General features: G+C 43.8%; 1 protein-coding gene across 2 annotated transcripts; it reads left to right on the top strand.

The window, feature by feature from the left end:
* The first annotated feature begins 16,130 nt into the window (after positions 1 to 16,130).
* shisa6 (shisa family member 6) lies at positions 16,131 to 71,251 on the top strand. 2 transcript variants are annotated; one of them, XM_028987535.1, is made up of 9 exons: positions 16,131 to 16,195; positions 16,860 to 17,609; positions 22,591 to 22,745; positions 27,411 to 27,506; positions 30,852 to 30,920; positions 62,751 to 62,810; positions 64,414 to 64,434; positions 65,433 to 65,555; positions 69,709 to 71,251. In XM_028987535.1, exons 2-9 carry the CDS (start codon positions 17,062 to 17,064, stop codon positions 70,314 to 70,316), a joined length of 1,680 nt encoding a protein of 559 aa, XP_028843368.1. In that variant the 5' UTR covers positions 16,131 to 16,195; positions 16,860 to 17,061; the 3' UTR covers positions 70,317 to 71,251. The 2 variants fall into 2 exon arrangements, with proteins under 2 accessions (XP_028843368.1, XP_028843369.1); XM_028987536.1 differs by lacking the exon at positions 64,414 to 64,434.
* Positions 71,252 to 72,089: the final 838 nt, after the last annotated feature.

The raw sequence follows: 72,089 nt of genomic DNA, 5'->3' as shown, positions 1-72,089 counted from the left end.
GAACCCGTGCGATTGCTCATAAACGGCTTCTCTGAAGATGCCAGATAAGGAGGGGGAGGATGCATAAAGCCTGGAGCTGAAACACGGGCCACGAGGAGAACAAACAGCCCCGCTGGCGGCGGCACACACGAGGGAAAGGGCCAGTGGCCTCGCTTTGACTTCTCCAGGAGATAAGCTGCTGCAGTTTCCCTCTCGGATGTCCACAGACGCCGTTCTCACACAAAGACATGATGAAGCTACCAGCATTGATTTCATATCGATCCTAGGCAGGGGGAAAGGCAGGCAAGGGGGGCTGGGGCTGGGTTCCAGGCTTGTGGCGAGGCTTGCGGGGTTGGGGTATGTGTCTGTTTATCGGCTCGGGTGATTCCTTAAATGAGGACATATTGGCAGATGCTTGACGGGACAGTGAAAGAGAAAGAGAGACGCTTCACCCACCAACATAATGGAAGCTGTTCCACAGTCAAACACAGGGGGCAGCACAGAGCAACACAAAAACCCACACACACTATCCACCTCCCATTCTAGTCCATTTCTTTTCTTTTTTTATATGTAGCCAATGTGACAAAGTGACAAGTTGGCAGATTAGTTAATAAGACTTATGTCAACCTAGGAAAAGTGGCAAACATTATCTTCTATAGGCAGAAGAGATTTGGTGGTGGGGGGAGGGAGGGATAAATTATATTTGCTTGGATACCAAGGTAGATGGATTACCTCTGCTCCTCACCAGTAAATTAAAATGCAGTGCATTCATCCCCGCAAGTGCCACGCTGGCAAAAAAAACAAAACAAAAGCAAACAAAAAGCTTGTGATTAGAGCAGTCAGCAGGACTGAATTATAAATTGTCTGTTCCAGTGCTTGGCCGAGCCTCATTAGGAATTCCTATAAAGCACAGAGGCTCACTGGAGGCCTCCATGCCTGGGACGTGGAAGGGGGAAAAAATATTGCTTCTTATCCAGATTCGTCTCTGCTGTCTTTTACAGGGACTTTACATTAATGAGAGCAGGGGAGGTGAACAGCAATCAGCTAATGGCTACACTGGCCATGGGCTGAAGGCTGTTAGGGTATGTGTTGCACAGAAATTAGGTCGAGATTGCAAGCAACAGCACAAAGGGACATTTGGTTTGTGGTCAGAAATGAATAAATGTATAAAATCTATATACAGTACAGGCCAAAAGTTTGGACACACCTTCTCATTCAATGTGTTTTCTTTATTTTCATGACCATTGGTAGATTGGTTGGTAGATTCTCACTGAAGGCATCAAAACTATGAATGAACACATGTGGAGTTATGTACTTAACAAAAAATGGTGAAATAACTGAAAACATGTTTTATATTCTAGTTTCTTCAAAATAGCCGCCCTTTGCTCTGATTACTGCTTTGAACACTCTTGGCATTCTCTCGATGAGTTTCAAGAGGTCGTCACCTGAAATGGTTTTCCAACAGTCTTGAAGGAGTTCCCAGAGGTGTTTAGCACTTGTTGGCCCCTTTGCCTTCATTCTGTGTTCTAGCTCACCCCAAACCATCTCAATTGGGTTCAGGTCTGGTGACAGTGGAGGCCTGTACTGTGTGTGTGTATATGTATATGTGTGTGTGTGTGTGTGTGTGTGTGTGTGTGTGTGTGTGTGTGTGTGTATAGCGCACGCGAGAGAGAGAGAGAGAGAGAGAGAGAGAGAGACATATGCTGTAGTAAATGTTGAACAAGATGAAGAGGTTATGATTTAAATGTCCTGTGAGGCTGGGCAGATGGATGCCGGGCTACCTGACCATGGATAGAGGAAGCCCCTCACCTTCCTGCTGAACTAACCACAGAAGCTTTTATAATGTTCTATTGGGATGTTGAGCAGGTGCCTCCAGGTGACCTCTGAAATACATCAATGTCACAAACTACTCCAAAAAAATTCCAACACATTTAGGGCCCTTGTTTGGTGATGTAAGATGCATTTCTTAGGGGCTCATGGCCTCAAGTAATTTTGCTTCAGGTTCCAAGAAGGGCTCTTTTTGGTGGAAGGGATTCTGGTACCTAATACACTCAAAATATGAATATATTAAATACATGCACACTGTACATGGCTCTGTGTTATAATTAACAGTGGCACAATGGTGCACTCGTGCATTTGCACAAGTTCCATTCCAGATACACTATTATGAGAGCCAAAAGCCATAGATCTTGCACACCAGCCTTCTAAAGGTCAGGTGATGGGCCATTCAGGTTTATCATGTTCTGGCAAAAACCACAGATCTGAATACTAAGGAAAGCTAAGATGACCTTTTAAAAGTTTTATCTGCCATCAAAATGGCAAAATCCTCAAAATTCCACACCCATAAATGTTTTTGTGCCTTTGGCTATGCATCAGATAATCCAAACAGGGCTCTTATAGAGTTGTCGTTTACCTGGATACAGTGCATGCCTGAAAATGGGGCGTTATTATTCTTTTCCCATTTTTGAGTGGTGTGCATCCCAGGCGCCATGGGAGGCAGCCAGTCAGAAAGTGTTTGACCTCACTTCATAATGGCCATGTCATTCATTCACAAAACCTCTGGCAGATTCCGTATTCCCGTGACCTCCACACTACTTGCTTCTGGCTATAACATTTTACTGCCATCTTTCCAGTGAGACATTGCAATTTGTGCCGAGTGAAACGCGTGCAAGCTCCAGATCCGCGCCACTCCCTCTCTTTCCCTTGCAGTTTTTCCCCTTCCCTGCTCAGTCTGTGTGCATACGGGTTTTCGTGTGTGCATGTGCGTGGTGTTTTTTTCTGTCGCTTTGAGTGAATGAAACAGAAGCACTCAGGGGGCCTGAGACAGACAGACGGAAAGCAAGAAAGGAAGACAGAGAGAGGGAGGGAGCAGGAGAGAGTACGAGGTCACGGCCAGCCTGATAGCATCTGCACACACACTGTCAAAGCAGGACAAACAGCGGATCTAGTGCATCTGTCTCAAGGGCTAAGAATCCGGTGTACCAGTTCCTTATCTGAGGCACTGAATGTAATGAAGCTTAGAAAGGACTGTTTATGCATAGGCAACTAAATAAAGGCTTCTGGAGCTGCATTGCAAAGACAGTTACGAATAAAGCACACAGAATAGGCTAAATACTGATCTGCCTGGCCTCATTATTAAAATATATTTTATTAAGTTAGCAAAACTGAGTCAGTACAATACTTGAATGATTTAATTGTATTTGTCAGAATTTTTTTTTTGTCAAACAAATTTTATATGCAAGCTCCTCATATGTTATTACTCCTATTAATGCGTGGGAGAAACTTCATGTTGCACATCATACTGAAATTTGCCACATTATTAGAGTTAATATTTATTTATATCTGCTTATCTTACTTATCTTAAACTTTACCTAACTCAGCATTTGTATGTGGACAGAAAAGAAAGAATTTAATTGTGCGGAGAAAGGTCATTTTTATTCCATACACATGACAATAAACGCTTTGAATCCTTTGAATGCTTGAATCCATTGGGGGTTAAGACAAGTGACAAACACAATTTCTACACGTTACTGCAACCCACCAATCCTGGTCCTAATAATTAATGAGGAACCAGTCAGGGTTCATGGCCCACACGCCTGCCCTAGCATTAGTATCCTCATCAACACTCTCAGATGGAAGGAGCGCTATAAGATGGACCACAAGTGTTACTCTCTTTTATGACTATTATTATGCTTATATCTTTCTTGCTCTTCTCTTGTGGGCCATAAGGACGTGCATTATGGTGAGTAGCAGGGGAATGAATGGGCTACAGACTGTGTTTTGTGTCTACATGAAAGGCAGAGGTGGAGGAAGATGATGACTGCCTTATTTCCCATGTGGTGGATTAATGATTTACCTTCCCACCTCCGCTCCTCTCCTCTCATTTAGCCTCACAAGAAGGAGGAAGAGGAAGAAAGAGAGAGGGTTCTCCTTTCGCCCTCACATAACCCATCTGCACCTACTTCCCATACATGGATCTGCTCCTTCTTCTTTGTTTGGCTTTTCACTGGGCAAACGTTGCGTATTATACCCCCTGACGATGATGCCAAAACTATGACTTCTTGATGGTCATAGAGAATTTTCACAGTAGTCGCGTTTCTGTTGCAGAGTTTTGCAGAACAAATAGGATTTTTTTGCTATTCTGTCCTCCTCATGTCATGTGACCTCTTATTGAAAAAACACTTCCATTATCAAATCACATAAAATACCACTTCAGGAGTAAAAACTTTTTTGCAGTATGTATTCATTGAAACTGAGGTGTTTCCTTTTTTCTATACATTTCTATACATTTCTATACATTCTATATTTTCTATACATCACTTCAGTTTGGATAATGGACATGAAGTGCAGCTACATCATCTATTAGCTAAGCACTGTTGAAATTCAGCAAATAATGGACATGGAATAGCTGCCATAGATATAAAAATAAGGCAAGGTGGGTACTTTTTGTTTTCTTCTCTAAATTGCATATTCAGTACTGTATATGGCAATCTGCAATACGATGCAATTTTCAATGAGGAAGATTTTTACATGTACACTAATCCCTAACACTAGTATATTACAACCTGGATGCATTATTTCTTCATTGTGACTACAGCAAAGACTACACCCACCATCAAAACAACCATTTTTATACACCAGTTTGGAGTACATGGGCAGAACCCCTAATGACCTCATCAATTAAAAAGTGATCACAGCAATTTCACCACTGATTGCGGCATTTTTATTAGCCAGAGGGGTTTGTATTTTTCTATGGGAACTATATAATGGTGTAATTATTAGGCTGTTACCGATCACTGTGTCTAATTAAGAGACAAATTGAGATGAGGAGAAAAAGAAATGGGGGACAGCAGGCCTCCAGGCAGAAGGCTGAACCCCTGCGCTGCCTGGCTCTGGAATCTGAGTCCTTTTCTCCGAAGAGGAGAGTTGACTCCGTTGCTGTGGTCCTGCGTCGCATGCAAATTAAGGCTATTGCAGATGTGACCCAGCTCACAGACACATCTAGACAGTTGCGCCTTTAATGGAAAGGACAACACTGGCATCTACTGCAACTCTCCCAGAGCGTCCAATGCGCGCAGTGCAAGGGGTGCGGTGGGGCGCAATTCAGCTTCAGTAAACAGCACAGGATTCTCTGCTCCTGACACTGACCGAGATCCCCCCCCCCTACAGCAACATTGGCACAAGCAGAGGAGTCCCCCAAAATACCCAGTTTCGGCCAATGGAGAGATGGCATCAGGATGGATGTCAGCAGGCTCGGGACCGAGCACATTTTCGTGTGAAGTACATTAAGTATTTGTGCTCCGGGTGAGGCCATATTGGGAAAATAATTTCCAACACAAGCAGATAACCATCATTATTCTTTGGCATCATTAGGCCCAAATCAATTAGTTTCAAAGCACCCCCACACCCCCCTCCACCCACCCTCCTTCAACGCTCCACCCCCGCTCCCCATGTTCTCTTGAGCTGCAAGGCAATTTACTTTCCCTGCTAATTTTCTTCCTCTTTGTCCCTTTCTTTTTTACACTTGGTGTCCTTTTATCACTGGCTCATAAAGGAGCACGCATTAGAGCCTTTAAAGACTCACGTCCTGAGCTCCTGGCTTCTGGGCCTGAGCGAGATGAGGAAACTTGGCTTGGCTGATCCCTCTGCGGCTGTCATATAAACTCTAATGGCTTTTCTTTATCGGTTGATCTGGTTGGTCCTTCTCCAACTTAAAAGTTCTAAGTATTTCACATATATATATAACCTACATTTTGGTTCTTTAAAATCTCACTTATTGTCCTGTTTTTCTAATTTCACTGTAGTAAAATATGGCCATGGAAGGAATAGATCAGTAGGACTGATGGAGGTATAATGATGAATAAGGGTGAAGAGGTGCGAATGGGATCCATGTTGTGAGGAGTCTTGATTCCAGATTCTCCTCACATTCCTGATGATACTAATGGAGGTAAATTCCTCTGAGCGCTGGCTTAGCATGGGCAAGAACTGGTGTGAGTAAAGCCAATGCTCCTCTCTTGCACGTCACGTGGTGACAGAATGTGAACCCCAATGCGAGTGTTGCTCTCTCTCTCTCGTAATTATTCTGTAGCGGCTGAACATATTTCAGCAACGGTATCTGAAATGCCAGATCTGAGATCTGAAGGGGATAAAAGATTTGTTGTTTTGACTCAGTAGGGTGTTTCAAATTAATTGGGTCTGTGGAACATTTATCATTGTGCTGTGAGCTCTGAATGAATCACAAGTGAAGAACATTTATCACTGTGTTTGCACAACTTGCTTGTTTTTCATTTTGTCCCCTCTGTTGCGTTCATATTCTTTGTGCGTTCACTGAAAGAAGCAGATTGCATGGAATTTTGTGTGGACAGAAGGGATGTCATTAATTATAAATTATCGCTCGGCGCATTTCATCAGTGTACCTTTGAGACGCTGCCGCACTTAAATTAGCTGACATTTAATTTAGATGTACAATATGTATTCAGATTATCCATTCAATCCAGCCTTGAATAACGCCTTTTGGAGACCACACGGGGGCGATATAAAATCAATGTGCCTAATATAGTATGTCACATCAAAACCGACACACAAATGTTTAAGGGTAGAGAATATTGTGTTTGCCACTTTCTCTTGAGCTCTTGACTTTGTCATTTAATGTTTAAAAATGAGACAAGACATGTTTTTAACACTTTGTTGCAATCTTTTAAACTAAATCCAAATGCTGTGCCTTTTCTGAGATCACCTCTCTGCCCCAAGAGGCCATTCTGCCGAATGTTGATCATAAAACGGATTCGCATGTGCCTTAGCAGAGCTCCACATTAGGCCAGTTTCTGTAGTGCACATATATCAGCATGCATGCGTATTTATATCAAATAGGTTCCAGCCAACCTGCCGAAAAGGATCCGTGATGACTGCCAGGCTCGTCTGTTACACCAGAACATTTTCTGGCAGCCGGGGTCTTTTTTTGACTTCAGACCAGGCTCATCACTGTAGTCTGACACCCTCACCATGATAAGCTTGATTCATTTGCCCCAGTTGGTTTTTACTGCTGGGCTAATTAGGCTAATTAATTCAGTCACTCTGTCTCCTGAAACAGCTTCTTTAACATACATTTTGGGCTTGTATGAAAGAGAGCAAGGGAAGCTGCATGGATTCACTGTTTTATGAAGCACAGGCATGGCGTGGTGATGTGATAAAGATAAAGTAAATATTTCGGTTGAAACCACTGCACAAACTCCCCCAGCGGTCTTATGTAAACTGGTTGGTTTCATGGATTGTTGTACATCTAGCTCTAAATTTGCATATTTTAGTGGAAGATCTGGTAAAATCACACTTGTTCATGATTGCAATGTTAATCATGTATTCATATTAGTCAGTGAAAGTCACAATTTAGTATAATGAGCATATGAATCCGTTGCTCTAATTCTTTTCTTCCAGTTAAGCTATTGTTTAGATTGCAGCTGTGCTTGCTTTGCCATGCGAACACACAGCAGCATTTCGAACCCATGAAATTGCCCATTTTACACAATGCGCTTTACACTGCAGCTAATCCGTGGTTAAGACAACGAGAGGGCAATAAAACATAAAAAGAGTAGCTGAATGGAGGCTACCTGGGTGAAAAGCAGGCTGCCACCCTGACTGCGAATTTAATCAACTTCTGTTGTGTTAAAGGCAGTTCTGAAATAAGTTGCTGTGGGCACACTGCCTGTCCCCTGGAATGACAAGGTCTTAATGCCTAATGGGCCTGATTAAAGGAAGCCTTAAGCCAGCACTGATTAATTGAACGATGTGGGAGATAAACGTTTGACTGGCGGGAGGAACGGCCCGTCAGATTGAAGCGAAGCAGTGAGATCTAGGGGTGTCCGGAAACATTAAAAAGATTTTTTTTTCACATTTTCAACACACCACGTACTGTGTTAGGAAAAAATATTTAATCTTCACAATATGATGAGACGCATACTATGCATATTCAGAGGCAGAAGGGCCCCTTGGGGCAGAAAGGTGATCTCAGAAAAGACACAGCATTTGGATTTGTGCGTATACTACCCAATATTGACATATAAAGCACATTTTTGCACAAAATTAAGTGACATGAGAGAGGATTGTCCATCTTGCATGTAATTTGTACCAAACACTTTCCAACACGTGTCAAAACATTTACAGTCGGGCACCCAACAAATTAATGAAAGAGGAGGAAGAGTGTCAGTACCATGCTGTCATGTTCGGATGTACAAGTCATTAGGTTCACACTATGTTACATATTGTGATAATTATGAACTGTCAAGATAATTGCACCATGTGGGATTAAGAGAAGACAATATGTTTAAAGATACACCGATCAACCTACGACACTATTATGGATGAATAACAACAATGCTAAGCATCTCGGGTACATTTTGTTCTTTGATACAACGGAAGCAGAAAAAATGGGCAAGTGTACAGTAAGTATTTGAGTGAGTTTGAAAAGGGACACCAGATGGCTGGGTCAAAACATCTCCAAAACCAAAAATCTTGTGGGATGTTCCTGAAACACAATGGCTGGGATCTACAAAAAGTGAGAAAGTGAGAAAGTGAAGTGATTGTCACTTGTGATACACAGCAACACAGCACACGGTGCACACGGTGAAATTTGTCCTCTGCATTTAACCCATCACCCTGAGTGAGCAGTGGGCAGCCATGACAGGTGCCCTGGGGGGACGGTCCTTTGCTGAGTGCCACCTCAGTGGCACCTTGGCGGATGGGGATTCGAACCGGCAACCTTTATAAACATCTGGCAGCCATCTTACCAGTCGCGCGCTCATCACTGTGGTTCTGTTCCTCTGCTGCGGCTCTCCCTTTTTGCGCCTGATGCTGAACTCTTGAAGCAAGGCTCAATGATGCACATTGCAGGTGAAGGTCCTGTGTTTCAACAGAGGAGCTAATGTGACTCAAATTGCTATAACGTTCATGCTGGACAAGTCTGATCCAGAGGTCTAATGTCTGTGATTTGACAGGTCAGCAGTGAATGGTGGACCGGCTCAAAGTTTAGTAGGTCTCTTCATCTGATAGTAGAGATCTGAATTGTGCATTGTTTTCAAGGAGAATGCATAATGGCACAGCTAACCAGAACTTATGATGAAAGATGTGGAAATGGTCCAACAAAAAAAAAAAAGAGAATGTCCCGCATAGCCATCATTTCATTGAAATAATTCCCAACGAGCCATGCCTCTCTCCTCACCATCCTCTATCTCTGTACGTCTCTCATGACTTCTGTGAACTCTGTGACTTCTTTCATTCCTCTCTTTCTCCCAGGCTCATTCCCCTGACTCCCCGTGGGGCGGTCGCCACGGTTTCCTCCACGCAAAGGACCAAAGGGGACAAGTGACCACACACAAATATACCATTACAACACAAGAGGACGCAGATCCATTTGCAGAAACAATCACTCTCAAGCGCACGTGTGGACGTGGAGCCTGTGAAACACTCACAACCAGGCGCTCGGGGGGGGGACGCGATTCATTCTGACAAGCATTTGCATGCACACTCAGGACTGTGCAAAAGAATTGAGGCTGGACACAGCCTTTCTCTGTAATGTAGACTTGTGAGTGTCACGTTGGAATTGGGTCATTCACAGAGGCAGGGGGTTCATGACAGCTGTGCAGAGACAGAAAAAGACAGACAGAGAGAGAGAGAGAGAGAGAGGCAGAGGGACTGGAACCGACAGTTTCATCTGACACTTCTCTTTATACCCACGGCGGCTACACAGAATCGGAGCTTTTGAAGGCGAGGGTGTAGCCGCGTGTTGGGGAGGGGGGGGGGTCACAGCGGAGTGGGGATTCCAACCCCAAAATGATGGACGGATGACAAGAGTCCTGCCATCCTCGCTATCTACTCCTCTCAACTCGCATCCTCACCATGGCTTCACTACCTATCGCCTCGCCCGCATCCTTTCCTGTCACAAAGCCGCCCGCTGCACTTTAACCGCAGCCACCATCGTTTAGCCGACTGCATTAAGGTCTGTGTTCATTACGCGACACAATACCCTCCAGCTTTCATCTGGGAGTCCCAAGCCTCTAATCTAACGGAGGAGCCCTCCGCAATATTGGCTGAGGCCGCCGTTCTCTTCTGACGTTCTTTTACTGCATTCCCCGGCCCCTAAAGGTTCCCCTCTTTATGGCATTACTTTTTTATTATTATTATTGTGAAATAATGAAACAGAGCCTCTCCTCTCCAGGACGAGCTTTAAAAAAATTCTTTATACCCCGACCTGCCATAAAGATCCATAGGTTGCACCAGTTAATGACAGGATCTAAAACCCCAGCCATCAGGCCTGAGAACACACTGATGATGAAGCCGGCTGTCCCTTCAGGGGTTTCTGGGGATTTTGGGGGCGATTGTTCCAGCTTAAAATATTTATTAGGCTACTTCAATAAACGTTATAAGACTATGCCGCATCCAATGTGGCTGAAATTACATTTTTGGCAGTGGTCTTGTCTGATTGTAGAAATTCATGAGGGACGATGCATATAAGTTCACGCAGAATTCTAAGTGTTGGTTGGTATAGATAAGAATTACTTGGAGTACGTAATTTTTTGTACAAAAGGAAACCTGGGTATTGCACGCATACTCTAAAAAGGCACATTCTGTAAAAGGCCTAAAAAGGCTTGATAACGTAAACTTCTGAAAAGCTTTTACGATGTCATCCAGCTTCTAATAGACACTACTGTATGTGAGTTTGTATCAACATGCAAGGAAACAACAAGACTTGGAAGCTTATAGTGAGGATTTGCTCTGGATTGGTCAACACCTAATTACCAAAATCCTTGACTCCTTCCCAATTCCAGCTACAGCAAGTAAGGCAATCCTCAAAAGTGACAGACCGGGAGACGGGAGAGAGAAAAATGGATGCAAACCTCTGGTATGTACAAAGAAATCTGACAGGCCATCTCAGGAGACATCATTTGCTCTGAAGGTAGCCAACAATGTAGTTTGTGTGTTTACCCAGTGTCCTTCCTGACTTTCCTAAGCCTCACGGGTCCCTGGAGTGGAGCGAGAGCCCCAAGGTTATTCAGGAGAAGCATCTAGAACAAAATGTCAGCCTGTCGTGTGCACCGGGCTGGTCAAAGGTGTAAACGCTCTGCTGTGGGATGATCAGGGTGGCCAAGTATGTTTATCGATTGTCTGGCAGAGGGGAAACAGAGCGCTTCATGGGTTTGTGTTCGAGGCTAGAAAATCCATCCCAGGGACGCATTTAGTGAGATGCGGAACACTGTAACAAGGCGGGCCATGTGGTTGGGGTAAAGTGTCCATCTAAAATGGCCTCTGCCAGTTGGTGAAGAGTTTAGTCTGTCAGAGTTTAATTGGCTGAGCCAATATTGGATTGTTAATAGCTGTCCAGCACTCAATTTGAAACTGAGTTTTCTTTAGTTCACCTCTCAAAGGGTGCTTTTTATCTGTTGGTTTTCTTTGTATAATAAAAAACTTTTGCTCAATTGTGTCTCCTGACCTGCTGATATTAAATGAGATTTAATCCGTTCTAATTTAGGTAAATATGCCTATTTTGATATTGGAATTAACTCTAGTTTTCATCTAAATATCTAGATGAAACAATGCTTCAATCTATGTTCTACAATTTTCTTTCATTGATTGAGGAAGCACTAATAATAACTTAAATAAATGAATTCAATTTTTAGATGCCAGAATTTGGCCCAGTGACACCCAGTCAATTCAGTTCAATTCTCGGTTGTTGTCTTAGTTAACACATTAGTTATGACACACCACAGTATAGCACCCAGTGCACACAGTGAAATGTGTCCTCTACATTGAACCCATCCCCTGAGGGAGCAGTGGGCAGCCATGAAAGTTGCCCTGGGAGCGGTGTGTGGGTACCTCAGTGTCACCATGGCGGTTCGGGATTTGAACCCACAGCCTTTGGATTATGGGGCCATTTCCTTACCCAGTGCCTTAAATGGTCACCCACTGCTCACAAAATGGTGATGGGTTAAATGCATTTCCTTGTGTGCTTGTGTATTACAGTCACTGGTTGCTTCTGTAATGTAAGATTTTTCAGATCTGGCTCATTCCCCTGCTCAAATTCTGGCAGAACTGTCCACACACACAACACACACACACACACACAAACAGTGCAATGCTGCTGTTAATCATGTCTTTTACACACTGGGGAAAATGACAGCGTTTTAAACATAACAAATGTGGCATTGACTGGTGTAGAATTCTGACTCGAGGCATCCGTCAGTCATGGCAGAAGCTGCTGTTCCTTTCTCCACACACCGGCTCCATTTGAGCTGTCAATGAGAACCAGACTGATTCCTTTATAATGGACCGCATTAAAACCGATATTCTGTCAGAATGGGAAATAAAGAAATGAATGCGCTCAATATGCTCCAATGTGGACAGCAGCCCAGAAAGAAGACGACAATAAAGTCTCAGCAGTATTTCAGCGGTGCTGCTGCTCCGAAAAGGACTACAATAGTCCTGAACTAATAACGCTATATAAACTACACTCTGCAATCCAATCTCTGCCCTTTCTGGGAATTTTTTTTTTTTTTTTTTGCTTGTCGCTGCAGTGATTCAGATTAGAGCAGGTCCGGGTACACCAGTCTCAGAGCAAGCGCTGTGAAATGAACGAATGCTCATTAACGAAGGGCTTTGAACATGCAGGTTGTGGGTCCCCTGTCTTTGATTTTTCTTGCTTTGGGTTTGCTTCAGAGCCTTTCCCTCGTCGTGCTGACCGCTGTTTGACGAGTGTTCGCGCTGTTGTACCGGTCTGAAAACAGACGGTGACGGTAAGCATGGGTCCAACAGCTCTTTGAGGGAAGACATCATATTACTTCTGACAGGTATGGTACTGAAGTGAGTGGATCTTTTAACTTATTCACTCTTTGCTGCGGCAACAGTTGTTTGCATTGTTTACATTGGCCTGTCTGGAGCTTCTGTGGTCAGCCAACCTCCTCCAAATCTTCTGCTTCCCTGATGACCAGAGGACTTCTGCCTCCAACACCCACTGGCACCTGTAAGCTGAACCAACCCACAAACGTCAACCAGTCAGGGAAACAAATCATGTCCCCATAACGTGTCAAACAATTGGAGACATTTAGGCCGGCGCTCACTGGACACGCGTCCTTAACTCCGGCAACACAGAACCCGATAAGATCCTAATTTCCTCCGCTCTTCTTATCGCCTCTGGCTTGAGTGCAGATAGCAGCTCTCGCACCAGATCCACCGCTTTGCAGACGTGCTTTCTGGTGGTCTGCAGTTTTACACATAGCTGCCTTTTATCCCTTTAGCCCATTCAGCCCGTGGACCACCGCTGTTCATGAATTACAATGCCTGTTAATGGTCTACGTCCACCTCCACTCCGCTCAGCGCAGGTAGAGTTTTATGTAAATGAGTCTTTTCTTCTCCGAAGAATAGAGTTTTGCTCACTTTGGGAAATATAAGTTTGACAATGTATAGCTCAACTTTGCATGCAAAGTAAATACTTCTACCACTTAATGTGCATCATATGGGGATAGACTAGATTAGTAAGTCATTAAATCAAAGAATTAAGCATTTTTGTGAGGCAATTTTTTAAGCATGAAACCCCGGTGACCTCATGCAAAATGTTCATTAAGAATTAAAAAGAGAAAAAATGCAAATGAAGGGTGAAATGCAAAAAAAAAAAGGACTTTGGGTCTACAAGTCTCTCCTGGATAGTGCTTCAGAAGACACAAGTGGCCGAAACTGGATTTCATTTGCAAATCCGGCACTGAGATTTCCATTGTTGCCGAATTGTTGTGTTGTGACAGGTCAATTACCAAAGGATGGTTAAAAAAAGATCTGTTTATGCAGATGAAGAAGGAAAACGGTGGCTTCACATCTTTGGGAACTAGGGCAGATACGCTGGCAGGCTAAATAAATAAATAAATAAATAAAAAACATTGCGTATCTTCCATGCGTTCACACACTTCCCCAAAGCCACTGAGGATCTGTGACATAACTGCAAGCCACCAAACGAATAAAAGCCCCCTTCACCGTTTAGTGAAAATAACACTGAAATAATCCAACCTAAATCCCCCCCTCAAATGGTAAATGTGTCAATCTACCCCCCCAAGTGATAGAGCTCTGTGGAGCAAATTTTCCTTGTCGAAAAGTAGAAAAAGTATTAATTATTTTTCCTTTTCTACTGACAGGGGGACTTTGGTCTCATTATTCCTCAGCTGCAGTCAGTTCTGTCATTACCTGTCAATGCCTTTTTTTGCTGATGGAAGCATTTTTCCTTTCTTCACCGTGGTGTTGGATGTGCTGTTTTGACTGACAGCGGGAGGAGGTGCGCTTCATTTTTTTTTTACTTTTTTTTTTTTTTGCGCAAAGCCGCACCCTGAACGTCAAAAGAAGGCTCCAGAGGGCCATGACTTATCACACTTCCTTTCTGGGACATTATACCCTTTTGAAATGTTGCCCTACAAAGACAGCTGTTATTGTCTTAAGAGTTGTAACCCCCCAACAATGATCCTCATCTCCGCTCGAGCAGCACTGGGGTTAAAGACTCATTTCTTCTCAAATTTCTGTAAACTGACCCAGGTTGACAGTAGTGGTACTGAGGAAGTCGTCTAAATGAAAGCTGCCCCATTTTTATATACAGCAAAGCCCCATCTGATCCCATGCAGGCTGACGGGTGACAATAACTCTGCTGCCTGAACCAATGGAAGATTAAGCATCAATTCTGCTATCGTATTCGAAGTGGCAATGTGAGCTGTAAGCAACTTTTACACATCACGGACGGAGGGAAAAAGACCTCATATCAAGGCTCTCTGTAAACCCCGGCTGACAGTCTGCACATTTGCACATTGAAATAATGTCGACGCTTGGCCTTTATTTCAAGAGCATGCGATGCTCGCCCTCAGAACTGCCACATAGACTTCCACTGTAGACTTTTGCTTTCTGCGTATTACGATAAGACAGTGACATACACATATAGAACTGTTGATCAAGCCCTGTGATTGCATGGTATAGAAATATAAAAAAAAATGAAGTATAAAGTCTTGCTAAGGTTGACTAAATCTCATTCTTTTCCTTTTTTACTGAAAAGGGGCATGTGGTCCCATTATTCCTCAGCAGGAGTCATTCCTGTCATTACTGGTCAATGCTCTCAGTTTTTGCGATGTATTTATTATCAAATGCACATTGATGAGGAGGATATACGGCATAAGTGCCTGATGATTTCCGGCCTTACTTTTACTCATTTTCACTGAAATACCCTTGGATCACAGTGATATTGGCAGGAACGACAGCTGTGGAGCACAGGTGGCAACTGTCCTGCCTCTGCCTCACATTTTAACCTCAGCTATGTAATGAACAAAAGTCTACGTAAAGCCCAGAAAACGAGAAACCATTGGCTTTTGGTAAGGACCGATTATTTCTGTAAAAAAAAAAAAAGGCAGAGACTGGATTTCCACAGAGCCACAGGCTCTCCACAGGCTACAGAATATAGGCCAGATCTTTTTCATCCTCTTTGCCTTGCTTCTTCTATCCCAGTAATGTACAGCGCCCATTGTCCAGAAATAGATATGCACATAGGCATGTTCTAATTAGGTTCTTCACCAACATCTTGCAATTGCTTTCTTACTGATCACGCTGACGAGGACCCACCGACAAGTAAAGCAAAGCCCTGGCATGGCATGGCCCGCCAGCAAGATGGTTTAAACCGCTATAAATGCCAAATGGTTATTGGGTTGATCTGCTTGACACCAGACATGAATTATCAGTCCCAGCATGATTTCACGATGCATGCATGCACACAGCCTGGAAGGCAGGGAGTTGTAGAGTATATATCTTTTTTAATGCCTTAAAAAGTAATTGTAGAAAAAAAGTTGACATTTTTTTCCACTGGAGTCGGACACTGTATACAAATCACGCAGCAAGCTACGCATGCGCACAAGGATCGGGCAGCCACACCACAGCATTACAAAGGTCTGGCACTTATGGCCAATAGTTGCTTTTTCACGCTGGTGGGAGCAAGTTGCATTTGCAAATTCATTTTAGACAGGAACGACGCCTCCAGGAAGCCGCTGAAAGGGCCACGGCCGCGGAGCGTCGTATCTGACCGACGCACCTGGCGAACTTGGTGACGTAGGCGAGCGCGAGCGCGCGCGGCGGTGCGCGCTCCCAGCTTGGCGGGGACGAGCGCTCGCTTCGCTCAGTGGCTGCGCCGGAGCGCCCCGGAGTCGGACATCGTCAGCGGGTAGGCGCTGCATCGCTTTACATATACATATAAATATATCAATCTACCGCGTCTTTATCGGGGTATCGGGAAAAGACCGTGCTTTTTTTTTTCTCTCACATTTTCTTAATTAAAATGTGTCTTTCATTAAATCTAATTAAAACTTCATGATGTCTTTAATTATGCTATTTTAGAACCAGTTTTTAATGTTTTTTAAGCGCATGGAAATCCGTGGTTTAGGCGCACGGCATTAATGGTGAGGTTACCGTGTTGCCAAGTTTGAATATTGTAAGCGGCATTTTACTATTGTAATGACTTTCCCTCAGTAAAGTCGCGTCGAAATACAGGTGGTACCCGGGGACGGCAGATTTTGCGCACCATTTGCAAATTGCAAGCTGTGGTGTTTTTTCTTTTCAGTCGTAGAAATGTCACCGACGTTGTCCACAGAAGATCGTTCTGGACAAGTTGTGTGTATTTGCTGGTTTTCCTCTCCGGGGCGTTACGATCTGGCAACGAGGTTGAGGCGAAGTGAGCGTCCCGCGCCGTGACCTGCACAACGCGCGGCCACGACACGAAAAACCAAAAAAAAAAGGAAGAGAACTAAAGAGAGAAGCAGGAGAAATAAAGTTAGCCCGCCTCCGAAACCCCTAACCAGCTCTCCGCTTCTGTCCCCTCGTTTCCTCAGGGAAAAGTTGCGCCGCTGGGAGCGCGCCGCACATGTCCGCCTCAGGAGACCCCGGGCTCGGGGAGACGACGCCCCTCTCGACCGGAGCATGACGCGCTGGCGATGGGCATCGAGCGTGCGGTGAAAAAGTGAGGGAAGAAGCGGAGAGAAAGAGCGCGCGACCGGCCGTAAAAAAAAAAAAAAGGCGCCACCGCCCGACGCGATGGGGATACGGCACCTGCTCCTGCTCCTGGTTTACCTGGACCCCTCGAACGCGCTCGGCGCCGCGCCGGGCAAGGCTAAGGGCAAGGGCCCGCCGAAGCGGCCCCCCAAGCCGAAGGAGGCGAACAGCACGGCGGCGCCCACCGCCGCGTCGCGGCGCATCACGCAGGTCCAGGCGCCCGCGGTCGGCGACCACGACACCTGCCTGGGCTACTACGACGTGAGCGGCCAGTTCGACAAGGAGTTCGCCTGCAACAACACCGACCACCGCTACTGCTGCGGCAGCTGCTTCCTGCGCTTCTGCTGCCCGGTCAAGGCCAAGCGCCTGGACCAGAAGGCGTGCACGAACTACAACACGCCGGTGTGGATCAAGACGCAGCCGCCGTCCCCGTCGCCGATCCTCGGCACGTACGACCCCGAGCTGGACCCCACCAACACCACCGTGTACATCACCTGCGGGGTGATCGCCTTCATCATCGCGCTGGGGGTTTCCGCCAAGGTCGCGTACGACAAGGCCATGCGGCCGCCGCAGGAGATGAACGTCCACAGGTGAGTGAAGAAGCACCGTCCTCCGTATATAATATTTTAAAATATATAAATGTAGAAATATATAACCATAACAGGCAGGAATTGTGTGTTGGAACTGGGCCCAAGCACAGAGACGTTGCCGGAAGCCACTTTCAGGTGGTTTAAGTGTTTTTTTTTTTTTCTTTGCTCAGTTCTATTCATTTGGGACCCTCCAGACCACTTTGCAAAAGCGACACACGCTGCACAAAAAAAAAAAAAAATTATAATAATAATTTGTCTTGCACTTAACAATTCCCGAGCATGTTCTTTTCCTGACAAGTTAGGCCTTGTCAGGGCTCTTAGTTTTATAACTCAAAATGTATAGAAACCGAATGAGAATTGCTGGTGTCTTCCTCTTGTAAGTCGCTTTGGATAAAAGTAAAGTAAAGTAAAGTAAAGTAAAAGCACTGCGGTGTTAAGGAGCGGGTGGTAAGTTGCAACGAGTCCGGAGCCTCTAGGATCCGTGTCGTGCCTGGCGATGGCAGAGTCGTGCTTATCACTCCCCGAAGGCGACGCCTTGACGGCCACATTGATCGCCTGTCAAACGATCGGCGTCCCTCATGCGAGGGGGTCGTGCGTAGAGGTCACGTCCGCAGACCCCCGGCTTGATAAGGGCTTAATTAAAATCCGGAGAGTTCTGTACGAGGGACGAGCCCCTCCCCGGGCCCCAGGGCATTCGATGAAACGTGCACGTTTTGTTGGGACGGAACTTATTTTTTGCTCAACACGAGTGTGCAGGGAAAGAGGAACACGTCCTTGCTGAGAAGGAGGGGGGGGGGGCTCTGAGGATTTGAGGGATCAGGGCTTCCACTTTGGGGGGTAAGTTCCTCGCCGGCAGCTTTCTTGGGCTTTATCCGGAGGCAGATGAACCCTCTGATTGCTCAGTCGGATCTCTCAGTCAGTGAGTTTTATCAGCGATTAGCAGGATACCGGCGCCTCCGTCACAAGTGCAATTAGTAGACAATGGACATTTCATGGAATGTGATGTGCAACTTTGTCCAATCGCTGGCACCTTTCTACGACTTTTCTTGGGAGTTTCTGCCACGCTTCTGATGAAAATGTGATGACCGTCGCTTTATATTTGAAGCCAAGTGCTTTTACCGTACGACTGTTCAATTAAACACCATTGGATCGTATACTTATGCTTTTATATGCCTCGTAATCTGCTATTGGCCCACAGGGCCGCAGACCCAACACTGTTTGTGTAGCTTTCACAGATCGGGCAGTCACGATGACACAAACCAAAAAAAAAAAAAAAAAAACGAACAGAATGTGCTTGCAAATGAGAATTAAAAACTGAAAGCGGTGAGTTGTCACACGCGGCACACTTCAGCGCAGCACCCAACGAAATGCATTTAACCCGTCACCCTTGGTGTGCAGCGGGCGGCCGTGAAAGGCGCCCGGGGGAGCAGCGCGTGGGGACGGTGCTTTGCTCGGTGGCGCCTCAGCGGGATTTCTCCCGCATTGCAAAATTGCATGTCCCCGGAAATCGAGCTTTTAAGGTAGCATCAGTGAAATCCTGGAGGGACTGCCTAATGCACGGTTCATTTTGCTTTGTTATGGTGCTTGCAGCAACAACGATTTCTTGACTGCAACAGCGTAATTGCCCGACCAGTGAACGGTACGCCCCTCTGAAGTTCTGCAGAGTTCATGGAATCCGGCTGTGTGGACATGAAGCATTGTATTTCAAATGGGGAGATGAGAGAACGTACAAAAGTACAAATTTACACTGTAAAGTATTATTTAGCACAGTATGGGCCTAGTCACCAATGAGTGCATGTGGTTCAAAGGGGAGCTAAAAGCGATGCACAGTAATGAGTACAACAGAAGCATGCAAAGTTGGTTTTTTTGCCTGTTAAAGCTGCAACAAAAAAAAAGAAAACTTTCTGTGCCCCACTCAGCACTCCGAAGCTTTAAAGCTTCGTAATGTTTTCCGCAGTCAGGCCGGGGGGAAGACTTTTAACTTTTGAGCTGCTTAATGCCAACGTAAGTGTGACACATTGCAAATGCGTGGACCACAGAAGAGTGAGCGACAGAGAAAAGAGAGGGGGAAACGAGAGAGAGAGAGATGTCTTTCGGGACATTTTTATTTTGTCCAATCCTCTGGCACGCTTCCGTTACAGTAGGCCACTCTGGGGCGCTTCTTTTTCAGCCACTGAGACTGACAGGCATGAGAAGTGAGTTTCAGTGGAACGCGGGATTATCATTACACTTCACCAGAATGCTGCTAAATCGGGTGCGTTTTGGTATCATTTTGTTTCGCCTGTGACGCAGCTCGGCGCAGAAAACCTTCGGGGGGGGGGGGGGGCATAGCAGGGAATTCTGGGATGCCACTAGATCTGGGCTGCTGGGTGTGTGACCTTCAGCGCAGGAAACCTCAGTTAGAAAAAAAAAAAAAAAGCCACAGGTCTGTGATTTGAGAAGTCCGTATTGATCTGTCCACTCTAAATTACCCCAGATGCAGTTTAAACTGGATTCTTGGCTGGTGAAGAGCTTCACAAAGGGCACTTTCTGAGACCCGGAAAAGGGTATTTATTGGGCAGCATTTTTATGGAGTGCGGAGAAATCATTATGGCGTAAGGAGAAGAGAAAAAAAAAAAACAGAGAACGGCAGGAAATTATGCCTACATAAATGTAGAAGTTCTTTAATATGCACGTGTGACGTACATTTTGACGTGGTAAGCAGTGCAGAGTTAGATGACTGGTCACGAATGACACTTATGTGTTGCTATGCACACATTGGGTTAACGGGGTCATTGGTTAGCTAATGTAAACCCATGATTTTGAACAATTCAGTCATGATTCGGTGGTTCTCCCTTTTAAAAGGGTAGTCTAGCAATAAGTCTAATTAAAGTCAGAATATTAACAAACGAGGCTCATTTAGATGCCGAAAATCGAATGCAATTAAAGAGTGAAAATAGCTGTTCAGCTAATATATTCCAAAGCAGGTTGGTCTTAATGATCGATAAATCAGGGCCGCAGCACTGGCATCACTGCACGATGAGGCGGAGCAAGACTCCGATTCGGGGATGTTATTGACTGTTGAGGCAAGTCGTGTGTGTCAAGCCAGTGTTTGATGAAGTGGTGATAGAAGCTCCGTCATTGTGTCATTATGGATTCTTTGCTTTCGATGTCCTCCCTGCAGTATCTCCATCTATTGTTTGGGTTGTGCTCATCTTGTTGCTCCAGGCCAAATGCTAAATGCTGTTTGCGGATTGTTTCGAACAGGAATAACAAATTTCATGAATTTAATCATATTGGCAAAAATGAAATGTGGTTGAAAATCCTTTTTTTTTTTTTGCATTTTGACACGCTGGGTCACTAAAACCAGTATGTTGGGGGTTTACTTCCTTTGAATCTGGTGTTTATTCAACAACTTTTCACTCATTCCAATACACAGATTTTGTGAAAACATGCCCAATAAAGGCTTTATTTCATACAAAATCTCAATTTATGCTGTTTAAAAATGCTTGTATCACACTGTATCACAAATGTCTTGCAAATTTCACAGAATAATAATCAATATCGAATTTTGACAATGTCTTTGACAAAGGAAACCTAATAAGCACTTGGTGTAAAAAGAAATATAATAATAATTATAGTAATAATAATATAACAACAATAAGAACATTATTGTGATATTTACAGCATTTATCAGACGCCCTTATCCAGAGCGACTTACAATCAGTATTTACAGGGACAGTCCCCCCCTGGAGCTTCTTAGGGTTAAGTGTCTTGCTCAGGGACACAATGGTAGTATGTGGGATTTGATCCTGGGTCTTCTGGTTCATAGGCGAGTGTGTTACCCACTAGGCTACTACCACCTGAAGCATATGATATAATTGTTATATTGGGGAGCATATCAATAAAATAGTTTCTCAAGATTCTCTGTGATTTCCACATCTAACAATAGGCAATCCCATTAGGATTTTGACCCAGAGGGAACCAGATGCCAGAAGGCCACATATTACTTTACGTCAGCCTCTGTGTTCTGCCGCCTGAATGTTTATGGTATTGTGAAATCCTGAGATTGACACGACTGTATAAATATTGATTGACTCACCGCTGAATGGCAGATGGTTTCTCTTTCAGCTGACTCTAATGGAGGCTCAAACACAGATGCCATTTTGGACAGCCCTAGTTCAAAATGCTGACAGACTCCAACACTAAAAAAAAAAAAAAAAAAGCAGCTTTTCAAAGTCCTGCAGTTTCTTCGCTACATGGCGCTGGATGTACTAAGCTTCTCGCTATGCAAGACACAGCAGCCAACTGGGGCACCGAAAATCAGGTCACCTCTGTCTGTGAAGCAGATACGTTAAAAAAAGGACTCATCCTGGAAGGGAAAGGCTATTAATACTTTTTCCCAAAGTCACACTCAGTTCTGGAGTGATGTGGACCGCATGGCTGTTTGACATTGACACACTTTAAGACGCCATTTTGGCTCCTTCGCTCCTCCAAAATGGCCCCTGCCCTGGCCATAAGTGCACTGCACTTCTCAGAGAGTTAGCAATACGTTTGTGGGGGGGAAAAAGAGAAAATTAATAAAACAAAATGAACTTTGTTCCTAGGTGTACGGTTCTTGCAGGATTACATTTTAAATTAAAAAAGCAGCGAAAGGGGGCAAGTTGACATAATAGCATATTCTGCGAGATGATGAATGGCTTTTGTTTTTCCTCACCCACCCTGTTTCTGCCTTTAGGTGGAAAACATCTGTAGCTGCCATACTTCAAAACTGAAACCACCTCAGCACCACTTAAGGGTGTAATTAAAGTTCCACCCTGCCTGGTCCAGGAGCTCAACAAAGAATTAAAAAATATATTAAAACTGTAACTAAATGAATTATGCAAAACCTTCCAGGGATGGTGAAAACAATGTGTTTCTAATTAAACAGAAGGAACCATTCGTCTCATTGGAGAAACGTCTGTGCTCATTTTTAAAAATATCAAATTTTCTTGATTTTCAGAGCATTAGCAGATATTCTGAGGCAGCAAGGCCCCGTTCCCATCTCCCAGTATGAGCACGAGAACATTGCAGCCCTCGAAGGCTCACCGAAGGAAAGTACGCCCATACGGACGTCGAAGAATCATTATACTCCTGTTCATGCCAAGTCTAATCACGGTAGGTCACAGAATGGGTTTGTTAAGTCACAAGTGTATGTGCTGGTGAATGTAGTGCTATAAAATGAATGCAATGAAGATTCCACTTCTGTACAGAAAGGGAATGTGTTTTATGTAGTAGAATACATAAGAATATATTTTAACATACACAAACATAACTTTTTGACAGAATAATAGACACAATTCAAACAACTGATGAATTATTCAGGCCCCGGGTAGTAATTTTAACCACATTGAATACATCAGAAGCAAATGCATTGGGATTGTTGAGTTATAACACCTTTAGTGTCAGGTTTTATAAAACTTCCCATATGGTTTTTGAGATAGCTGAGATGTTACTCTTCTGAGGGGTTAAGCGCTGAGACTCATGCATTTAAACACGGTGAGATGATGGAAAACTTTCAGATTGATGACGGTCCCATGCATTGTGCAACGCTGATATCCAGAAAGGGCCGTTACCGTAGCAACGGGGTGTATGATGAATGACCAGGATGAGATAAGATTCTGAAATCTGAGCTTACGCGGACAGGGCAGAAATGAAACCGCAGTCTTATGGGGGTGTGAGCAAACAGACTTAATGTCTGAGGTCCCGTGGCCTTTAAATCTCTCGCTTAGGGCGAAATTCTGAATTCATTCTCTCATTCCATCCGACTCTCTTTTGCTGTAATTGAAAACCACTCAATGTGTTCTAGATCTAGCCGAATACTCCGGAATAACCAACCCTTCTTTCTTTTTGCCCTGCACTACATTACCCGGCACCAATTGGTCAACTGATGCAGCCTGCTGTGAGAGCATCCATCAACTGTATGAACCCCCTCACTGTGTGTTGTTCGCCGCTTGAGGAGGAGAACAGTTTCTCTGCGCTGATAGAATGAAAGTGGAAAGATAGATCACTCTGAACCGGTCGCCTCAAAGTACAGTCTGCCGAGGAACAATTGGGCTGCGCTGCAGAGTGTGGGGGCCAAAATATGTTTGATGGCGATCTAGTCCAGAGCCATTTTTCCCCAACGTCGACACCACTTTCTGCAATCGGAGACTAAAGTCAGCTGGGAAAATAGAAGATGAGAGCAAAGGAGGGGGCTCTATGTAACTTTACAGATGGCCTGTGATGCGCACCCTCCAAAAAAGCGCCTTGAGGGGCTGGGATCTCATTTTTCCCCCAACTGTGCCACTTAGGAAGATGGAGACAGGCAAACAATTAGATAGACAAACAGTCAGACAATATCCCCAACGCTGAGGACCCTGTAAGCCTACACATGGCTCCAGAAGAACACTGAATGCTCTTGTCCAGAGATAATTCTGTCTCTCGCCGCCCTGACTCCCTTCCTACTTTTATCCAGTCTCCAGATCCCTGCTCCTGGGGGTGAGCTAAGCCTGCCTGCTAAGTGCCCTACTCTGGTGTCCCAGATTCCTCCTTGGCATTATGTTTGAGTCTCACTTTTTCCCCTCCCCTGTTAAGCGGGGTGACAGTCGGGCTTCTTGCGTTGGGTTTTTGACGGGACGGAGTGCGGGTGCTTGATTGCGCTCCAGCGCTCAGTGCTCATTGCATCCAAATCATCTCACTGATTTGTGTGTCTAAAGTTGGACAGACGAGAATTGAGTTTTACCTAAAGCCCACGCTGGGCCCACAAAACAATAAAAACTCCCCAGCTTTTGTCAAGCAGAGCTAAAGATGGAAAAGAGACCAGGCTGTTCTTAGACAGCTTTTAAAGTATCTCGGATAAACTTCAGGCCTACACTGAGACTACACGAGAGTTGTTGGATTACTGTACAGTTCACAAAAACAAGGTCTACAAGTCGTTAGCGAAATGTTCAGTTCCAAACCAAAAACACATGATTCAGCTCTTCTACAGAGAGAGTTGAAGGTCCCTGCGGATCACCTCAATGAGATATTTAGCATGTTAGATATCTGGTCGGAGTCGGTGATGAATCTGCCATTCTGCTGATTTGCCTCTGACTGGGCATTTTTCATCATTAAATGTCGACAAAATCGGGCAAAAAAATCGGGCAAAAAAAAAACTATAAAAAAAAAACAACTAAGCACAAACGGTACAAAAGTTGAGACCATGCCCATATGGAGCAAGTGGCTCATGGGTCTGTACAGAACCATCTTTTACATATTCATGAAGGTTGATGCCACTGATCCAAAACAGATTGGGTCAGTTTCCCATTCATGGAATAGGCCTAGTCCTATATGTTCTCCATTCATACATTCTTTTAGTCCCATGAGCCACTTGATCCATATCGGTGTGATCTCGACTTCCGTGTCCTCCGCTAACCCCCTGGCTCCTGTTCTCTGTTATTGTGAAGCAACTCCATCCCTGTGTGACCTACAGACTGCCTTTATGTAGAGCTTCTGCAGCAGATAGACCTCAGCCGAGTGCATGAACCGTAGATGCGGGTTCAGGCTGCTTCTGTAATGGGAATGCAGCTGCAGTGGATTTAAAAATGTAATTATGAATCGGTACACTGAACCGGACACGGCGATCTGAAAACATAAAGTCATGATTAAGTCTAAGATATAAAAATCCAGAGTGCTTTATGGTTGGCTGTAAATCCCTTAGGTTTGCTAATTTATTGGGGCAAACGAGTGCTTTAAAGTCTTTATGGGAGAGGAGTCAGGCAGCTGGTCATCAGTCTCACCGTCGCCACGGTTACTGCATCACCAAGGCGGGCATAAAAAAAAAAAGAAGCCGCCGTATTTTCGATTCACAAATTGCGTCTGTGGTCTTACAGTAAGGCTTCTCTGGTTGTTCTTCTCTTAATTAAGGAACTCTCTTTTTAATTTACCTGCTTATTAAATATTTACTTTTTGAGCTCTCCACTTGGTGGGTCCTGGGAATCAGGCGATGAAAAAAGCTGAAAACCCCCTTGTTGGTGTCAAACGGCACATAGAGGACAGCTTTGCTGATGGTCTGAGGTGCTCATTCTCATTAGTGGAATTAGTAATGGGTGAACGTCGATCTCCTGCTGAGGCGGTTCTGAGTGACGGAACCGGATGGCCAGACGGATCCCTACCTGGTCCTATAGGAAGTGGAGCGAGTCTCTCACTTTCTCTCGCTCTTATTTGTTCTGCTGCGCAGGCTTCTGGTTCATCTCTTGTTCGCTCTTAACCCTCTGTCGGTGATTGACAGACCAAATATAGGATGTCAGACGGTGGCTTGACAGTGTGAGTGGACCCATTGTGTGTCTTTTGCTCTCTTTATTAGGGGCTGAAGCAAACAATGGCCATTGCAGAGTTGCCTACTGTAGCGTGGCTAACAAGCCTGCTAATTGCTGAAATCCATCATTTCACCATTACTGTGCCATTATTGCCGAGTGACTGTAATCTCATTTAGACCCCTGTTACTGTGTTATACAAATAGCTTGTTAAGGACCAGCTGATTTCTTGGATCTGTGTTCCTGTGGTCAGCGATGCTGCATTGCAACAAGGGCACCAGGTTTCAACATAAAACTGACCTGGTTTCCTCTAATACTCCAAAACCAGACAGGTTAGGAGTCTAACTGGTTATGGGTGATGGTGTGATGGCCCTTTCCAGACGTCGACAATCTGGTTTCTAAAATGGACGATCATCTTTGTTTCATCCACAGGAAATGGTGATTATTCCAAGTCCTGGAATGACCTTTCATACAAGGACATCAAATGATGTCTCTGCATTTTAAATTTTGTTTAAAGACCCACATTTCTTTTCTCTGGGCTGTTCGTCTATACCATTCTTTTGAACTCAATCTCTGAAGAATGCCTGGAGGGAATTTCTTCAGATTTGGCACATGAATTCACTTGAACTCATGGATGAACTAAATGGATTTGGACGTCAAAGCTCAGGTCACTGAGTTTGAGGTCACTGACCATGTGGGGGCATGGTAACCTTGTCTTTACATGAATTTTCTACAAATGTATGTAGTTATATCTTTTGGTAACGCATCTTCCTCTTCTACTTTTTAAATGTACTTTATAAACCTGACAAAACTTTGAGGATGAATGAATCCTGCTGAATTGGCACCAAATCACCTGCCTGCTTTGCAGGTGTATTAGGAAACTTCCCCTAAAATGCTAGAAAAAAAATGAAATCTTTCTCATTGACCTTTGGGGTCAAGTGTCCGGAGCCAAAGAGGCACATTACCATCCAATTAGATTTTCATGGTAGAGGAATGGGGGCACGGCTTGTGACCTCGTGGCATATCCTTCTTTTTAAATTGGGAGCTAAAATTAGATGGAGAGGAAATTTCTGGCCCCCCACCCTCCTGTCCTCTCATTCTCAACACCTCCACCTCCACCAGCAGCCAGCCGTGGCCAGCCAGTGGGCGAAAGCAGCCACCATACAGCGTCAACAGCAAGGGCCATGAATACTTAATGTCAAACCTTCCATGACCCGTTCGATATGGTCGTACATCTCTTCCAGTCACCTTGAGTCACCTCAAGATCAATCGAATCCAATAAAACATGGTCAATCAATCAATAAACAATGAATCAATCTATAACAGGTTGAGATAAAAGTCAAATTGGGTTTAGGTGACACCAGCAGGACAAGATGTCCCTATTTGACATTGACTTTTTCTGAAGGGAGGTTTAATCCAGAAATAAAAGTTTGCAGTACTGGAAATAAAATCATGCAATGTCCATTTTGATTTTCTGTATACCTTCTCACTTTGGTTTCTCATATAGGGCACTACGGTAAAGAAAACTTCCGGAGCGCAAATCAAGACCCTCATAACTTCATTTCCTCTGGGTTTGTGACGCTGGGACGAGGACACCTCAAAGGTACCCATCACGGCCATCTTGCGTCTCTGGTGAACGAATGTCTAATTGTATGTACAGCATTGGCAACACGCCTGGAGACCAAAGGTACTCGTCTGCATGTGTGTCCTGTGGGTTCCTATTTGGCCGTCAGCTTTTAAGGACAACGAGCTTGTGAGCTTCAACATATTTTAGGGGAGAAAATGAAATACTAAGTAGAGAATAAAAGCTTTTCCCTACAGTTTCTTAGCTTTTTGACATGTATGTGAAATCCAAATACTATTTTATTCTCATTTAACTGTGCTGTTTCATGTCTGTTCACGTAATCTGGTTTGGTGAGAAAGGACTGCAGCTAGAGAAAGAGACAACTTTGAATTGATCAAACACAGAGAAAGGGCACATCTAAGGCATGCTTCCTTGCTGTGTAGCGTTAGGGAGCATGAATGAGTCCTTTCTTATCAGAACACAGGCAACAATGTTCCTTCACAGCTAATTAAAAAAAGAAATGTCGTCTACAAGCATATGACTTTGTGGAGTGGTGAATGTCAGTGTAATTTCTCTATTGTTCTCTTTGTCTGTCCTCGTTGATTCATAATGGATGTGAATAGTGACTCTGCAAGCTTAATGTAATCGTCGCTTCGCTTCGTTTTGTGTTGTCATGTTTTATGTATGATGACTGTGAGTGTAAAACTGTAAAATCACTTAGTCTGCTTATATAGTTAGTTATGGCTTGTTGTCTGACTGTTACTCAGAAATGTCTTACATTTATTCACTATTCACTTATTGATTTGTTGTAGGTCAGTAGTTGTTACTGCCATTACTGATTATGACATTTATTTTCATATGATTCAAATGATTACATGTGTAGTTGTTTGTTCCATATGTGCTTAAGATTTTTTTATTATTATTATTATTATTATAAATGTCTATGACTCATACAAGAGGCATTCATACACTATCGTGCAAACGTTTCTGCACCCCTGGTCAAAATATAGATACAAATAAATAAAAAATGAGTAAAGAATGATACCAGAAAAGGGTAGAAAATGAAAAGATAAATTAATGGTCATACATGTGCATTCATGCTTAGAGCCTCTTTGGCAAGTATCAAAGCTTGTTGAGTAGGTTCTTGGGGCATCTTGCATGCACTTATGTATTCAGCATTCTTACCCTGTTTTAGAAACCAAACCTTTGCAGCTTTTTTGGAGACAGAGTGATATTCGCTTCCAGAATTTGTAGTCATTTAATTGGATTTATTCCTCCATCTCCCAGTGAAGTGCTTCTGGCTGCAACACAAGCTCAAACCATGATCGATTTATCCCCAACAGCAAGAGAGGTGTTCTTTTCAGGATATTCTGTGCTTTTTTTTGTCCAGATGTAACCTTCTGTTTTACCTTCGTCAGTTCAAAGAACTTTCCAAGCTGCACCAGGCTATTTAGATGACCAATTAACTAACTATTGACAGAATTTTGTAGATGCAGGAAAGTCTTTCTTCAGATGACTTTTCTAAGGAGGTCATATTTGCACAAAATGTCCAATCCAGAGTCTCCTAAATGTTTGTTGTGGTAAAATGGGGGCCTTGACTTGTCTTTCTACCAATCCTATGAGCAGTTTCTCTCAAATGACATGTTAACATCAGCACTGACTCATATTTTAATTAGATTGTGAACATAGGGAAGTGCTACCTTAAAAAAACATTCTTCTATCTTCTCACAGCCATCCCCCGCTTTGTGGGTATCAGTTCTTTTCATTTTCACAGTGTGGCTTAAAGGAACCCATGGCTGCCGATTGCCGGGACAAACTTTCACAAGTCTGAGAATTTATAAGGCTTTCAAATATGCATAACCTGGCCTTTCCTAGCTGTGTTTGTGCACGGGTCATAGCCCAACTGAGCTAATTAAGGTCTTAGACCTTGGTAAGCGTTATCTGAGAGCTCAAACCTCTCAGGGGGCTCCTTTCGTTTTTTCTCTCATGAAAATTGTACAAAAACAAAAGTGACATGATAATCTTGATTTTGCTGTCTTCTACTCACTAATTCACAGTAACAGATATTTTGACCAGGGGTGCCTTTTGCATGCAACTGTATGTGCAACAGTGATGTAACGATGCACTCTGAAGTCAATGTTTCAGCATTATATCTGCTTAAAAAAAATAATTGTGATTTTAAAAAATGTATATTGACAAGCAAATCCATTGTCTGTGTTCAACACTGCCCCGGTGCACCAGAAAGTTCGACTCTTACTCACAGCAGTGTGGAAAACGTGTGGATTCTGTAATGAACAAAACATGGACTTTGCATTGAGGGATGCAGGACTGGCCCCTCTATCAAGTGTTTTGCCTACACATTAAACTAAGACACTGAAACAGGTTTTATTTCTCCCTTTTGCGTCATATTAGGCGAGTTGTGGCCTTCTTTTAACAAAGGCCCACATCCACGGCTGTCTTGGGATCCAGCTTCATATGCAAGACTTACTGTATTAACTTATTATTATTTTAAATTCATTTTATTGTTATAAAATGCTATTGTAAAACTGTGGAGAATAGAACAAACACTCTCCCTACACAAAAGCACTGTATTAAAACCAATACAACTTGATATTACCTGGCTGAAAGAGGCATGGCACAATAGAGGTTAAAAAGATGAACAGTTTCTAATTTATTAACACCAGTAAATTATTATTGCAGTTACATGTGAATATAGTGTGTACCAATGTTACAGAGACATCCAAAATAAAAGACTGGAGGAAAAGATAGAGAAAAGACAGAAAAGACTGAACCAAGCTTCAGAGACATCACCTGATCCAGGAGAAAAATAGGTAGAGAGAAAAGACTCAGGAGCTGGAAGGCCCAGTTCCTGATAGAAAAGAAAATGGAAGCCCCGAGACCACAAGTGAACATTCCTTTATACATTTGACCCACAGGAAGTTGTCACAGACCAATCAGAATTTGTTGTTTCTGTCTTGTCCCGCCCCCGGTGGGATATCGCAAAAAACACGGCAGGCATTTCACACCTCTTGCCATTTGACAAAGATATGGAAAACGGAGGTGTGGAACCTCTACGCAAAACAAAGGTGCAGAAACGTCATGGCCCTGCAACGTCCCATCTTACACAGTTTTGAATATATATTTAATATTTAACATTTTCAGTCTTAAAAATTTTAAGAAAACCGTGCCATGAAAGGCATTGAATTGCAAGTCTAGAGCATTGTTACATCCCTGTGCAACCGCAGATGGTGATCTGGTCTAGAGTTGATAGGCTTCGGACAGGACAGCCTGAGTAGACCTGAACAGCGAGCTGTTTTGTGAATGCTTTGATGCCTTAAAGTGACTGGCTGGCTAAAGCCCTGGCTATTCTTATGTCTTTTGCAGCACAACACTCAGTCGACGATTTAGGACAGATGTCCTGGCAGGGAGAACTGGATGTGCCTCTCTCCTACAGTACGTATGCACCACTGCAGTAGCCTTTTGCATAGTGCTTCTGCACACTGCTTCCACGCTCTGGATAAGGTTAGGGATGATTTTTACAAATGCAAGCACCATCAGGCAGAAGGAAAGAAAATGTAGAATGGAGTGCTGGTTCACAGATTTTACAGCTTTGTGTTGTGTAGGTTTGCAAGGTAAGTTTTCTTTTTTTGCAATGTAGTGATACAGTTTGAGGCCGAATTGTTTGAAATTGTCTTCTGATTCCATCTTTCAGCACCTTCTGTTGCGAAGAGCCTCGCTTGGTGCAATGTGATTTGTGTATTATCCTTTAATTAACCTAGTTTGATCCAGCAGCTGAGAATTTCTGCAGTCGGATTTCGTATCCTGGGTGGCCTCTGGTGGCGTTACGTGAATGCTCTCTCTGGGCAGGTGAGGGGCCATTTTCCGGAAAAGGAACAGTTTCCTTTCGCCTGCATGAGAGAGCAATGACACGGACGCTATTTCTCTTAACGACCACCGACATTAGTATTCACAAGCGCGCGGCGGTGGCATATGCTTCATTCCGTATGCGCGGACACAGACACTATGGGGCGCGGGCCACTTACGGCACTTTAACATGAACTGCCGAGAGGAGCGCGTGTGATTTATACGATCTCAACAAGACGTGGACGACTGGCCTTAGAGTCCTGTTGACTGAACCCGATGCCAACCCATCCCCCCCGCCTCGTTTTCCCTGCGGGCCCCCCTGCCTGTCCATCTATCGCCATGGTGATGGATAGGGCAGGTCAGACCTAGAGATTTACTGACAGCGGGCCAACGCAGATTTATTTGACGGATGGACCACGCAGCTGCCACGCTGTAAACTCAGAGGGAGAATCCTCTCCATTAATTGAAATGACAAGTGTGGCATTGATCAAGGTCCATTCCTGTTAGGTGGCTTACCTGCAAAATGCTCCCTTCATACAGAATCCCTCCACTGCCTTTTCACATGCATATTTGAATAATGTCACAGCATTTATTTATTTGAATATAGAATATTCTGTTATTATTCTGTATTCAAATTTTTAAAAAATGCAACGGTGAAAGTGATGGTTTTTGTCATTGTGAAATAATGAAAGGTGTCCTCTGCATTTAACCCATCACCCTTAGTGAGCAGCCGGCAACCTTCCGATGACGGGTCCACTTCCTTACCTGCTAGGCCACCACTGCCCCTTATACACACAGTAAAGCACACTGTATAAACAAATTAATTTGTCCTATGAGTATTTTGTGAGCAGAGGACTGCAGTGAAAGGCACCCGGGGACCAGTGTGTGGGAACACTGTGGGTACCTTGCTCAAGGGGACTTTAGTGCCACCTTGGTTGTTCGAGATTCAGGCTTCCTTACCCACTAGCCCACTACTGACCCTTATTGAAACCAGAGGACGTAAAGGGTGGTAGTAGCCTAGTGGGTAACACACTCGCCTATGAACCAATCCCGCTTACAACCATTTTGTCCCTAAGCAAGACACTTAACCCTAAGTTGCTCCAGGGGGGGACTGTCCCTGTAAGTACTGATTTTAAGTCACTCTGGATAACGTAAATGTAAATGTAAATGAACATGTTATTCAACAAGAACGAGTAGGTAGGGATGATTGACAGCTCCCACGCATCCCACTTTGTCAGATTGGATTATTTAAACCTGGTCTTGCCGATATGTCACATGCCCAGGTGTTTCTCTCTCTCCTGTGCACTCATAATACCTCTGGTCCACAGATCCCTGTAACTGTTGGCCTGACCTTAAAGTAATTTAAGTACTGTGGGTATTGGAAAGGACTCGCTTTGGCTTATAGCCATTTTAGCACGATTAAATGCCAAAACTGAGTTGGGGATACGGCTTATCTCCTTTATTGTATGTAATGGGAGACGAGAGACAGCAAATATGTCCTAGACGTTGACTAGTGTCTTTGTCGCTCCTAGTGTGACATCATTTTAATTGCTGATCTTGTGTGTGTTTGTGTTAACATCAGTAAGCTGTACAGAACTCAAGGTACCAGAACCGGGTTTCTCAAAACCAGGTATGAGGGCTTTTTCCAGGCAATGACGTTAACATTCGCAAAGACAAAAACCGGATACTTTAAAGTCCTATCCATGAACAGGATACACAAGTAAACGCAATAAAAGACACAAATGCAGATTGTCGTCATCAAATTCAACCCACACACCCAAGTTTTGTTGTAGCACCCGGCTTATACGTCTCCAAGTCCAGTCTTTATGAAGAAATATCGAAATTGTTGTTTACTTGGACTATGCACTTATTAGAGCAATTGTGTATTCATATCGACTGAAGTTGCTAATCCCGGCATTATCCAGTTCTTGACCTTTTCATAGACATCGGAAAAAGAAAACAAAACATCAACAGCTCCACACCCATTTTTCTCCTTCTTTTCTCTCCCTGGCTGACAAATCCACTGATGTGTATCCTCTTAATTACTTTTTCATGAATCGCGCTCTTTCCCCCACGCTCATTTCCTGGGGGAACTGGCTTCTTTACCTTCGTCTCAGCCGTGGCCACGCTGAAGGATATTCTGACCTTGCCTTGTCGGGGAAGTGGCACAAACCTCTCCCTACCTTCTCTCATTTCCTTGTTTTACTTCTTTTTGTGAGCCGGTTGCCGTGACGGGTGCAGAGAGAAGGAGATGTGGGACAGGTACGTCTGTGAACTCGCACGCACACAGGTTGGTTTTTCAATTGCTGCAGCCGATAGATTGTGAAAGAGCTAAATAATACAGCCTCTCTTCCACCTGCTGCTCTTTTGATGGTTCCCAAATAAAACCCTAACCATAACCCTAGTTAAAAAGCACAATTTTAATGTACATTAATTCCTTCCCTGTCTTTCTGTTTGGAACTTTTACATTTACATTTATGGCATTTATAAGATGTTCTTATCCAGAGCGACTTACAATCAGTAGTTACGGGGACAGTCCCCCTGGAGACACTCAGGGTTAAGTGTCTTGGTCAGGGACACAATGGTAGTGTGGTTTGGTAAGTGTGGTTTGAACCTGGGTCTTCGTTTAAAAACGTTGCATAACATCAAAAAAACGCAACAAACGCTTTATTCCGGAGGAGTGGCTGCACTGAAAAAGTGGAGAGTTCTACGTTTTAGTTTAATGAGTAAGAGAAAAGACAGCGAAGATCTGTACCTGTTGAGTACAGGACCCACTGCTAACTTTACTCAGGCCTGATTATCAACGTTGCACCACTCTTTTTAACAAGCTGCTCCTCCGTGCACTCATCCATTTTCCAAAAATAATGCATTGTGCTGCAAGTAGGCGTGGTCTCGTGCATGTGACGGCCGGTATAATCAAAACCTCTCCCATTGGCCAAATTTATATCACACACCGCTTATACCACACATTTCTAGTTGATACCTGTATGTGGTCTTGCAAAACATATATATATTTTTATATAAATAATTAAATCGCATTCCATGATTCAGACCTTGCTTTAAACTGTCCTGCTGTTCAATGCTTCATTTGCTCAAGATTGGGTAAACATCTCTAATTGTTAAGCTCTATGTGGGGAAAAAAATTAGATTTTGTTAGCGTTTGATATTCTCATCTTGATCATCGAGGTTATTCCAGCTGGTTCTAGACTGACTGACGTCCAGTACAGTAATTTGTGCGAGATAATTACGTTACATAGCCACGTTCCATGTAAGATTTTCCATTGCAGCGTGTGAGTAACGTGCGTATCTGCAGTCATTTTGAGGGATAGCAGTTCGAAAATGCTTTACACAGATTGGGAGTTAAGGGTCACATATAATTGGAACACAGTGTCTAACCTCACTTCAAAGACTCTACCTCGTCACGCCCGGGATGTCGCCTTCTCCATGGAGGCGCCGTCGGGCTGTCAGTGTGCGAAGATGAAAAACGTGGCGACCTGAGCCCGACCTCTTCAGCTCAACTGATAGCAGGTTGCCCCTCTGCCAACCTCTTTTGTGCCCTGTACTTGTATAATAGTGAGTTATGTCATTCCTTTGCCCAAGCCTCTCCATTCACGGGCTCCACAGAGAAACAACCAGGGACAAACTTGGGGACTTTTCTCTGGGCCACGTGTTGAATGACGTAAGGAAGTTATGACTGTATACTGCCAGACAAAGACGGGCAGAATCCCTGCTGTTCTTTTTCGGTCTGGTAGAAATGTGAGATTAGCTTTGTAGCGGCCCTTTGAAATATCGTGAGGCGTTGATCATTAAAACATTTGCCTTCTTCTGTAAGAGCTCTCGTGTTCTGATGTTCTGTTTGACACAAACGTGTCCATTCTTCTGGCCATTGAGTTTTTCCACCTTATGTTCCCTTATTCAACATAAACCAGATGAAGAATTTAATGGCAAAGTTTAAAGCGGCATTTTTCAATTCGTGTCTTTATAAAACTAGCAAACTGTAAGTCCCCATAGCTGAACGCTTAGCCAAGCTCTCCCTCTAAATAATTCACGTCAGAGATATGTGTTTGCTCTCTGGATATCATATCACAGAGCTTGCTTTTGGATCAAATAGTGGTGTGTGTGTGTCTGTGTGTATGTGCACTAAATAAGTGTGCAACACATGCATGTGTGTGTGTATTTTTTAAGCGCTATCAGAATTTTGCTACATTATGGATTGCCCTGGAAAAGAAAGAGGAACAGAAGAAGCAGGGACATGAATTAATGCATAGGCCACTAATCCCAAATATGTTTCATCTCCAAAAAAAAGAGGAAATATGATTTCTTTCCCCCTCTTGTGCGCTTATCTGCATGTCAAAGTTGCCACATTTACATTTGGAGTAGATGGCATGGCGTGCATACCTCTTCAGACCACAATTACACCTTCTGAATGGCAATGTGCACTCGGCTCCCCACTAGTGTCATTCAGAACTTCGCTGGCATTGTTCTCGTAAACAGGCCAATCTGTCTCCAGCGCCATTAGAATTATTCATTAGCATCGCTAACAGCTACATTAGCATCAGCCCTCCAAATGAGCCCTTGGCTTTGAGGATACTGATGTAGTTTGTTTTTGCTTGCTCTCCAGAAGAAGCCCGTCTTCTACCGGCTGAAATTGGACAGGTTGGGTTTTTTTCCGGTAATATAAAGGGGACGCACTTTTTCGGTGACTTATGCCACATCCTGTTGACTTTGTTTAGAAGGTGAGGCATAATAGGTGCTGGTGTGAGCATACAAAGTGATTCTATGCAGATATTGTGTGTTTTCCAGCTAAGTAGAATTATGAAAGCGAGAATATATTGCACTTCAAAGTCACAGAGGTCATATTTTATTTAATTTGGATCCTTTCTCCCAGTGCTCTGTCTCTCATGCAGACACACACACAAAATCTTTTTATTATTATTTTTTTATTATTATTATTTTTTTTTTCAGTGGCTGCATCAATTTAGAATATTCCAGAAGCACATTAATAACATACATGAATTATTCATGCATTTTGCATCATGACATTGAAAGCCAAATTGTTTTCATTTTTATTTAATTAATTGTTAATGCATTTATTTATAAGTGGATTGAAGGAGGATAACAGAAACCTGGGTTTGTAGGACATATTTAGTAGGATGAATTTAGTCCAGACTATGGGTTCTACATTTTTTGGAGACAAGTCTTGGCTAAGCAAAAGTGTCATGGCCAACACACCTCCAACCCACCAGAGAGCGCCAGACCAGCCAAGGAAACAATGACCCTGAAGCCGCCCAAGACGTCCTCCCGGAAGACGGCAGATTTAAGGACGGTCCGGGAGCGTGGACTGGACGGAAGGACGTCTTGGGCGGCAGGAAGGTAGGGGAGCATAGATTCACGTCTTAACACAAGGGGCAGGCATCCTCAAGGTCAGGGACAGGCAGAAGTCGTGGCCAGGAAGTTCAATTCGGAGTTCTGGCGTGGTTTCATGGGGGTCAGGCAAGTCGGGGGCAGGCGAAGGTCGTAGTTCATGGGTCGAATTATTTGGGGTGGGTAAGTGAGCTTGCGTCTCTGGTGAAGAATCTCAATCAAAGAGCGCTTTCATTTCCGCTTCCGGGTTCTTGTCTCCCTGGCTGGTGTGGCGCTCTCTGGTAGTTTGGAGGTGTGTCTAAATTCATGCAGAAGCCTAGACTTTTAAAAAAGTTTTTACAAGGTGTCTTGTTAAACATTCACCTGATTGGACTATGAGTTTTACTTGAATATCAAACTAATTACGTCAAGTACAAACCCCCGAAAGCATTTGGATATATCAGCTCTGAGGTGTTATCATGTCATCACAGCTTTCTATGCTGGCTCGATCTATTCTTTGGACAGTAGTGAAAGGTAGTTGTACATAAACATAAACCTTTTACCTGGCATTTGATTGGAATCCAAGGAGGTGATAGTAGTTCGTCATGCTACGGCAGGTAGACTGACGAATATCTAGCAGGTGACATTAGCACAAGAAAAAAAAATCTATTTAACTTTTTCGTATTGTGTTTTTGTTGAAAACATTAGTGTTGCCATGTAGTTTCATTGTTCTTACATATTCTTGTTGAAATAGTACTGTAATATTATTTACTGCACTTCTCAACCGAGCAGCAATTTCATTTGAAATAACTAATATAATTCTATTTACAAGCAAAAACATGTGAAAAATGTTTTTGCTCACAGTGCCACTATTTTACCATAATGTTCATAAATGTACAATGTTTGTAATTGAATTCCTGATACTTTAAATACCATACATTTACCATAATTAAATTTAATTGTCTACTCTTCATAGGCATGTGATCCATTTTGACTTTTAATATTTTGTTGTCATACCTACATATAGGCTATATTTGTGCTTTAATTGACTGATTTATAATTAGATTTTAAACACAGAATATCATTTAATACAGTAAATGCACCAAAGGCTTAACTAAGAGATTTCATCCACATTCTTTTATTCTCATTGTGATACATGAGTTGGCATAGATACCTAGCAGGCTAACTTAATAATATGAAATATTTTGGACAAAAATACAAGTAAAACATGTAAAGCTATTTTACACGTGGGAAGGAGTACACATAAGATAATTAATTATTGCAGTGGCTTTCGTCTTGGTTCGGATCTAATGGATGCAGATGTTCTAGACAGCCACATCTGCCTTGCCATATTGACTTAACAGATTGATGACCAAAGAACAAGGAGAAGCCTGCTGGTCTGTTCCCTGTTTGCCCCGGGGCTCTGGCGGCCATTGTCCGCCCATTGTTCGGGTGTGTGAACGAAAGAAGCACTGGTAAAAAACTACTGTGACAAGCGCAATCTGGTTAGCGTGGAGATTAGCACTATCTGCATTCCACGTGTCAATATCGGTTATGGAGGTTGGGGACCAAGGACAGGGCAGAGTCGGATCGTGGAAATGCTTGTGTCAGCACAAAAAGCAAAGCAGCCACACAAGGAGGGATGGGCACACTTTACTGCATGTTTAAACAGGGAATTCGCCGGCAGTGGGGGACAGAATATAGAACAGATATGTGCAGAATGGCCTGAATATTCTTCTTAAATTATGTCGTCTTACATTGCCGTTTACACAAAACGTGGAATACCTTTAGGTAACACCAAATACAATATTTTAAATTGTTTATTAGTGTTGAAAAAGGGTGAGGGTGCGGCTGGGTGGTGGTGGGGATGATTGTCTTACATATGTTTTTTTTTTTTTTTTTATATGGTGTGAATATAATCACACTAAAGGGGTTCTACTTGCACCTTGGACACATTTTAATGTTCTTTGTAAGTAGCATCCTAATGGGGAGGAGAGTCAATGCTATAGTGAAGTGTAGGGATGCAGCAATGTTGGATGCAGAGAAGCCAGCACCTTACCAACGGGAAAAAATAACCCAAATATCTCAAAGGGTCACATGACCACAATGATACTGCAATTATGTAGATTCATGATACTCAGTATGTTGCAGGTAATTCTCTATGCTGTCTATAGAATACGTGTAGCTGTATCACTGTGTAATGTCTATATAGGAATTTGTCCCGCTCAACAGGCACAGTATCGGGGTGACACAGTTACTGGATTATTGCAGTCCGAGGGGGAAAAAAGCAGTGTCGTGATCCACAGTTGGCAAGGCTCATGATGTGTGCGGGGAGAGAGTAACCAAAAGGTTAAAACCTTGCCACGGCCAGCAGCGTGTCCTATAACAAACGCTCGGATGGCAATTGGCCGGTAATTGCGCGGCGGTGAAAACAGAGTTGACCATGACAGCTAATCTATGTGCTTACAAAAGCGCCACTTTCCCGGGCCTCGTGGCTGGCTCTCGTGTGTACGGCAAGCTCATTACGCTTCCCACTCGGGCAGAGGGGAAAACCAACACTCTTCAAGTCGTCGTGGATCTATGGCCTGTGGGCAGTTTGATGCTCGTAGCTCCCTTCATCCTCCCGTCCACTGTGACCACCAGTAGCGGCGTGAGCGCTCTGCGCCAGAGGAACGGAACAGTGGCAGAATCTCGCCTTAAGGGTTGCGATTGTTAAAAGAGCGCCGCGCTTGATGTTCGCACATATATTTGTGCCCACATCGAGCAGCGCTGAGTTACCCTGTCCGAGTGAGCCGACGAGTGGGGAAGAAGCAATGAAAAATGAAACGCGCCAAAGCTGAGAGGACAGGCGAGGGGGACGAGCGCGAGATGAGAACGCCGGGAAGAGTGACGGGCCTGTTATCAGCGCCGTCACCTGCGTCTTGTCCCGGAGAAAAGAAATAAATAAAACACCGCCAGGCGTCAGGCCGGAGAGGCATGAGACAGAGACGGAGCGAGGGGATGAGAAATGAGCCGAAAGAGCGGCATGAGACAGAGGGAGGGAACATGCGACCCGGAGAAACGTTGTCTGTCAAGCCACACTCTGACATGCACGGTGGCAGGGAGAAAACAGGGGCAGGGTGGGTGTTATTCCAGGAAACAACATGGGAAACGATTACAGTAGAAAAACGGAAAAACACGAATACTGAAAGTTTTCATTTACAACCTTTTACATTTACAACATCTGTCTCGGCTGTTTGGTAACAGCTTCATAAAGAATGTGCCTTTGCTGGCTGGTGGTCCTCCAGGACCGGTATTGGTGCATGACATGCATATTAAACGAAAGCCCAGACAAAAAATGGATTAGAGGAAAGTGCATTTCTATTATAATTTGGCCCGTTTTGCTGCCATGGCTTGGACCCAGTTGCCACCTTGGTGCAGCAATGCAGAACAAAGTTAATTGCAACATTAACATACACCATTTCTGAAGTGTTTACCCTGATGAGAACGGCCCCTTGACGGGGCGCGAGAGTCACTGAAGGGCTGGGTGAGCACTGAAATTATGTAAATCAAATGCTGTGACCTTTAAAGTTACCCAAAATAAATGCAAAAATGGGAGATTTATGACCTGACGTCTTAGACAGCATCTTCAGCATTGTTTGGGAGCATGGTGGTCGTCCGTCCAGTAGAGCAACAATGCCCTGCAGAATCTGTGGCAAAATCTGTTTTATATGTTATGCGTCAATACAGACAAATAAAGGAGGGTGTGGTCCATTTCATCTGGCCACAGACCAGAAAAATCACATTTCAGCTTCGACCCCAGGCTGCTTCCATACACATCACTGCAAGAGAACATGATGGCATTGACAAGCTGTGGCTTCATTTCTTGGTCCGTTAAGCACTGCGTCGGACTCATATCTGTGTGAAAAACAGGTGAATGAGAAGATTTCTGCGGCAGAACAATTTCACCCCCCTTTTTTGTGCATTGATCTAATTTTCAGGTCCTTTTAGAAAAATTAAGGGTTTTCCATGAAAGGTCATGCCACATTTGGGAGGATAAGCCTAAATAAAGTTTAATATCTACTACTTTTGGCTGTGGAATTACGCCATTATTGGTTTTACTATCATCAGTTCTTTAACTGAATAGCTTTGTAAGATGCATAAATGTGATTTAATGTAGCAGATGATGTTCTGCTGTACTATACCACTTCCTAAAGAAGAAAGTAGAAGGCTGTGCACATGCCTACCGTATTGTGACAAAATCTATGAAAAAAGTCCACAGGAAAAAAATATAATTTATTATCAATGTAGTGTTTTTGTCACCTGCATCTTTGGCAGGCCATTGCTTTATTAATAATTTCATAGTATGCTATTTTGCAATATTAACAACGTATCATCAGATTCATACTTCTGTTGTTATTTGTACACATGCATAACGGCAACTAATTTATCTATGTATTGTATATTTCACATCTTTTTAGGTACACCCCAAACATTAAGTAACAGTATGGCCGAGGTGTGAAGTACTCTCGGCTCGACAGACCCCCCCCCAACATTGCTTTATAAATATGTTTCCTTTTACACTTCTAAATTGCTTTATGTCAGGCAGCCCCATTAGAATTACATTTTGTTGCCGTGCATTATTTTCCATGAACTATGAGTTACCAGTTGTACACTTATGATTCTGACATTAATAAAAACGAGGAGAGAAATGTCACTTTATATATATATAAAACAGGCTGGCAGAACAGGGACTCGTTTTTTTTATTATTATTCTTTTAGCCTAAGGCTGTTGTGAAAATCAGTCAGGAAGTAAGTGGTCGTGCATGTCCCCGAAGGTAAATTTGTGGTGCGCTGCCCCGGCCTCTCGCTCCATCCGCTACCGGGCCTGTAATGCGCCGTAGCGCAGCGTTCCTATCACTGCAGATCAGGCTAAGGGCAATGGGCTCTTCAGGAAAGCAATCACAGCTCCAGGCCAACTCCCATTCTCCGCATCCATTCCAAGCCCTAGACAACAGTTCAGACAAAATGACTGTGGATGCCGCCAACTGTGAAATTAATTGAACTTGTGATCTGGGGGCAGGGACCGGTACCCACTTTTGAAGGAGTGTGTGTGTCTGTGTGTGTGTACGTGTGTGTGTGAGCGTTCACATTAGTCTCTGGCCACTGAATATCCAGAGACATTGAAACGAGGTCATTGTTGTTTTCAAGCTGCCCCTGGTTCCTTCAGCCAGGTTAGTTGCGGCAATGAGACGATTTTTACGAGCGTAATTCCGCACGCCGATTTTCCCTCTCGGCGGATGCCTTGTCATAAACATTAGACACGATGGGTTGTTTTTAAAAGTCTGAATTACCACTGCTTGTGGAGAGAGAATTTAATTGCTGGCTCGCTGCGAGCGTGACATTGCGAGAGCATCGCTCCGAGGGCTTTGTGTCCCTCAAAGGCTCTCGACGCCGTCTTGGGTCGCGTGGATACAATCTGTGCTGCCCCACATTAGACAAGATGCCCCAAAACAACGTAGAAAAGACGACTGCATCAGGGTCACGCCGCAGCACCAGCCCAACCTCGCACCCAGGCGGTAGCAGAGGTCGGGTCTGCTTCACAAACTTACCAAACCACTCTTTTATTACTTTACAATTACTCCCAACTAATTGGATTCTGGGACGAAAGGCAGGGACGATGCCGTTTGCTTTCAAAGGGAAGTTAATGTGACAGAGGTAAGCCAGGGGTAATGGGGCAGCAAATCTCACTTTTGAACCAGCGGCCCCCCCCCACCGGACCATTTGGATTTGTGGTTTACGGCATCTGACTCATCCTGCAGAGGTTGTGATCCCCGCTGCGGATGTGAAACCAGAACACTGCGGAACAGATGTTAGACACATGTTACCTTAAACCTCACAGCTTGTGCAGCTGTTTTTTTTTAAGAAGGTGGATGCATGTATTTTTAATGCCAAACATTATGTTTTGTATACACATAAGTATAATAAAGTTGTGGATAAATGTGGGAAGAATTTGCTCTCAAATAGGTGAAGACAGATTTTGGGCCATATTTTCCTGACACTATAATTTTGAAAGTGAAGTGATTGTTATTGTGAAACACTGCAGCACAGCACACGGTGACACATCGAAATGTGTCCTCTGCTTTATCCCACCAAGCATGACAGGCGCCCGGGTAGCGGTGTGTGGGGACGTGCTGTATGGGGGCAATTGAGAAGTTCAACTCTACTGCACTATTGGAGGGTATTTTGGGAGTTTTTTCAATGTTGCTAAGGTAAATGAGGATAACATATAGGGTTCTTTGTATGTCCCAAAGTTACCAATCATGGTTCTAACATGACTGGTTTGAGAGCCAAAATGTAACACAAGAGTCCAGAATACAGAAATACACAAGGTGCAGTATTGACACATGAAGACTAGACAGAAAGGGAAGGTGTATCATTACATTTGAGTGAGCGCATAATCATGGGAACGCGGGAATGACAAGACAGGGAAAAGCTGAATCTCTGGAACACAGGGAGGATGCCAGGGGTGTGAACTGGAATGTAAAATGACATTTAATGACATTTAAATCTAAATGTTTATATAAGAAACACATTCTGTGACTGTCGAGCAATGCAAATCATCTCATTTCAACTTTTGCAACTTCAGCCATAGATAATTACTTTAAACTGCAGCATAGAATCGTTCTTTTCAAGCTAATTACCTTCTTGTCTCCAAGCTGCTCTGATGGAAAACCTTCGTGTCACTTGTCGGGATGGAAAATTCGACATGACGTCTGTTTATTTTTCTCTGTCAGCATATAGCAGTATTTAATTAGAACACTTTGACTGTGTCGTCCAAATATCACGACCTTCACAAACACGGCCATCTGTGCCGCGGCAAAGGTAGGACCGCGGCCCTGCTGCCTTAATCAATTAATACGTGTAAGCTTTTAAGCTGCACCCATCCCAATATCTGAGAGATGCATAGTAATAACCTCATTACCCGAGATGCAGCAGCCAGCGAGGAGGCACTGTATCTGGGAGATTGGACACAAGCGTCACTTTTATCATGCCTGGTCTAGGCGTCTGGAAAAGTTGGAGGCGAATTAAAAAGGACTTTAAAATCGGAACTGCTTTGAGAAATCTGCCGACGTGGAAGCTGACCCCAGACCAGTGGAGGGCGCAGAGACCAAACCCCGGTCCTTCGGCCGCTCCGCCTGAAATGTCGCAGGGCCTCTGGCCACCCGCGGTGTCTGCGACGCTCCGTTGCGCCGGGTTAGGAGACGGCCGTTCCTCACTGACACGACTTCCAAACGCTGCTCGGCACCCGGAACACTCTGCGGAGCGTGGAACTTTCCGAGAAGTTGGTTTGCTTCTTGTCTGGGGATTGCAGCGTCCGCCTTGATGAACAGTGTCGGTGCTTCAGTGCACATATGGGGGAGGCCTTTTGAGAAATGCTTGGCTTGTAAGTGATCCAGAAGTGTGAGGAACAAGCGAGTTTATGGCTCCGCGAGGTAATCCAATCAGCCGCCGTCTTTTCAGAGTCCTCGCCTTTCTCAAGAGGGGATCCCAACACCCCCACAGTCCCATCATCAGTGTTGCAGTCCGGGCAAGAGGGCTTCGGAGGCGATTAGAAACATATATTACAACACTCAGTCATCCCACCCGCATCCGCCTAATCAAATTGCCGATATTAGGAGATTGTAAAAGTCGCGCTGCTGTGTAAGTGCGAGTTTGTTTTTGAGTCTGGCGTCCTCGATTAAAAACGCGGCTCCTCCACAGGAGGTATGCAATTACTGCGTGAGTGATGGAGGAGCCAGCGCCACATTCCCTTTGAACCGCATGTTGTCTTTCTTCTCCGAGAGTAATAAGGGTGGCTATAGGACTGGCAGGGGCCTTGTGGGAGTTCAGGGCCCCGTTACACCATTCTACCAATCAGACCTGCTCCTCCCCTGTAAACCACAGCAACTCCCCCCCTCGTCTATTCCCACCCGGGACGACAGGTGAATTAAAGGCCCCAGGGGTTTCATATAGAAGACCCAGTAGCCAGGCGCCTCCAGAATGGGTATTAAGCACAGATAATTGTCACACTACCAAGGCAAAAAAAAAAAAAGGGAGGTTTAAAAATTCTGCATAGTCCACACATCGCTGTGTGATTAATCTCAATTGTGTGGGGAAAATGGCGCTGGGCAAGGGCAGAAATGGGTGCAATTAACTGCACATGAGACGGACTCCATCGAGGGATTCGGACCCTCCCTTCGGACCCTCCCTGTGGGTGATTTGCGTCCATGTTATTGATAGAGGAGAGGTAAGGCCATTTTTTAAAGTCTAATGCATTGTTGCGGTTGCTAATAAGTACGGCCTGAAGTCCACACTATGGGGAGCTGCTGTTTCCAAGGGGCCGTTTGTTTTTACACGATTTAACCACTTGCCCTTTAAACTTTTTTACAATTTTAAATAACCGCACGCGCCTCTTGCGTGCTTGATGACGAAGCTGGCCCCAGAAGTTCTGCAGAGCGTGGAGAATTTTATTAGGTTCCGTCTCATCTTGTCCGTGATGATTGGGTGCATTTGGGCCAGTGCTTATGTAGCCACGAGGGCAGCCGAACCATCGATGACGCCAAATGCAAGAGATTCTGTGCAAAATTGTTGCAGGCGCCGTAAATGGAATCAGCGCCCACGTCAGTGATTCTAAACTGGCCCGTGGCTTTTTCTTTTCGTATTGTAGCTACTTCCGCCCGAATTAAAGTAGACCTCATTTAAACAAGCAATGATTTTCAGGCAATAACAGTGTGTCCCGGGTTCTGTGCTTCAAAATAATGGAATGAACCCAGCCCCTCTGGGGAGGAAGATACAAGAGCCGAAAACTTTTGATCATTGTGATCAGATCAGATCCTTTGGCCGCTTTGTTCCTACCTGACATATCGCTGTTTGAGGATGTTCTTCTGGAAAAAGAAACGACCCGATTTGAGACCACAGATGACTGTGCACCTCCCCGCCATCATTTATCTGTACATACAGGAAGTGAAAATCAGAAAAAAGCTGTCAAATTGAAGTTGTTTTATTTTTTTTACATAATTGAAGCCTTTTTGTTTGTGCAGAAAGTGAATTTGACTTGATGAGCCGCCTTTAATTTGCCTTGATTAGTCAGGATGAGTCAGGAAGTCTCAAATGTGCTTAAATTAAATCTCAGGATCTTGCATAGTTGTCAATCAATGAACTTAAAAAAAACAAAACCAGAGCTATTACATTACATAGCTAAAATAAGACCATTGTGTATGTATGATTAAAAACAGTATTTCATAAAAACACATAAAAGTATTCACAGTATTTCATAAAAGCACAAAATAAGAGACATGCTGCGCTTCCATCAAAGTCAGAGCTAATTGTGACCGACTCAACCAAAATGTCAGCAGTACAGCAGTGCGGAATGTGGAGAAGAGTACAGATACTCCAGCAGCATGAGCCTGAGCAACTTTGATAATGAGACCAGGGAGAGGCACTGAGAGAAGGAGACAGGAAATGAAATTTACTGCCAGACGTGGCTTATTTAACACCTAACCTCATTATGTGGTTCGAACCGAGTTTTAGCACAGCATCATGGCTCTTGCTGCCCTGTATTCTTTGTCAAACCCTCACCAGTCTCATTAGGACCACGCCCCAGCCATCTAGTTGACCCATCACCCGATGTCGTTTTTTTTTTAACCAGTGTGTGTTTTGGACAGTGTGCTTATATTAGGAACATTCCTTAATATCATATATTCTCATGTCCCTATATTCCATATCATTAATAATTATACCAAGCTATTATTAGCATATTCCAGGAAGAAATAAAAATCTGAAATTAAAGAAATGAATCCTAAGTCTTAATGCTCATCTTTTAAGACATTTTCAGAAAGCTTGCAGAAGAGCACAGTACCGTTGGAAATCATGGGGGCTCTACTATTTTCAGTCATGATAGATGAAATGATGGTTTTCAAATTAAGGTTATGTAACATGGTAAAAAGTTATTAACAGCTAATTCAAAACTGGGGACAGATCACATTTATTATTCCAACCTTTTTCAACGTTCTCCACCTTCTCTGCATGTTTGTTGCTGCTGTAAAAGTCAGAAACTTTGGTCTCCAGTGGTCTCTTTTGGTCTTCTTTGTTTTCATTCCTTCATGACCCTTGATTGGTATTCAGCACCAACTCAGACTTTCTGAGTTGGAATTATTATCTGCCTACAATGAGATGATGTTTGAATTATCAGTTTGCCTCAAATGACTAAAGAAATTGTTGTGTCACATCCATGCCCTTTCTTTGCACGCATGTTTGCCTTTTTCATGAGTCCAGATAATCTGCATTTTGCAAGCGCTCTGAAATCTATACGCTAATTGCTGGGGGAAATTATTTTAGCCAGGGTGACAAATTCATATCGTGCTAATTGGGTGGAATATGATTAGAATGATAATACAAATGGTGAAAAAGAAATGAAACACTAAGCTCCTGGGCAAGCAAGTAATTTCTTTTGTCCTGATACATTTATTATAGTGAAATGGATAATTAATAGATTAACAGTGGTCAAAATGTGCAATGAAAAAAAAGAGAACATGGCTATTAAATGTGAGTTTAGCCTTTTCAGAGATACAGTGGGTACCGAAAGTATAACATTTTTCTATCTTTGTTATATTGCAGCCATTTGCTAAAATTTTTCAAGTTCAAGTTAATTTGGTCCTAAATATTCAGACCCTTTGCTGTGACACTCATATATTTAACTGAGGCGCTGTCCACTTCTGATCATCCTTGAGATGGTTCTACACCTTCATTTCAGTCCAGCCGTATTTGATTAGGAAAGCCACACCCCTGTCTATATAAGACCTTACAGCTCACAGTGCATGTCAGAGCAAATGAGAATCATGAGGACAAAGGAACTGCCTGAAGAGCTCAGAGACAGAATTGTGGCAAGACGCAGATCTGGATAAGGTTACAAAAAAATACTGCTGCACTTAAGGTTTCTAAGAACACAGTGGCATCATGCTGTGGGGGTGTTTTGCATGCAGCAGGGATGGGACAAAACCTTCTCTAGAGTGCTTAGGACCTCAGACTGGGCTAAAGGTTTACCTTCCAACAATATAATGACCCTAAGCACACAGCTAAACTAATGAAGGAGTGGCTTCACAACAACTCTGTGACTGTTCTTGAATGGCCCAGCCAGAGCCCTGACTTAAACCCAAGAGAGCAACTTTGGAGATACCTTAAAATGTCTGTCCACCAACGTTTACCATGCAACCTGCCAGAACTGGAGAGGATCTGCAAGGAGGAATGGCAGAAGATCCCCAAATCCAGGTGTAAAAAACTTGCTGCCATTATCAAACAAAGGTATATAGCTTTGTTTAATTTATCATTTTATCATCCCAGTTAAAATTTGGACTCTTTATTTTACTCTTTCTGAAATATATAATCTTTTTACATAACGAGATTTTAAATGATCATGAAAAAGTTAATGAACTTTTTACATCACCTATATTGAGGGGGAAAATCATTAATTACACAAATGCATTAATTACACAATATAAAAGAAAACTCTCCATCAACATCATCAAATCTACGTCATTGGTGTGTTCGGTTCCAGGCAACCCCTGCACACTGTAGCTTTAATATTTCCGCCACAGTTGTATGAGGTTTCCATGGTGACATGCCTTTAGATTATGGTGCTTCTTGCTCTTTTGGAGCAGATGGGTGTTCATTTGTTGCAGTGCCGAGCACTTCCTGTGGGCCAGTGCTGGACCCAGTGCAAATGGCGGACTGTCTCTGGCTTTTCCGGGGGGAATGAAGAGCGAGCTGACATTTCGCTGACATGAGGAAGTTGATGAAAATTCATGGCGGGAGACATTTTGTTGTGTGACTTGATCTCACCTCCAATTTAAGAGCCGTTACACCATTTAGTGTTGTTTGAAAGAAACGGGGTGCTAAGGTGGCCTTTGTGATGTGGTGACATTTCTGAGTGGTCTGTAAAGTTCTTCAAATTCTTCTGAAGCATGCCTCGAGCTTTCACCAGTTATACAGCATGCATTTTACGTGACACATTGCGTCTTTTGCAATGCACGTCAATGTGACTGAACTTAATTTTAATGTGTATGTTTTTTTAAATAAGTCCATTGCTAGAGTGTATGATTTAACATGCAACATGACAGTACTTCAGCAATGAGAAGCGAGCGCCTTGCCAACGCCAGAGAGGTGGTGCAGGTGGTGCAGGTTCCAGACACTACACCATGACTCACATTACACTAGAATAAAATTGTTTTTTTTTTTCCCCCCGAGGGGGACATTTGTCTTGCATTGGTCAGTAACTATTAGATAATGCTAGCAAAATGTGTCCTGGGATGCTGTGTAGCTGATAGCATACCATATCATGGTACTCTGAAGGCGGAGCTTATGAAGGGTACTGATGAGGTTAGCAGATGGTTCAAACTCAAAGGCATATTTAAATAAACTGCTGTCAAAGAGCTGCAAAGAGCATGTGACACCAGCAAAGCAAGTTTTTTTTTAACGTCGCATCGTGTACTTGCCCTCCGAGGGACAAACGGGGATGGGTGGTGTCAGTGGCAGATGAGTTTATAGCCGTCCGTGTCGTGAGTCAGACATCTCCGCTTCTCCCTGCTAGTGTGCGCAGCGCTAACTGACCCAAACCCTTCTCGAGCTGTCCTAGTTAAGAGGGTATTTTAAGACTTCCCAGACGGGTTAATGTGCCCTCTAAACCGCAATCTGTTTCTTTTCTCCAGCGCAGCGTCTCCACCTACGAGATGACGGTGAAAGGAGTGGCGGATCTCATTTTTCACACTTTTTAATTCAATTTTCGCTGTAGCTTCTGTGAGATCCGTACCCAGAAACAGAATGCAAACCTACTTGATTTCCAGGTGACATGTTCTTGGTAAGTTTTTTTGGCCCGAGCGACACTTGAAAAGATGTAATTACACAAACAGCCATGCCGCAGTTGGTTATTGTTTGCCTCGACAGAGAGTTGAGCTCCCGAATGCACATTTGTCATATGTAATGAATCTGTCTCTCTTTTTTTCCAGTTGTGAAGAAGAAAAGATTTTCTGTTTTGCTTCATTTTGTCTTCTGAAGTGTGGCAGCCAAATGCGAATTCAATAACCATCACAAGCTCATTAACCGAACAACATTACCAAATTAACATAACGTTATTTGAAATAGTTTCTCCCACTGTGGCGCTGCGTTTTCGGATTTGAAGATGCGCTTAGTCCTTCAACAGCTCATCACTTTATATTCCTATCACCATTGTGGAAGATGAGTCGGTCCCCGATTGTGTTTATTTCACCTCCCATTGGCATTTGACAATGAATGACACTTTTCTTCTTTAAAAGTCTAATGCAATAATTCGTTTTTAAATGAAGCCAGAGCCGAGGTTTTTCACGCTCTTCGGGGATCCATTATCTTCTGTACAATCCTGATAAGCATACAGTAGCACTTAGGCAGTGTGGGTCTTTTTATGATTGTTTCTTTCTCTTGTTTTTAACATGATTTTAACAATCTGCCCTTGGTGGCATCTTTATGGGGGTAAAAAACAACTCATCTTCAGTGACTCTGAGGAATTGTCTGTCCATTTGTCCCGCCAGGACAATGAGTGGCAGGCAGCCAGGACAGTGGGTAGAGTCTCTCCAGATAAGACAAACAAGACTAACCAAAAAAATCCCATATCCTGCAGACAGGCAGCTCAGGTGTCCGGCACGTGGACTGTCCTCGTCCCCTGTAGCAGCATCTCTGGCAAGTCACAGACTGAGACCATGATCTAAGCAGTACAGCGATCAGCCAGAACATTATGACGGGTGAACTGAAAAGTGAAAGTGAAGTGATTGTCATTGTGATAGGGTGCCACAACGAAATGTGTCCTCTGCTTTTAACCATCACCCTTGACAGGTGCCCGGGGAGCAGTGTGTGGGGACGGTGTTTTGCGGTGCTTTGCTCAGCGGTGCTTTGCTCAGCGGCACCTCAGTGGCACCGGCAACTTTCTGATTACACAGCCGCTTCCTTAACCGCTAGGCCACCACTGCCCCTATGACGGGTGAACTGAATAGCATTTTGTGAACATTTTGGGCCTGAGGGAGGCAAGTGTAAGGATTTGAGTGACTTTGACAAGTGTAATTTGACATTTAGATGGAAACTGCAGCTTTTGGGTGGTGATCTGTAGAAGTAAAGACCAAAAATCAGATGAAGTCTGATGAAAAATTTTGATCGACCAAAAGCACCTGGAACAGGCACGTGAGCATCAGAACTGGAACAAGGGAAGATGGCCTTCTAGCAAAAAGGAGACCCACTCAATTTATGTGGGTGGTCATAATTTTATGGCAATTGGACCCTGGGAGCATCAGAGCGAGTCCCTGACTGGGTGTCCTCCTGGGTGGAGTTTGTGACCTGTATTGTGTTATCAGTTGCAGTTCAGAACTCTGCTCTGTTCCCTGAAAGGAACCAATAAATGGCTGTGGCTTTTTTTTTTTTTATACAGGAATGACATCCTTTGTAGTGACATCCATTTGGGTCCCAGCTCATGCCCCAGAGTCACAGTATTTCACACTACCCTCTCAAGTCATCTCATGCCCTTTGAGGTGTAATTTTGTTATATTTCTCACGGCGTTCCCTTTGATCACGGAACATTACTGTCCCATATACACCATGCATCCACACAGCGGCTCAACGCACCCTGAGCCTGTCACCTTTTATTCATCTCAGACGTTGTTTTTGCCATGCCCATCTTGCCACCTCCAACCAGAGTGACCTCTTCCCACGACTAATTAAGAAGTCGAGCGACTGGGCGGGGGACAGGGAGGGGATGAGAGAACAAGATGAAGGGGCTCATTTAACCTGTGGAGGCCTATTGACTGAGAAAGCTTTCAGCTGGAAGGCAGGAGTAAGCTGATATTCTCACCGTATTTATCTGCTTGATCATTTATTTCTTAGCTTTTAAGGTGTCAATTAATCTCTGCAAAAATTGTGTTGGCTTATTTGTATATATGTGTGTGTGTGTGTGTGTGTGTGTGCATATAAATACAGAGAGAGAGTGAGAAAGAGAGAGATGGGACTACGATGTAGTCTTTAATATTCACTGGAGGTTTTATGAGACCATCTTCTGGCTCTTTCGCACCAGAGCAACTGTGATTACAGTTGTAGGAAAGCCTCTTTTGATGGACTAATTTAGCTTATGCATGCTATACACTGGCACACAACAATGAACAAAATTCAACTCAAGAACTGGGTGGCAACAAATCAGAGGTGTGCTGAATGAGGGTACCCTCCAGGACTTGGGTGACCCCTGATTGAAAAATGTATGAAAATAAGTGTTACCACATGACCCACAAGGATCCGCAATCCCGGGTTTGCCAATTCACAGGTGAGGTGGAAGTGCTGCAGAAAAGATGGGTTGAAAGCAGAGGACACATTTCGTTGTGGCACCGTGTGCTGTGCTGCAGTGTTTCACAATGACAATCACTTCACTTTCAATTTTTCAGTTTCACGATGCAAAGGTTCATCAGACATAAAGCCTCGCCTACAAACACAACACAAGAAACCCTCATACCTTCACAAAACACTGCATATTGTGGGCGTGGTCCTCGTTCTCCTCCCGCACACTTCTTCCGGCTTCCATCTCCAAGCAAGGAGGACATAAGAAAAGAATATAAAACAATAGCTCTTCTGTGTTTGACAGTTGCATTGTCTGGCGTCTTGACTTGTCGGTACAGGTGTCTCACCCTGGAGTGAATTGCACTCTGGGAGGGTCTAAACGGTGTCGGTACGGTAGCTTGCACCGCGGAGAGTGGGTCACCGAGGCCGTATTGATTTCGTTTCTGAAGTGTGAGAGAGAGGGCGAGCGGGAGGTACATCCACTCCAAGCTTCCTGTAACCACTGCACCCGGGCTTCAGACAAGAAGCGGCGTGCCGTTGGCCGTGAATTGGAAGAGGTATTAGGGAGCTAGCGACGCAAGCTCGCGACCCGGCCCAGTGCACGTCATTTTCCCGTCTTTCGCCTCCTCCATCTTCGCGGTGCCCCTGTCTTCTACACCCACCGCGCTTCACAGCCGACGGAAATGGGCCTTCGCTTCTTTTTTTTTTCTCATTCAGACTGTACTTTCACATGCTGTTTTGTGCATATGATGATGACGCATGCTCAGCCTGCATATTATGTGGCTGATGGTCATTCGAGGAAACTGGCCTAAAACCAGCACAGTCGTTATTCAGCCTAATATGCAAGCAATAACTTCACACGTTGGATTGCTTCCTTGTTGTAAACACACAGTTTTGTTTTCTTCTCTGGGAAATGTGACTCGATCTAAGATATGAGTGGAAGAGCACGTGGCCATTATTAAAAGGCGGAACCTTGGCCCAGACTACTTTTTTTTTCTTTTTCTTACGCATAAGATTAATTCTTAAAGCTTTCGAGTTACAGGGAATCACCAATCATTGGTGACCAGCACCATCGGATTGGAATGCCCCATCTTTTGGATATGACGATCTTAGCCTTGTGAATTTTTTTAGGAAACCGCACTCTTCCTTGATCTCCATGCGCTGCTGCACTTACCGGCTTGTTTTATCATTTCTTTCGTGCCTTTCTTTTTGGTTTTTTTTTTGCCAGCCTCAATGGCCTCTCCTAATTCTGTGCCATTCAAACAAATAGCTGCTTTCTAATGTTTGTAGGGCTTTTGTGACTGGGTTCTGAAGGTTTGATATATTATTTATAAGAAGTAAAGGAAAGCGGGATGTTTGCGAGAGCACCGAGGAGCGCTGAGTGCTCGTATAATGTGAACGCAGCATTTCTAAGCGCGTTTGCTTGCCTCTGCGGGCCGGGCGGGTGTTTAATTAGCTCTCACTCCCGGAAACGCTCTCTGGGGAGGTGGGGTACGGGTGGGGCAAGGGTTGGGTCGTCGCCGGGTCGGGCTCTGAGTGTTGCGGAACTTGAGAGTTTCCCCGCCCGCAAAGTCCGTCCAGTCCTCCATTCGTTTCTGTCGCGGTAATTGCTCGATACTTATCGCCTTGATGTATGTGCCGCTGACAACAGGGCCAATACGGCAACGAGGATACGCCGGCAAACCTCTCTCCGTGGGATGCCGAAAATCAAGCCGCCGGAACACCGCTGCGCCGTCCCGCTACGACGGCGCGGGAAAAAATGGCACACGGAGCCAATTATTTCGCTTAGTATGCTAATCAAACCCTCCTTCTCCGTCCCTGCCTGCAGCCGAGCTGCCTGTAATTAATGCGGGCATTATTGAAGCTGGAGTGTCTGCCGCCAGCCGTGTTTATTTGAGACACTTACCAGGGACGCCCATCATTATGGCCATAGACATGGGCGCCGTCAGCTAATCAATACAGCCCATAGCGCCACTAGGGGCATTAGTTTCCCTATCCGGTCCCTTCCCCCCCTTTTCTTTGTCTGGCTCAGCTTAGCTTGCATCTCTGGTCGGCTGCGCTGACCTGAAATCAGCACTAAATCGCGAATGTCACCAACACACCCGCATCGGCGGGCAGCAGCAACATACTGACGGGAAGTGCTAGCTATAAATTAGCTTGATTGTTGCATATGGACGAGATAAGTGCTGAGCGTTTCCCATTTAGAATAAATCCATAAATACATTTCCGTGATGAAGGATCAGTCGCCCGGCTTGCTTGCTGACGCTTGCCGCATGTTCTATATCAAAAGCGAATCTATACCTGGCTAATCTATACCTTGCTTTGGCTTAATAAGCAATTTCAGGGCGGCTTCGGTTATGTCCAAGGTGTGTTGGACGTGTCATGGGTCGCCGTTTTTTTTTTTGTTTTTTTTTTCCCTTCAACTCTTCCCAGTGTTCCAGCCACACACTGTGAACACGGTGCAGGCCCTGCAGGAGGCACAGTCCAGTGTGGGAGGGATTGATGTTCTGCTTGTTTCCAATTGCCTGTAGATGGTCTTTGTGGTGCTTTTTGTGGCCCTCCTGCGGCGCGCTGGCCTTGATTTTGTTGTCTGCGCCGGAGCGCGTGACACTGTCAGTGTTGGCATGAGCACAACACGACCATTCCCATCTTGTCTGGCGTGATGAGATATGATCTGTTTTCTTCAAAGCTGCATTTCCACAAAGCCGCTCCTCAGATTATTAATAAAAAGGACCTGGGCAGAATGCAGCATGAAACCGTGTGGATGGCACATCATATAAAAAGGCATTTATTTTCAATATTAATGCTTGCATTTTTAAAATCTCCATTGCAGTCGAGTGACATATCCCTTTTTTTTTTTCTTCTGATGCAGAACCTTCTGCCATATTTCCGATTACTGGTGAACACACCAAGGATTTTGTAAGGTGTTAAAATGCAGGTGAATTGCAGGTCTCAAGTGTATCTGCCACCAGGGCAAAGTCATCAGCATGCCGAAGAGCTGCAATCTGTTTCAAATCAGGTTTAGTGGTTTCCTGGAGTCTTCTGATATTGAAAAAGATTGCCCCCTAATCTGATGTTAAGGGTTATTCCAGCGCATCAAGGGTTCAGTCGCACGCGTCAGCAGGGCTGACGCGCTAAGAGAGCAGACTTTTCTTAGCGACGGTGTTGAAAAGAGAAAGCTTTCTGGGAGAGATCGAACCGGCGAGATGACATTGTCATTGTCCAAAAAAAATTCTAAATGGTCAAAAAAGATCAATGGCTCCACGCGCTCTGTAAAATCGGAGCGTTCTAGGTCTCAATGGGTCCATTTCTGACAAGGGTAGTGTGTAAAAATTATTGAAAACTGGATGTAGAGATGACTTCATTTGCCCAGGTTCTACTCACAGGTTTACTCGGACAGAAAACTAAGAGTAGCTCGGGTGTCTATATTGATAGAATTGATCTGCTACCTGCTGGATAGCCTGTTGGCGTCAAAATTGGAAGTGAAGTTATTGCATAAGCTCTTACCGGAAGCAACATGTTCTTTTTTTAATTAAGAATCCCATGCATAATGTTCGGCGGACACAGAGGAAAATTAAATTAGATAAAATTTTTACGGCTCTTGTAAAATTAACTGCTTCCTGCAAATGCATCTGTGCTGAATCGCATCTTGACTTTAACAGCCTCTTCCTTCTCCAAGGTGTGCAAATGTAATTTTGTAAAGTAGGTTTATTGCTTGCTGTGTCTGATCTAATGCACTCTCAGTATTAGAGCTCCATTTGTGCTGAAGTGATGATGGGACGGTACATCTTTATATGCATCAGGTTCTCCCTGCAGCTAAACATATTCACAAAAAAGTAGCTCTTCTGGAGGCTTGTTTTCAGTTACATTTGGGATTTTTTTTGTCCCAGAGAGGACATATTATCCTTGGGTGCTGAATCTAATGACCAAGTTGTTCTTTTTTTATGGAATTTGTTTCTGGATTTTACACATTTCTGTAATTGTGTATTTTTCTATGTTATGTTATCTTAAATTTGTACATGTGCCTGATATAATGACATCAAGTTCTTCTTATTTGCTGAAAGAAAGGTTTTTTTTAAACCTCGTCCAATTAGCCTATTGATATTGTCATTTTTATTGTGATTTTTTTTTTTTGTAATTGTCATCCTGTTGGATTTACTGTAAATGAGCCACTCTGTGTACCTCATATCCTTTACTAGCAAGAAGTAACACACAAAACCTAAAGCCACTGTGGGTGGGTGTTCAATCTAAACCCAAGCCATAATCAATACCGATGATGTAAGGTGGCTGAAGGGAGAAGATGATGTCATAAGTAACATTATATTTTATCCTTGAGCTCCCCCCAAGGAAAACAAGTCTGAATTTAGTTATGTTGGTCCTATGGAACAAGGCCTGTCTTATACTGTTCTAGAAGGAACTCGGTAGAACACAAATCTGGTCTCCTAACAAGCATGTTAATAAGTTAGTGGTTGGAATGATGCATGGACGACTAAAAGCAGTAAGTTAATACTTAAATTGATGTTTTTTAAAGCAGTCCTTTAGTACCGCCCATCCAGTCGTTATATCGATTTTGTCCCAGTTCCAGAACCCTTGAACCATTTAATGCATCTTTTGCAGCACCAGATTGCTGAGATGTCCGGGGATCTTAGACAGAATAAAAAGACAGGCTATCTGTTGGGTTCTAAACACTGGTTATATGGCACACACAACATGCTTTTCCTACACAGTCGCGAGAACAGACAGCATGCTGTTGGCACTGCTTTTAATCTGGATTGATGGTAGTTGTGAATACATGTAGAGGGAGCTGGTATAAAAATATCTAGGGCCCTATTTTGACTGTATGATTTAAAGCGCACAGTTCAAATAATGTTTATGTTTTTTCTGAGTCCATTTTGCTAGTTTGACTGTGGACAAAAACTGACAAACCAAAAAAAAAACTTTCAAAACTACTGGCAGATGAGGTGCAAACAGCGCCGCAGATCTTAAATAGTTCAGATTTTTCATTAGTTCCTTATCTTTCTTATTTTATTGTATGGTTTAATAATAAAAGGACAGGAACAGTGTGTCAACTTAAAAGAAATACAAGAATATCTCACAGGCAAATGTTTAGTTTGCTAAACATCACACACTATATCAGGGTGCAGCCAACCCCAATTTATTATTGCAAAGCCCATTAATAGATCTCAGTTCCAATTTTCCAGTTTGAAGCCTTTCCACAAAGGCTGAAATTTCTCCTTCATTAAGACTTTTCATCGTGCCTTTCTATTAAGTTTGCTGAAACATATCCCTTCATTTGGGGCAAAAGATTCCAAATCGCAAATTAATTATTCCTACTGAGTACAAAAGAGGGGATGAGAAATATAACGCATAAATATCTTCCATTAAATAGATTTCCTTTAATCATATTTCCTTGTATAAGTTTTATTTCCAGCTGAGTGCCAAAGAGCGGGGGGCTTCACAGCAGGACTCGAAGCATCTAAGTCCATGAACGAAAGCTAGTGAACGGTGCACGGGGTCCTTTGGGATTTTAGACACTGGACTTTGACTGGTCAAGGCGAAGTCTGCTTAAGCCTGCCGAGGTAACTTAAGGTCAAGACCGAAGGTCTGCTGTTCTCTAGACATTCTTCGCTTGTCTCCCTGTGAGGTTGGGAGGTGAAAAACAGTTTCTTTGGCAAAAACAAACTTTGTGGTCGATGAGAGTGGATTAAATGATCGACAAAAATAAAATAAATCAATCTGAGCAGAATGCTGTGCAGCTTCTTTGTCCTTGAATGAAGACATACTGATATTATGCATTGAAGACATATTTCCTGTTTAGAGTTTTGCTTGTGAAAACTGTTCTGCGCCCTCATACCAGCAACCCGACCCATCAGGATACCCACGCGGTTCTCCACGCGGTTCTCCAGCCGGTCCCCGAGCTGTGTCCCGGCCGGCTCAACAGAGAAGAAGCTATTCTTTGTAGGCAAGGGTAAAGGCAGTTTTGAGTGATGTTACTTCTTTCAAATTGAAGAAGACATCAGTTAAATCTGTGCTTATCCTTGCTAGCAAGAGATTCACTCAAGGGAAGAAGTCCAAGGCAGCGACATGTTCAACACTGTTCTGCAGTAAGAGGGGCTGGTAAACATGAGCAGAGTTTTCTTTTTTAAGGATTACCGTAAAACTTCCAATAATGGTCATCTCACACCAAAGCACAGAACATCAATTATACCAAACAGAATTATTATTAAGGAGACATTTGTAGTCATGTAGTGGTATGCAATGCAAAAAAAACTCAATTACGAGTGGACCTTTATTGGAGAATTTATCAATATTAGAATTTTTACGGTATCCTTGCTTTGTCTTAATGGCTTATAATCTTTGCATATCCTGTTTGAAAATGTGATTATTGATCCTAGCTGTTGATGCTTTGACTGGTCATGTTCCTGTAAATCTTTAATGTGTCCCTTGTAAAATGTATGTAATACTGGTCATGTGTGTTTGTGTGTGTGTATGTATGTATGTGAGCTAATGAGCATGATGCGCATCATACTCCCTGTCAGGAAATCGTAGCTCGGGATTTGCCAGTGGGCAGCTGCCAGTGGGCTGCCCTGTTAAAAACACCATCCCCCTGAAGAGCAGTCGATGTAGGCCAGATACGTTTGTGGGGCAGAATGAATATGCGCTGTTCATTTCTACATCACTTCTCTTAAAGAAGCAGACGGCAACATTAGGGAAACCCATTGTCCAAAGATTCAAAGTAAAAAAAAAATAACTTTTTCTCACTTAAATGTGAACTTGGCTAAATATGCTACCGGAGCCAAAAAAAAGAAGAAGTTTGTTTCGTATATTTAGAACAAAATCAAATGCTGAGATTGTGTTTGTTGTGAGCATGGTGCTGAAAGTGGTTTTGTCGGGCATCCCAAATGTGCCCATTTTTTTCCCTTTCTGCTGTATATTTATTTACAATGCTGGCATTTTATGCACCCTGTTTGCATGGAACGCACTCGACATCTAATTGACTGGAAATCGATGTGGAAATGCGGCCAATGCGCGCTGAAAATAAAAAATTTCAGATGCATTTCATCTGCATATTAGTCACTCGTGAATGCGCCCGTTTTTCTTCTCTTTCCCTTTTTCATGCGTGTGCTGCAGACAACTCCCTCATTTAATAAACCGTCATGTATAATTAGAAACATGCACGCCACCAGGTTGGGGGAAAAGTGGAAGGTGAACGCAGGGCCGGAAATATGGTTCATACGGTTTATGCCGGACGTGTAAGTGCAATCTTATTCAGTTTAGAATCTGGATTCAAGTGTTGGGTGTGAACAGTCTCTAGGAGATGCAACCATTTTGAATATGAATGCTGCACATCGCCTTTGATTTCTTTTGCAGAGCGTCAGTAGAGCTTCGTTAATGCCTCGCCTGTTGTTTCGACGAAACAATTGCTCGCCGTTTGCTTGTATAATGTAATGTAATGCCAGCCGGCACCCATGTCAAGCAGTGGATGTTAATCTGTTAATGGTTTCAGGGGCGCCGTGTTTAATGCCTCCGCACCTCAGAGCCGGCGATGGGGTTTGGCTATCGAATTGTCACACTGATTGCAAAGTGCAATGACCTACATTTACAGAAAGAAAAACTGCAGCAAACGATTTTCTGATTGAACCACATTGCAATTTGGGTCAAATTTATTATTATTTTGACCCAAATGCCAACAAGGATTTCATACCTCGCTTTTTCATGCCTCTTTTTTTTTTTTTTTGACCATGAAATGTTCTGCTACCCTTCATTTACGCTATGAAGTACTCTGTGAAAAGAGTTTTAGCGTCGAGGGGGGGTGCATTTTGGCAGCGCCACAGGGGAATGCACTCCTGCCTGCTGCCCACCTCCTTTGCCCATCTGGTGTCACCGTCCTCAGGCACGCTGCCACGGTTTGAACGTAGAGGTGCCATGTGGCGGTTGGATCCTCAGCAATTTCCTACTAAACTTATCAAAAATACAGACCCATATCAGAAACAAGGGAAATTATTATATAAGCATATTGTAGTGTGAAAGCGTGTAGGAAAAGCAACAAGCTGTACCTGGACACTTCGTGCTTGCGAGTAGGTCTCCTGCGTTTTCTCCGAAGGTTTCACACTGTCACCAGCCAGACCCCAGAGCCCTGCAGGCGATGCAGCTGTTCATGCAAATGGTCAGAATCCCCTCTCCTAATAGATTCCCACCTCGCCAATGTGTGAGCTCGCAGTTGTAGCGTCTGGCACATTTCATAACCCACTTAGGCGATGGTGGGTGGGCCAGGGCCACCACACGGCACCCCACCTCGCACTCTGTTCAGTCGAAAAAAGGCACAGCGGAGCAGAATGTGTGGCAACTGCCACTGAAAGTTTACTATGTGCATGCTTATCTGTAATATTTGCTTAGGTTATTATTTGAAACCTAGATCTACAGGGCTGTTGTAAAATAAGTCTATTTTTGGTTGCATATTTTGGAGGCATCAGTGAAAATAAAATTAGATTTTATTCTATTTAATTAGAGTCTTTGCAGAAGAACAATGTTTTTGTGTTTTTTTTTTTTTTTTGGAGTGATATTTTGAGAAAAAGAGAAGTGTTTCTGTCATAATTTTATGTTGTTAAATGCATAACATTTCCCAATCTGTGTACATATCATAGTCATGCAGTGCTGTTGAGTTTATTGCGCTGTATACAAGGCGGCCATGCCTGATAGTTGTGAGCATGCATATCAATGTAAAAAAAAAAATGAATACATTATGAGATACTAGAAATGCATACATGCACATTATGTTTCAATCAATAGCTGTTAGATGCTCATTGGTCAAAGGATGCAGGCTGTGACTGGACAAACGTGCAAGGTCATGCAGAATTTACATGGAATCTGTTCGTTGTTAATAGCATTCATTGTTTGATCTGCACATTTGTACAAAATCATGCAGCTCTATCTCATTTTTTTTATATATATATATATATATATATATGTGTGTGTGTGTGTGTGTGTGTGTGTGTGTGTGTGTGTGTGTGTGTGTGTGCGCATTTTAGGATTAAGTGAAATTTTGGCACTTTATGTTTAGCTGATGAAAAAGAGACGTTTCGGCTGCCAAAAGGCCAATTGCTAATGTGCATGTAGAATTTGAAGCACTAAACTCGCGAGCACCGAATTCTCATTGAGCCAAATGAAATTCCGCAACCACGGTCTTAATAATTTCCACTGTAACCCCCACGCACAACTGTGCCTCCTAACAAACTGTCTGATGAAACGCTGCTGTTTGGCACGCTGCGCAAAAAAATGTGCTGGTGCAGCGCTGTGATGGAGTGTTTGGAGTGACGAGCTCAAAACAGGTTCATTTATGCCAGGCGTCCCAGGAACAGATAATTGGTCCCTTGATCAAAGCAGGTTGATTGAGCGGGGCAATACAAACGGCACCCAAAACCCGCTTTACAGGCATTCATGTTTACTCCCCGGCGTTGGATGTTTGTGCTCTAGCATACGCTGCCATTTAAAAGGCTGTCTAATTGGGCTGTGTTTTCGGCTGTCTGCGTGTATAATCAGTCACGTTTGTCTGCAAAGACGATCTTGTGCCGCAGTGGTCTGAGAAGGGGCTTTTGACGAGACCCGCTAGGAGGCTCTTTATCCCCCCCTCCCATCCTCTACAGCTTGATTCCAGTGACATAAATCGCGCCATCCCCGCACTTGTTTTCAACTCTCCCCGACAGCGTCTGGAGCCATTTAAGCCAGCGAGGGGTTATGTCACAGTGCTTTTACAGACACCTCCTGCCAAGCGCTCATTCAATTAGAGTCACACCAGCCCAATGTCAAATCGGCACCAACGAGGGTCCCTCCCGTCAGTCAAAATTAAACCGCTCCGGAGAGTTTGTCTCGCCAGATTGCCGTGCTCAGCTTCACTTTGTTGCCTCTTTGTTTTCGCGTTCGGCATGCTAATTGAATAATAAATCAACTTGTTAAAATGCAAATAAGGTGTGGTTATCAAATATTCATATGCCGGGGATTTGCGTCGTCACCGGGAGCCGCCGCGCTGCACCGGTTTAACTGGCCGTAATTGAGCGAAGGTTGCTGTTCAAGGCCTGCCGATGCCAGCGGGTCCCAGGGCTGTCAGGATGATGCGGGAGACCTGCGCAGACTCACTCTTCATTAAACGGCTGAAGAGAAGTTGGCTGCTCAACAAGTCCCTGACATGCAGCTTGTCTCCCCGGAGCGGAGAGCTTGCCGGAAACGTAAACACGTTGTAACGGTCGCCCATTTAAGCCCATCTCACCCCCCCAACCCCAGCTTGGGATGAAAGGGATCAGAATAATGATGATGCCTCAGCGGTGCCTGTTGTCAGCAGAGTCCTGAGAGACGGACGTACAATCACATACATGCAGCTCCATTATGATAATGGTTATCATGCAACTCAGGCCCAGGGATTCGTCACTGTGCCGCACTAGACGTGTGCTAATGGAGAATAATCAATGTTATTTTGCTTCTCTTCTGCTATGGATCTTATTTCAGGGAACGCGATGCTGGAAGAGGAAGCAGAAAATGTGTCTTATGAGATCAACAAACCAGCAACTGCATCGATAACACCATTGCCCACAGCAAAAATGATACTGAAGTCCCTCTCTCGGGTTCCTCTCTACGACGCCTCGTTCCAGAGCACCAGGTCCAGAGCTTCTTCGGGGGGGTTCTGCACCATTAACCATTCTCTTCGTTTCTTCACTGCTGTAGGTAACCATCAACACGACTACACCAGCCACCTGGATCTCACAGCCCACACGCCAAAAATTGGTAAGGGCGTTCACGGTCTGGGCTCCTGTTGATGCTAGCTTAGATGCATCAGGTTAAACACGTTCACGTGGTTTCTGGTGCTTGGTGGTTTTGCGTGACCTAATAGCAATAGCAATCTTTTATTCTGTAGTCCAAATGAACAGCAGCACAGTGACAACATGGATATTGATCAGAAATTAAACTGGGGAAGGATTGAGATAATATTTTTTTTTATTAATTGTCCAATTAATGCTATTTTTACATTATTCATACCAGCCAATGCCTATGCACAAAAAGCCACTTTCAAATGTACAAATATTTGATCCAGTTATGAAAGCCCGAACCTAATTTTCTACTCCTTGTTTTTTCTAATGTATTTTGACTCTCCTATGTAAAGCAATATAGAAATTAAGCTCATCACAAAATAAAGAAATGATCACACCATAATTATTTTGACATTCATAAATATAGCTATACATGTAAAATTAGGCTTTAGAATCCTGAAACAATCAAACTCTTTCCTGACCAGTATTCCTGACCAGCATAGTCATTTTTCTAGTCTGTTTTCTTGTTCCTGGCATCCAGGGAAGATACATAGCAAGCAATCAAACTGTAAACGTAAAAATGTAAAAACTGGTGTAATTACTTGGCTAGGCCACTAATGCTAATGTGTTCTACCTTCGACAGATCAGTCTTTTCACATGTTTTCAGCTATTAAAGTTCAGATCCTGAAAGGCTGCTTTAATAAGGGTCTAATAAGGGTTTAATAAGCCTCATCTGTCCCATTCGGGTCCTCTCAGGCCAGCTAGAAGTAATTAGGAAAATTAGCGGGGTTTTGGGGCATGATTGAACATTGGGAAAATTCTGTCTCCTTCATCCAGGAGGTGTCCAGTGTAGTTGATCATATTTCTGGGCTGTGCTGGCAGGCAGACAAGAGTAATTGAACATTCTCTTTCGTCTTCTTCTTCTTCTTCTACTTCTTTCCTTAATTGGCAAATAAGGAAAATTATACTCTAACAAAATTATCCCAAATGTGATCAGAATGTGTTTTTTAAAGAAGCCCTGCAGCTTCTCTTGACAGGAAATTAAAAGCTTAGATAAGTAAATAGATTGGGTCTGGGTGGGAGGGGAGGTAAAAAAGAAAAAAGAAAAACAAAAGTATAATCAAATTTATATCACTCGTTCCAGATATTGAAAATCCTCAATTACTTTTTACTGCACCATATCTAACCCCCCCACCCACACACACACCATCCTCACCCTCCCCACCCACTACCCGAATAGCAATTTTCTGTGAAAGGACTCTTCATTGAGGGAATCGCAGATTGGACACATCTCTCATGGTGCGGTGGCACATGAGGCCGCCGCCCGCTAAACTCATCTTCCTGGCAGCGCTATCTTCTCCAGTTAAACATAATTGGCCCGTAAGAAGCCGTCGCCTTTATACTCTCCTCGACGATTTACATCAGACATTAACAATGGTGCACAAAAGTCTTTTCAAAACTTGATAATAAAAAAAACGCGGGCGACGGTATGTTTCCGAGCGCGTCAGACAGCTGGTTGTGAACGTGCATCGGCAGCCGTCCTGTTGTTGATAACGTCTTTTCTCACTTGAATTTCTTAGGCCACAGACATGAGCGATATGGTAAGTAATACACATCTACGCCTGCGGTACATGTGTATTCCCCCCCCACCCTCCTCCGCTCTGTTGTTCGAGTTCAGCACTGGCGCCGTCCCGTAGGCAGCACGCTGGGGTCGAGGCAGAGGGGGGGGGGTCTTCCTCCCTTCCTGTCCAGACTGAATGCACCAGGGCTAGAGCTGCTGGCAGCCTTGCATGATTCCGTATTCTCTACCGCGGTTTCTCCTCACCGTTCATGGTTTTTTCCCCCCTTTCTCTTGTTGTCAGGGTTCGGTTCAGTCTTAGCCGGTTTGCTAACAAAACCGACTGAGCCGAGCCCCGTTGTGGACGTGTCCCCTTGGCCTTCCTCATTTCCACTGTGTTCCTCCCTTGTCGTTCTTCCCTTCATCGCCCCCGTCCCCCGGTCGTTGAAGTACTTTAGGTCTGAGCCAGACGGTCCTTGATGCCGTGTGTGTCCCTGTCCTCACTTGTCACCGCGGCCCTATTTTTACACCCGGAACGCCGGTGGCCTGGGCCTCTGCTGAGCCCTGGCGCTCCTCCACCCCGCTGCTGCAGCCACGTGTCCCACATTCACACCGAGCGAAGCAGGGAGAGGCGCAGAGAGGAACAGAACAGGGACAAGAAAATTGTCGGGGAGGGAAATCCAGCGTGGGCGAAAGTGCCAAGGTGAAGAGTATCCCAGATTGTAAAATGATGGCATCTGACCGACGGATATGATGAGGAGCAGGTCGTTTAGCGTGCAGCAATCAGGCCAGTATCTCCGACCTCAGACGCCCTCAGACTTGAGCACACGCTTCCCCTCTTTTCCCTTCCATCATCACTTTCTTGCTTGTCTGTTTGTTTGTTCCAGGCGTTTCCGGTGTTTGCTGTGATCCCCGTGTTAGAACCTCCGAGTTGTCTGTTTTAGGCATAGCCGCCCCCCCCCGGAGCATTGTTGTCTCCAGGGCTGCCCGTCAGCGCTGGGTCCCTCACGATCTGCTCCGCTTCTTTCCTGTCTCCCACAGAGAAGCGGATGAACAGCATCCTGACGTCGCAGACGGAGCCGTACGACCTGTCCTTCTCACGCTCCTTCCAGAACCTGACCCACCTGCCCCCGTCCTATGAGCTGGCGGTCAAATCTGACTTAAGTAAATACTCCTCTCTCAAGAGATTAAATATGTGTCTCTTCATTACATATCCTTCCCCCCCCTTCTTCCTTGTCTCTTGATTGGACCCAACCCTCCTCACCCTGCTCATGAAGCTTGAAAGCTGTTTTGTGGAACGCACGCACCACAGAAACTGACTGCGAGATGGATGCATTCCATGCTGGTAACAGGCCAGCTACACCACAGATATGAACTGATATGAGATGGTTTCATTTTGCATGTGTCACCCTGTCCAACTGATGGCACACTTGCATTAAATCATGATCCATCTGTGATGTTATTGCATGTGGACAAGCCATCAAATGGCTGAACATTCCTCCTTGAATCTTACGCATGACATTTAAACCCTTAGTTCCAGAACCATGGACAGTTCCTCTTCAGCATCCAGTAAAACTACATTTTACACGACCAATGACAGGCTGGTGGTGTTAATGCTCTGACTGCCAGGCGATCAAGTAGGAATGATCAGCAGGGCATGATGATGATGATGAGGATGGCTGCATTGAGAGCAGAGGTCAAATCTCACTTCCTGTAATCAGGAGCATAGTTACATTGAGAGACATGGCAGGGGGCTTCTGGATAATGTAAAGCTGCACCGAGGAGACAAAATAGAGCAAGAGTGAAAATTCAAGTACTTGAGTAAAAGTGAACATGTACAGCATAGGTTGTTGTAACTGTAATGGCTCACAAGTGACCATTGCTTATAGTCATCTTTTTAGCCGTTGGGTTGAGGTTGACCCTCATTTTCAAAGGCTTATAACTATTCAGTTTCATTATGAGCATAGTACATTTACATTTACATTTATGGCATTTATTAGACGCCCTTATCCAGAGCGACTTACAATCAGTAGTTACAGGGACAGTCCCCCCCTGGAGCAACTTAGGGTTAAGTGTCTTGCTCAGGGACACAATGGTAGTAAGCGGGATTTCAACCTGGTTCATAGTCAAGTGTGTTACCCACTAGGCTACTACCACCACGTAACATAGCATGTTACGCCTATGTTACACCATACTAACATAGCTTGTTGCATTAAATACAAGCCTAAAAATACTTGATCCTATTATAAGACATTATAAGTTACTTTATATTCATGGTAATATATATGTATGTGTATACACTACCACTCAAAACATTGGATGCATCATTGAAGACACAAATCAATACAAGAAACATATTTAGTATTTTTTGTTGTACCAGGAGAAAGTGAAGTTTGTTTGATAAATCAGTTTTTTTCAGACTCACCTCTTTTCACCTTTATGGCTGCTTTGTTCACTATTGTCATCAGTGCTAAGATGGGGTTCATAAACCTTCAGGACTTTTGGAAACCATTGCCGTTATCTAACTTAAGGTGGTGGAGAGAAGCCAAAAGTGTGAAATGCTGCAATCACAGCAAAAGCTCCATGCTTTGGAGAGACATAATGTTCAGCTTTACCTTGTTTACAATTTTTTTGTTAATTACATAACCTTACATGTATAGTTCTGTGTCTTCAATTTTCTTCTTTAATGTAAAAAAAATACAAAACCCAGAAATGAGTAGGTGTGACTGCTAGTGTATGTAAAAGAAGTTTAATTTTCTCTTTTAGCTTGTCATGTGACACAGCAGTCGTAGTGATATATGAAGAGATATGTCAGAGTCATTCCTTAAAAAAATATTTTTATAACATAATGGCAAATCAGAATTGACTTCTGCTCTGTTTTGTAGGTTTGTGTCTCCCACGTTTGGTCCATGTGTGACAGTTGTCTGCGTTGTGTCAGATCAATGTTCCCTGTTTGTTATGTGTGAAAATATTGCATTGTGAAACATCCGGTGGGCACAGCAGACGCTAAAGAGAAATGACAGAAACTTTCCGGGGGGGAGGAACTCGGTTTGAGGAAGCAAATAAACCGACCAACTGTGACAGTCTCGGGAAAACTTTCACATCGTTATTGCTGATTGCCCAGTTATCAAAGTCATGCAAGAGCACCTTCGTTGGCGTTTCTTTCCAATCAGACGGATCCAGGGAGGGTTCATTGAGGAGGTGGGAGCTTTGGAAAATGGCCAGCCTTGTGAAAAATAATGAGCTACATTCTCAGCAAACCATCTGGAGAGAAGGAGAGCTGGAGCCCAGATAAAACTGATAACAGTTACACAGCACTTCTTGATTCCCACGCCAAGTGTTTGATAACTGCCCCCATCTCCTCTTAGCCGTTCGTCAAGATAGGACCGTGCATTAAAAAAAAAGGAGAGAGTGAAATAAACAAATGCCCTGCATCATTGCTGCTGGGTTGTTAGGGGGAAAGACCAGAACTTGAATCGCCCCTCCTCTTATTTCCTTCTCTCTTCTAATCACCATAAAATGGATTAGGAGACTCCTACGAACAACAGAGCTCTCCCTAATCCCCCCATGCCGAGGAAAGCAAAGTGATATTATTGCGCCGGCCCTTCCTCTTAGCCGGCCTTATCTAAATCCCTCTCTAAAGATCACTTCAGAATTGATGTTTCACAAGTGTGCCATTATGGCATCACTGTTTCCTTCCGGGCGGAATTAAGAACGGCGAATCAATAGCTGCCCACTGATGAATATACGTCCGAAGTAATGAACAGAATCTAGGACATTGAGCGCCTGTCCCTAATTAGCTGCTCTCTGGTTTAACAGTGCATAATATTTCTATGTATCTTTTGGCTAACGTTTTGTCATACACATGGTAATACATGATCACACAAAAGCTTAATTGAAAAAGAGAATGCAGCGTTTAACTATCCCACTGTTAAATCTTGTCTAATCGTTTTTGTTAGTGCTTTTGTTAAGCATTTAATGTGCTGATAGCTATCCCAATGGATAATTGAAAGTAAATATACCTCACAAGCACACATCAGCAATCGAAATTTCACTGTGAACTGTACTGTTTACTAATCATCTTAAAAGACAGAATAGAAAATAAGTAGAATTTACTTTATATAATAATAACAATCATTATTTGTGGTGAATATAAATGGCAATAATATGTACATATTAGTTATATGTAAATTATGTTTAAATACATAAAATTTAACTACATATTAACATTTTTTTATTTAAAACAACAAACACATTCTTTTCTTCAGAGGGTTCTTTAAGCATTACTTCACTTTAAACTGAATCCTCATTCATTACCATGTTCTGAGACATTCTTTTAAGCACATAATTGAGCTCATGGGGGCTTTTTTGTGTCACTTTGGACCTGCCATACCCTCTGGGCAAGGACTCATGACATTTCTCCATCATAATGTCAAATGGCACAATTAACTGTCTCTTTCTGAATCTGGACACACTGACCTACTGCATGGCGGCTTCCCTGTGACTGATTAGTATTAACATTCATAAAAAGGTCACAACCTCAGCGTTAAAAAAAAAAAACGATAAAAAAATGTAAACCCCTTCCTGTGTAAGAAGGTCCATTAATGAGCACCACCCCTGCCAGCTGTCCCCCCGAAACTAAAGAATTTAGTCAAGCTGGTATTAAAAAAAAGGCAGCCATGCACGGTGCAGCAGACCAATTAAAGAAGATAGAGCTCTCGCGGAAAAGTACGAGAGGGAGGGAGGCGTCATGCCGTTTCGGCACGAGCTGAAGTGCCCCTCTTAAAGAGTCGAAGCCTCTGGCCCGCCGTGCCAGAAGTGCCATGTGCCCCGCTGTGCCGTGCCATGCATGTGCTCCGAGCCTCCTTGAGCCCCTTGTTCCTCTTTGCATCCCTGAAAGCCACAGTTTCCTCATCCTCGGGCCATCGCCTGTGGCAAATCTGTGTGGAATTCCACCGCCACTTTGCATATTGTCCAGTAAGAGTCTGAAAGTTAACAAAGGCGCGGTCATGGTCAAGGATCGGGTACCAGTTTAGCTGCATGTGAGCCGGTGAAGTGTCTGCAGCAGAGCTAGGGGTTAATAAAAACTGCAGGATTAATGAAAATGACAGAAAGTGGGGTTAGTACTAGTTTATACTGTAGATAATATTTATAGTAAATAATAAAGTCGGACTTGCACGTTCCAAACATAGAAGTAGGCGCTTACGACAAGTATTTGAAGGCAATGTGTTGGCAAGGAATCAAACTTATCAGCCTATCACAGTGTGAGGTTGTAGCCACATGCTTTACAAGCCTTGATATCCTCTGTCCTCTTCAGGTGACAAGGACCTGGACGATTACTACCTGCGGAAGCACCACTTGCCAGACGTGGCTCCTCGCGCAAACCTGCAGACACACATGGTGAAGCTGAACTCGGACGGCCAGAGCCAGCAGAGACAGAAGCAGCGGCGCGTGCAGAGAGCCATGTCCCAGGACCACGTGCTGTCCCCCGTCAGGGCGCCGCCACGCAATGACTACACCCTCTGCTCGTACGGCGGGAGGCTGTCGCCCTACGGCGGACGCATCCTGTCGGAGGAGCAGCTCCTTTCGGCTGACCGCCTGCACTCCCAGGACCCCTTGCTCTCACCGGAGAAGATGCTGTCCCTGAAGCGGTCCAACTTCCGCGAGAGGGCCCTGTCACGGGCCATCTCCCACACAGACATGTTCATGCCGACCACGCCCGTCATGGACCGCCACTACAAGATGAACAAGATGCACTCGCATCCCAGTGCCTCCAACGACGCCTACAACACGCTCAGCGTCAACCAGACCGCCACAAAGCGGCAGGCGTTCGCCTCGCGACGGACGCACACCGTGGACCACCTCCAGTACATCCCCGGTCACCACCACTACCGCACGGCGAGCAAGACCGAAGTAACTGTTTAACCCCGGTGGGACGCAGAGGGAAGTAGAGGAAGGGAGGTCGGAAGTCAGAGACAATGTCAACGAACAACGGCTACATTAGCGTGGGGTAGTAGCTCCGCCCACCCACCACACCTCGAACCTCCAATTCCACTCCACAGAAGTCCCATTTTAGACTGGTCTATGCTTTCAGCCATTCACCTTTCTTACTTTCTCCACCAAATTATGTTTATTAGGAGTAGGATCCACAGTCTTCAGACCAACCCAGTCCCATAACTCCCACTTTTAGGGCAATCATAAGGGCTTTGCACGTTGACACACTCAGAGCGATGACTTGGCTGCAGAGGACCGAATTCAAATGATATTTTTAAAAGAAAAAAACACGGATGGAACTGGCAAAGAACTGTATTAACTTTATAAATATAGAAATAGATTTAATATTTGTATTTCCAGTCCTTGTTATAGCTTTAGAGATTCTTCTTGATTACGAACTGGTAAAAGCACTTCTGACAGTGCCTCTTATGAATAAAAATAAATAATAATAAAAAAACACGTCCCATTTCAGCAATGAAGTGGATCTGAGGGTTAAAAAGCACAATCATTTTATTTATCGTATTTTTTCCTCCCCTTTTTTCCCTGTACTACGTTATTTTTGTTCTCGTTTGGAAATGGCCTATCAGCTTATTAGTGAAATCAGTGGCAATTTCCTTTGCATTGATGATTGTAAATAGGCTACATTAGCAGCATTAAAAAGCGAGTTGAGGTGTTGCTGTTTTTTTGGGGGGGGGCTGCTTTTTCATACCCAGCGTAGTGGAGGGACAATGCAACCACCATAAGTATTCTGCCCACTGTAGAAAAAAAAAAACTTGATACTACAAATGTGTACAATAACGTGTGGGTTTTTTTCCTTTAAAATCTCTATATAATGAATAAATTAATAAAAAATAAAAAAAAACATGCGAACAGAGTGGTTGTGAATGAACATGGTTGAGACAACCATATGCCATTACTGACTGGCAGCTTTAAACTACACACCGTCCACTACAGAAAAACATCTCCTTATTGGGGCTTGTTTGCTATAATTTTATGAATTTGTAACTATTTATTTATTTACTTATTTATTTGAAAGGAACTTCCAGATGTCTTTTATTGGCATTTCAACATATCAGCAAGCCAGTGTGATGTCGTGTATTAAATAATGTATTTTGGAACTGGATAATACTCATCGTCGTTGTGTAGCGGGTGATACCGTCTTTTGTGGGATTTCATTCTGATTGTTGGTAGTTAAGCCACGATTAAGACTGTGAATTTGTCTGTTGTCGGTAGGTGTGTCAAATGAAGCAATGCCTTATCTCGCGGAATCACACACATATACTTATTTTGGATCATTGCCAGCTTTTTAGTTGTTGTTTTTTTTTTTCCGTTTCGCTCTTGTCCACCCTGTCCGTTTACCATGCTTTATTCTATCCACTTTGATCCTGAAAGAAATTGTGAACGATGTACCAGCAAATTTGATAATAATGTCAGACACATATACCTCACGTTTCTGCAGAGGTTGACATTTCTCACGGAGGGGGATTATGGTAAACCGGGAAAAATAGCAAAGCGAGGCGTGCATTCATGACAAGAAAGGAACCAACGTCTATTTTTACTGAACTGCTGATGTCCGAATGAAAGGTAAAATGTACGATTTTTTTTTTTCCACAGAATATTATGTAAAGTTATGTCATGGTGTTATTTGTAGTGTAATTGTCTGTTTTGTTTTGTTTTGTTTTTTTCAAAACAGACATTACACAC

Source organism: Denticeps clupeoides, chromosome 7 (assembly GCF_900700375.1).
Source record: "Denticeps clupeoides chromosome 7, fDenClu1.1, whole genome shotgun sequence".
In the NCBI taxonomy this organism is placed as follows: domain Eukaryota; kingdom Metazoa; phylum Chordata; class Actinopteri; order Clupeiformes; family Denticipitidae; genus Denticeps; species Denticeps clupeoides.
Note: the sequence above shows the minus strand (reverse complement) of the source record. Positions and strands in the feature narration are given on the sequence as shown.

Bases quoted from the DNA above. Each gene is read 5' to 3' on its own strand.
- shisa6 (XM_028987535.1), top strand. From the start codon at position 17,062: ATGGGGATACGGCACCTGCTCCTGCTCCTGGTTTACCTGGACCCCTCG. The intron at 17,610-22,590 runs GTGAGTGAAGAA...CTTGATTTTCAG, and splicing joins CAGGAGATGAACGTCCACAG to AGCATTAGCAGATATTCTGA. The intron at 65,556-69,708 runs GTAAATACTCCT...TGTCCTCTTCAG, and splicing joins GGCGGTCAAATCTGACTTAA to GTGACAAGGACCTGGACGAT.